The sequence below is a fragment of the Zootoca vivipara genome, chromosome 9 (assembly GCF_965207765.1).
Source record: "Zootoca vivipara chromosome 9, rZooViv2.hap1.1, whole genome shotgun sequence".
In the NCBI taxonomy this organism is placed as follows: Eukaryota; Metazoa; Chordata; class Lepidosauria; order Squamata; family Lacertidae; genus Zootoca; species Zootoca vivipara.
In genome coordinates, this window is record NC_142592.1 from 44,865,621 (window position 1) to 44,929,594 (window position 63,974).

At 47.2% G+C, this 63,974-nt stretch overlaps 2 protein-coding genes across 4 annotated transcripts; one reads left to right on the top strand and one right to left on the bottom strand.

Annotated features, from left to right (window-relative positions):
- The first annotated feature begins 1,221 nt into the window (after nucleotides 1–1,221).
- On the top strand, nucleotides 1,222–36,363 carry TMPRSS6 (transmembrane serine protease 6). Of its 3 annotated transcripts, XM_035127072.3 has the most exons (18): nucleotides 1,262–1,340; nucleotides 3,975–4,132; nucleotides 6,393–6,529; nucleotides 7,180–7,247; nucleotides 8,865–9,049; nucleotides 17,271–17,312; nucleotides 17,601–17,805; nucleotides 19,222–19,358; nucleotides 20,866–20,978; nucleotides 21,593–21,702; nucleotides 24,492–24,637; nucleotides 25,166–25,264; nucleotides 26,942–27,055; nucleotides 29,306–29,422; nucleotides 30,271–30,439; nucleotides 31,576–31,847; nucleotides 32,874–33,010; nucleotides 33,192–36,363. In XM_035127072.3, the coding sequence occupies exons 2-18, from the start codon at nucleotides 3,985–3,987 to the stop codon at nucleotides 33,351–33,353; spliced, it is 2,361 nt and encodes a 786-aa protein (XP_034982963.1). In that variant the 5' UTR covers nucleotides 1,262–1,340; nucleotides 3,975–3,984; the 3' UTR covers nucleotides 33,354–36,363. The 3 variants fall into 3 exon arrangements, with proteins under 3 accessions (XP_034982964.1, XP_088508229.1, XP_034982963.1); XM_035127073.3 differs by lacking the exon at nucleotides 25,166–25,264 and having other exon boundaries at nucleotides 1,222–1,340; XM_088652103.1 differs by lacking the exon at nucleotides 3,975–4,132 and having other exon boundaries at nucleotides 1,258–1,340.
- An 878-nt stretch (nucleotides 36,364–37,241) lies between these two features.
- On the bottom strand, nucleotides 37,242–57,653 carry KCTD17 (potassium channel tetramerization domain containing 17). The gene is made up of 6 exons (XM_035127076.3): nucleotides 57,392–57,653; nucleotides 54,507–54,615; nucleotides 45,150–45,241; nucleotides 43,236–43,331; nucleotides 42,440–42,565; nucleotides 37,242–38,616 (listed from the first exon to the last, which is right to left on the bottom strand). The coding sequence occupies exons 1-6, from the start codon at nucleotides 57,605–57,607 to the stop codon at nucleotides 38,473–38,475; spliced, it is 783 nt and encodes a 260-aa protein (XP_034982967.1). The 5' UTR covers nucleotides 57,608–57,653; the 3' UTR covers nucleotides 37,242–38,472.
- Nucleotides 57,654–63,974: the final 6,321 nt, after the last annotated feature.

A 63,974-nucleotide genomic window follows, 5' to 3' on the forward strand; every position in this document is an offset into this window, starting at 1 on the left:
TAGGACTCTGCCAGCCTATCACTGCTGAGCCCATTTCATCACTCTCTCTGCTGACAGCCCTCTAGCAAGGCAGCAGAGATTTGCCTGCCCCTACTCACCCCTACCTGTGCCTTTCACCAGCTGTGCAAGGTGCAGATATTTAAGGAACAAAGAACACACCCCAGCATCTTCTTGAGGGCAGAGGCTGCACCTGTTTGATTTGTGTCTGTTGCACAGCTGTTAAAAGTGCAAGAGCTCTTCCAAGGGGGAAGAAACATAGCAACCCTAAGGTGGACATATAGGCATTAGTTTCTAGCATAAGGCTCCCCCCCCCACACACACACCCATTCAGCCGTCTTTTGACTTTATCCCCTTGGAGCAAATGAGTGTAACTAAGACAGGGAAAAGTTGCTGGGCAACTATTCAGCAGCCCTCTAGAGGGGGGACCAGAGGGAGGAGGAGGAGATGGTTGGGAGCAAGCAGTGTGTTACCTTGGCTCTTCAGAGCATCATTCGTTCCACATCTTGCAAGCTGTTATCCTCCAAACTGCCCTTCCCCACTCTCCCCAAGTGCTCTCCTCCTGCACTCTCCCATTTGAAAAGCTACAATGTCTTCAGCTTTTGGTAAGAAGAATTGCTACAATATTCTCATGGAATGAAAGATATCAAATAGGTAAGGGGATGGTTTTTCATTGGGAAAAACATTATTATTATTATTATTATTATTATTATTATTATTATTATTACGATTTTTAACTGCCCTCCAACACCAAGTCATATATGCACACACACACATGCACAAACACACACACACAATTTACAATCAAAACTCTAGAGTAGGTCCCAAAACATCTTGCACGGGTGTCAAAAGCCCAGGAAAAGAGGTGTGTCTTCAGCATGTAGTGAAAGCTATACAGCCAAGATGCCAGATTTAGGGGCTGCCACAGAGAATGTCTTCTGCTGAGATGCCACACTGCTGAATTTCCCAGGGCAGTGAAACTACCGAGAAGGCCTCCCCACTGCCATTCTTAACACCCAAGAGGGTCTTTAGGGCACTAGCTTCACATAAGCTGTTGAGCGACAAAGAAGAATTTGTGAGGAAGAGTGATGTGGCATGAGATCATTTAAGCACAGCTTTCAGTGCTGATTTGGAATAGGGCAAAGGCCAAAAACAGAGGGCAAAAAACATTGGGCGACAGACTGGTCACAAGGAAGACCTTGGGCTTAAGTAAATATTCAATCCTGCTCAGTATTTACATTCGTTCGTGTGTGTGTGTTTGTGTGTGTGTGTGTGTGTGTGTGTGTGTGTGTGATTTCAGATGAGACTGCACCAGGCCACAACCACAGCGGGAAGCTACAAAGGTAGGCCTGTCATTTTGGGATCGTGCTGATATTTAAGATTTCTCTTCCAAGGGAGGAAGAAGAGGCTTGGAGTTCTGATGCTGGGCTACAGGTGGCTATAGAGTGCAGCCCAAGCCGCCTCCTTATGGATTTGTTGGTGCAGAGGCTGTAGGAAAAAGCTACTGAGGGAAAACATGGGGCTTCACATGATGGGCATCCACAGGATTTTTTCTGGGGGAATGTGGCAATTGGCAAAGTAAAAGCACTGAAAGGAGGAAAGAGGCTAGTTTCTATCAAAAAGTGATAAGAATAGAGTCTGTACATTTTGTCACCTATCTCAGGTTCTACAATTGATAGAAACTTACCCGTTCTTTTAAAATGAAAGCCGGGAATTTGGAGGCTATGGTTCATTTTTGGGGAGCGATTGGCCCCTTGCCTCCCCTCCATGGATATCCATTCTTTTCATTCTGACTTTGCTGGCCATGAATGTGAGAAGCGAGTGATTAGTGCTGTGATTTATCAGGAACAACTGCATTATTGTGTCAGAAATAGGTTTAGAATAGAATAGAATAGTAATTTATTCGCCAAGTACTTACATACTTGGAATTTGCTTTGGCTAATTTTACAATGTAAACGCACTTTATACAAAATATCTGTTAAATATCTGTGTAAGGATCGGAGTGTGCAGATCAGAACACTATTTCAAGCAAAGAGGAACCACTCCGACTGCGCCTGGAGCTTTTGCCTTCTGTCCCTGTAGTGACTTCAGAACAGGTTGTGAGGTGGTTGTTGGTGCCTCTGGCGCCGAGTGAATTGCTCTAGTTGATAATGCTTGACTTTGCTATAAAACTGATTCAGGTCGTTTGCCAATTTTTGACTCTCCAGAGCAGAAGAATATGTTCTCTTATATTCAGTAAAAAGATGTTCTCTTATATTCAGAAATGTTCGGTAAATTCTTCCAAAGAGTAGCCGAGACATGTTTGAGAATTGAGTCCGAATCATAGGTTCGTTTTGCCACTATAATCTCCTTCGTCAGTGCGCTCCTAGCTTGGTTGTACAAATTTCTGTCTCCTTTCCTCGAACCCTCCTCTTTAGCATATCAAAGTTCCCCTGAGTTTTCTTGATTAATAAGGTGCAGATCATCCATTTTATTGTCAAGTGTGTGAAGATTTGAGAGGTATATAGATGGTAAAGCCGATCTCATTCCTCGTTTTTGTAGCTTAATCAAAGCGCTAGCACTTTTTTGATGTCGTATTATAGCCTTGTTCGTGGTAGGGGTAGGCAATGTGGACTGCAACATTATCATTGGCTATACTGCGATGGGAGTTGTGGTCCACAACATCTGAAAGGCAGCACACTGGCCTTCCCCGATCTGGTGCTTTCCAGATGTTTTAGACCACGGCTACCATTATCTGCCAACCAATGGTTGTGCCAGCTAGGGCTGATGCGAGTCATAATATATAATCAAAGCCATATGGAGGTCATTGGGTTAGGGAGGGGCTGGTATGCACATACGGTATATTTGTGTTTTGTTGCTTCTTTTCCCCCTCGGTCTGCCACATTTAACTCAAAGCACAAGGCTGGTTCTGTCATTGGGCAGAATGAGACAGACACCTCAGGCAGCAGATGCTAGGGGGCAGGGAGCCGGACAGAAGAATTGTGTGTGTCATATGCTCTGCCCTGCATCCCCTAATCTAGCCTGTTGCCCTCTGGTGGGATGGAGGGCATTACCTGTACAGGCAACAAAAAGTATCGGGCCATCCCTGAGAAGCCTCAAATGGAGGCCAGGTGTTGCTGTTTTGCCCCACTGACATCTTACGTCAGGGGTGTCAAACTCAAATTCATCGGGGGCCACATCAGCAGTTTGGTCACCCTCAAAGGGCCGGTTGTATCTGTAGGACTATGTGTCCACTCTTTATTATAATAAATTATTGTCATTGCATTCAATTATTACTGTTTTTTGTAATAATGTAAGTAATAACTAGCTCTGAAAGCAGAAACATAGTCAGAGCGGCGGGCGGCGGGCAGCGGGCCACAGCACGAGGTCTGGCGGGCCGGATTAGGCCCGCGGACCTTGTCTCTGACACCCGTGTCTTACGTGCTTATTATTGACATTTGTGACAGTTAACTCCTGATTGGATCGGAGCAGGCTTTTAGTCTAACAAAAGGCCACATATCCCTAAAATAGGCCGTCTATTTTAAGGGGTTCTCTATTTGAGTGGCTGTTGGGTCCAAGTCCAATTTAAAGATAAAGGACCTAGGAAGGGGACAGCAGGGGCCTGAACTCACCCATCAGCAGTTAGACCTGGGCAGCAGACTGGCCAGGAGCACAGGTCCCCTGATCACAGTCTTCCCCGCTGTGGTAAGATGTATGACTATTAAATTTATTTTAAAATGCACTCTGTCTGATGGTTGCTGCAGATTGGGATGGGAATGTGTAGGATATACAGCTGTGAACTTATAGAAATGGCATAAAATAGAGGAAGCTTTGAACCCACCTTTCCACTAAGTCGTCATGGTTTTATTGTGATGGTTTGGTGAAGATGGTCCACAACTGGAACAGACTTTGGCTGCATGTTCTCATGGGAGAACAGAATAGAACCTCAGCTATGGAGAATGGAGAGGAGGCTGATCCTTGCTTTGCTTGTTTGATAGGTTGTCCACAATGGAGGGAGAGGAGCAGGAGGACCATTCAGAGGTGCAGCCTCACCAAGGACACAAGCGTAGACTCTGTAACTGCCAGCAGTGCATCCCACTCTGGGTAGTCTTGGTGCTGCTGGGCGGCGCTGGAGCGCTAACTTGGTATTTCATAGGTAACTGTTTGAGTCTTCCGTTGTTCTTCTCTGGGATGGTTGGTGATCTGGGATGGGGGGAGAAATCCCATTCAGTCCACATTTAAATGTGAACTTGCCTGATTCGCGCTTTCCAAAACAATTCAGGAAGCGAAACACAATGATCCTTCGAAATTCATACTTATCCCAGTTTGGCAATTTGGCAACTCTCTAGACAAGTAAGGTACACAAAAACGCATATACAGAAGTGTGCATCTAAATGTGTGTCTTACTGCAAATAACATAAAAGATTGCGTACAGTAGGACTTCACACAAAACTCTTAACGAATTTTCATGAGGACTGTAAAAAAAACACAACCACACAATAACACACACACACACACACACACACACACACACACACACACACACGTGGAGAACTGAACGTATGAATGGGAAAATGGGAAACTGAGGGAGAAAAATGACATCCCTGTTGCCAATGCAGCATGGTGGAGGAGTGAGGTCAGTTCAAGCATCTCAAAGACACTTCCTGATCTGGCTTAAGCCCTCCTGTTTGCCGCTCACTTTTGACATGGTGAAGTCAACTCCTCTTTCATGTGGCTGAATGGTGAAGTGATTGTATGTCACTTAAAAATGGTTTGAGGGGGAATTTGCAGCTGAGGTACAGGTCAGCTTCATGGGAAGGTTGAAACAGTCACACAATCAGTTCACCGCACCATCATGGAAGCATCTAGGTCCAGCATTATCACAAAATATGCTAATATACCTTAATTATAGATAGCTGGCTAGAGGAAGAATCTGATATATATCCAGTTGGGATGGTTACATTTTAATCTGCTTAGGTAAGCATCAAGAGAAGTTGCCCCGAGCATTTTTCCCCAAGAAGCACTGAAAGATACAAGTTTTGAATTTTATTATACATGAAAGAAAGGAGATTCTAAGTAAGTTACACTTGACATATTATGACAATGAGTTTAAAGATTTCAGGAATTAAACAGTTACATGTGGTTTAATTAAATACAGTATGCTGAAGTCTTATTTATATTATGGCTAAGTACTGCCAAATTCGTTCAATATAGCACAGTAATGATGGGGGCTGACTTTTTAAAGTGGGGGAGGGACAAGACTCAGTGCTAGAGCATCTGCCTTGCATGCACAAGGTCCCATTCTTAATCCCCAGCATCTCCAGGTAGGGCTGGGAGTGCCCCCTGTCTGAAACCCTGGAGAGTCACTGCCGGGCAGAGTAGACTGTCTGATCGGTGGTATTTGCAAAATCCTGGTGCAGCGCTTTGCAAGCCCCAACAACCAGCTGATCAGCAGTGCCTGCAAATTCCCTTTTGGCCCAGCCATGTCCTTACCTGCCCTTTGCCTGATGTCAGGTATAGGGCGGCTCAAAGGGCCAATATGGGCCTAAGGTTGCTTACAGGACAAAGGTTCCCCATTATTGGTGTAGACAACACAGAGTTTAGCGAGGAGTCTGTCTCCTCTGCTCCAGCTACCTCTGTTCCTATGCTCGCTATACAATTCTGTAATCCGGAATTTATTGAATATATAGTTTTGTAAATTTGATTTTAAAAAACCCTTGATAAACAGATTGATGTTTTTGAAATGCATGGGAATAATTTTTTTTAAAAGTGCCTTCCTTCCTTCCTTCCTTCCTTCCTTCCTTCCTTCCTTCCTTCCTTCCTTCCCTTTCTCTTCATCTGTTTTTCATCCTCCTTGGCATTCATTTTTCCCTCTTGTTTCTCCTTCCCAGCAGAGGATCCTGTTGCACCATAGTATGCAGGAAGCTGGTACAAGCAGGAAGCCCTGCAACAAGAATGGGCTGGGCACCAGATTCTTTGGATCCACTGGTTCAAAAGCCCCACAGACCCTTAGCTATGCACCAGGCAGCAGGTGTAACAGGGAGGGAGGGAGGGAGGGAGGGACTTGGCTTCCTCCCCCCGCCTGCTCAATTTAGCACCCTGGCCAGCGCAAGCCAGCCCAGCTTAGAATGTGGCAGGGGATCCAATGCTCCACTCCCCCACCTACAGTCTGAAATGGTACTGTCCATTCTAATACTACTTCATTCTGCAGGCTTCATTAGGGTGGCCAAAAACATGCTTTACAGATGAGGGCCTGCCATTTTTTACTTGGATCTCACCCTTCCGCACCAGCCTGGCTCCTTTGACAGAGTTGTCTGAATGAAGTCTGTCCATTTTAAGTGTGGTGCAGTGAGAGCCCATGTGGTATCTTGGTTCCACTGTATGGAACTCATCCCTGTGTCTTGTCTTCCCGGCAGACTACAGACCACGCCACACAACATCCCTACACTTCTACTCGGGCAGCCTGAGGATCCTTAATCGACAGTTTTCCCTGGATCATGGGCGGATGGAATCCAGAGGCTTCTGGTCAGAGACAACAAAGACTCAGAAGATGGTAGGGGCACGACTTCATGAGCTACAGATGGTGTTAGTGTGAGGCATTAGTACAGAGGCTATTAGTGTGCAGAACTGCCAGCGTCTCTATGGGTCCTCCTCTAGTATCGTTCAAAGCAGTTTAAGTTGCAACTTCCCCATAGCCATTATTGGGTTTCCCCAGCAGGGAAAGCCCCGTCTGCCAAATTTCTACATTTCAGTCTGCAACAAAAGGCACATAAGCAGCCATAGGTAGCCAAGCGGCCTACTTTACAGAGGACAGTCCTCTATTTTAAGGTGTCCTCTATTTGAAACGCCCAAGTCCAGTTTACAGATAAAGATCCATTAGATGGGAAAGCAGCAACAACAGCAGACATGGCCTATTGACACGGTTAGCACCTAGACAGCAGACTGAGCAGGCCAGGCACACAGCTCACCTGGTCACAATCTTCCCCGCTACTGTCAAATGCATTGCATTGCTGCTTACATTATAGCAATTGTTTCTTTTTCATGATGCATTTCTAGAGCAGAGTTGGTAAAGATAAATGTGGCAATACAGTACTGGTTCATGCCTGAATGCTGAATGATAGGTGAATTATATTGTGAGAGAGACTGGGTATTATTTTATGATGACACCATTGTCTGGTAATTAGAGAGCATTTTTTTTTACAGCTGAAAGACCTCATCCATGCCACCGATTTGGCTCCTTACTACAACTCCAGCACTGTCTATGCCTTTGGGTGAGTGAAGCCTTATTAGCCTCTTTGAAAGCTGCCCTTAGAAGTTGCCATGTGTTTATTTTACAGAGATGAAGAACCTGCCATACTTGCCCCCAAATGATTATCGGTCATGACTTTGGGTTAATACACCTTAAAGCTGGAAATGTTTCGCTAGCTGCAGAAGCAGCAGCATGATCTCCACTCTTGAAGCTGGGATAGCTCAGCTGGTAAAGCATGAGACTCTTAACCTCAGGGCCGTGGGTTTGAGCCCCATGTTGGTCAAAAGGATACCTGCATTGCATTGGACTAGATGACTCTTGTGGTCCCATCTAATTTAAGATGCGCAAATGGAAAGGAAGAAGCTTTATTCTCATTGCTATTTAATACAGTGGTACCTTGGGTTAAGAACTTAATTCGTTCTGGAGGTCCGTTCTTAACCTGAAACTGTTCTTAACCTGAGGTACCACTTTAGCTAATGGGGCTTCCTGCTGCCATCGCGCCACCAGAGCACAATTTCTGTTCTCATCCTGAAGCAAAGTTCTTAACCCGAGGTACTATTTCTGGGTTAGCAGAGTCTGTAACCTGAAGCGTCTGTAACCTGAAGCGTCTGTAACCCTGAGGTACCACTGTATTTATTTGAAGCTGCAGAGAGCGCTCATTGGGAGTTCTGGGGCAAGGTGCCCTCAATAGGCTGGTAACATTCAGCTCCATTTCTCCATAACATCTGAATCAAGAAATGCTGTGTAGGCCCCTGACCTGTGTCTGGACAGAGCAGTGGGGTGGATGAGGGAAAATAAACCGGGCTTGAATCCCAATTGGTCCATTGCCTGCCCTGGGTGGGGTTGCGCTTCCTGTGAAGGAGCCGTCTGGGGGTGCATTGGTGTCCAGAGTTTTCACTGGAGGCCAGGTAGCCATAGTCACTAGAAGTGTCTTTTCCAGCTGTGCCTAGTATGGCCACTTTGACTGTTCCTAACGCAGGAGAGGCTGACCACAATAGACCAGGCATTGGTGACATCAAGACTGGATGACCGCAGTGCACTTTATGTGGGCTTCCCTTGAACTTGACCCAGAAATAGCAAATGCTGCAGCACAATTGCTGACAGAAGGGAGGCCTTGTCAGCATGTAACACCTCTGTTCAGAGATCTGCACTGGCTACTGATATGCTACTGGGTCAAGTTCAGGATGTTAACATTGCCTTTAATGTATTGGGAACAGTTTGCTTGCAGGAGCACCTCACCCTACATGTGCCCATTCGACCGCTTTGATCTACAAAACTGGTGCTGTTACAGGTGCCGCATGAGACTCTGCAGTTGTAAGAAATTGATCTTTTAGTGTGGCAGCACCTGCACATGGACCATCTCTGCCAATTGAAATCAGGCAGGCCCTTCATTGAACATTTTTCGGCACCTTTACCTTTTTGTTTAGCAAGCCTATCCAGGCATGTAGATGTTTCCACGTTTTAATTTTTTCTATTGTTAATTTTAATTATTTTTAAATGCTTTGAGGGAAAATTATCAATGCTTTTAATACTTCCTGTAAACCACATAGAGGCTTTCTTGCACTCAAGCCTTATATAAATTTTGTTGAATGAATTTTGAAATAAATTTCAAAATCCATTTGTTTTCTCCATTTGCTAGGGAGGGATCTCTGACATGCTTCTTCTGGTTCGCCCTTCAAGTCCCCAAAGGGCAACACAAGGAGATGACTGCGGAGAAAGTGAATGCCACACTCTACAAAGAGCTTCTTGGCAGCATCGATAGAACAGGACACCTCTCATACCAGACAGAATACAAGGTTGACCCAGAATCCTTGGTTTTGCTAGGTGAGTACTGATCACATATGTGCAGTTTGTACTTCCAAGAAGGAAGAGCTGCCTATGATACCTATATAGTCTGGGGGGGGGGGAGAGATTGCCTGACTCCACAGAAGAAAGAGATGGGAGGAAACACAGGGTGGAGTGAGTGTGTCTGTCAGCAGGATAGGATGCTGACAATATAAGACCAAGAAAGGAAAGATGCAGTGAGATGGATCCAGACTTAGTCATGCTTGGATTAGACCAGAGGAAATCATGACTAACTTAAATCCCATTTATTTCAGTGGGTCTACTCTAGGGATGAGGGAGAAATTCAATTTGCATTTTAATGTAGTCCTATCCAATGTGAACAATGTAAACAATGCATGAACTGAAACACAACTATCCTTCAAGGTTTCCAATTTTCCAAAATTGGCTTTGTACTTCTCCAACCAAATAACTGTGAGCAAAAATGCTTATGTTAGGGGGGGGAGTGTGGATTAAAATGTACAAAAAAAGCATTATATGAAGGGGAAATGTTTGCAAATTTGTATCGTAGGAGATATGCACACTAAAATAATGGTGGACTTCCGTGAGGATTCTCATTTTGAACAAATTTGCAAACTGATGTGGAAATGTGGCAAAACTGGAAATATGAGAAAGCAGATTTGACAAATTCTTCGATTTCTCATCTAAGCATAACTGAGTCTACATCCAACCCAATGATTCCCCTCTTTGAAAGGAATGCCTTCTGAAGATTTATAAATCTTCCTCAAAGAAAGCATGTGATAGAGTCCTAATTTTTATAACAACAACAACAACAACAACAACAACAACAACAACAACAACAACAACAGGTGTCACAGTGCTTAAAATTCTTCAAGGTTCCATTGACCCAAGTGGCAAAGTTATGTGATTTTCCTTGTTTATCTGAACAGCTGATTATCTGGCTGCATCCTGGGCCACTTGTAAAAATGAAGATGTACCATACTATAATATATATCTCATACCTTATCCAACAGAAGTACAGTGGTAGCTCAGGTTACAGGCACTTCAGGTTACAGACTCTGCTAACTCAGAAATAGTACCTCGGGTTAAGGACTTTGTTTCAGGATGAGAACAGAAATCGCATGACGACTGCGTGGCGGCAGCGGGAGGCCCCATTAGCTAAAGTGGTCCCTCAGGTTAAGAACAGTTTCAGGTTAAGAACGGACCTCCGGAACGAATTAAGTTCTTAACCCAAGGTACCACTGTATCCCCTCTTTGCTTGAGATAGTATCACCATTCCCAGATCTTTGCATGCGAAAATCTTAACATGCTCACTGACCCTCCAAACAGATGGTCAGCATTGTCCGCTTTTCAATGATCAACTGGCTGTCACATCTGATCAGCCATCTTTTAGAGGCATGGGAAGGAAACTAGTAGCTCTCCAGATGCGGTAGGATTCCCAATCCCATCAGTCCCAGGCAACAGGGACAGTCCGCAGGGATGATGGGAGCTGTAGCTCAACAACATCTGGAAAGCCACAAGTTGGTTCCCCACTCCTGTGTTACTTAGAGGATATGCACAGGACCTAATCTATCATGGATAATGGTGAGTGCAGATCAGCTTGCTAGATGTAGCAATTAAAAAGAACAGGTACCACCCACAATGGAAACCTGTTCCCAAGACTGAATTGCACTTGCTGGCAGATAGACTTTAAACATCCTCCTAAACCTTCCCACCACCACCACCCATCACATTGCATTGCATTGCATTGCACCTCACAGCAAACTGCCATGTCAAAGTCTCTTTCAACAGTTTTGCCTTCCTCTTGTTACAGTACAGGGCCGGCTCGTCGTAGACCCCCAGTGGCGCAGGGCACCATGGCGCCGTCCCGCCAGGAGGGCGCCGCGAGCTGCGGCCGCCCGCTGGCCGGCCGGTCCGCCGGTCCGCTGCACAGCTGCGCGCGGCGCCCACCTGCCCACCGCGCTGGGAAACGGGGTGGGAGGGCGCCGGAGAGATCACGCTGTGCCTGCCTGCCCGCCCACCGTGCCGGGAAACGGCGCACCATGGCGACAGGGGCGCTTAAGACGGCGCTGTTACAGTATACTTTGCAATGTTCCCCTGTGGAAAAGTTGACTGTGTTTTGCCAATCTGTGTTCCTTCACTCTCACTTCTACACTACCAATTTAAAGTGGTGAAACACTCATTCCCTCTTTTCAGAGAGCGCAGAAAATTGCTGGGAGTTTTAGTAGCTAGCGGTGGGAAGAGTTGGGATTTGAACAGAATATTCTCGGAATCATCTTGAAACCTGGCTTGTTTCCAAAAACGAAACAAAACCCCATGACAAACAGTTAAATGAAATAAAACTGATGCATTTGCACTACAACTCTAATATTTGCCTGTTTTTAACAATCATTCCTATTTCAGTGCATTGTGCCTGCCCATAAAACTGGCCTTATTAGCTCTTTGTATATCAGATGCTTGTCCCTTTTGCCATCGAACATGTCAATGAAAGGATTTTGGTTTCTAATTTCTCTACCTCACCACTCGCAAAAATGTTAAATGAGACCAACTCTTTATGCTTCCGAAAATCTCCCTGCTAAGAAATTGTCATCATTCATCATTATCTTTTATTTACAGTTTTTTCCATTCCTGAGGCGTTCTGCGTGACGCTGCTCAGCTCTAAGTAATTTGTGTATTATAATTTTGCAAATCACACTTAGCAAAGAGCAGAAGGACACATTCCAACCTACCTAAGTGACAAAGGCTATGCCCTGGCATCGCCAAGTCTCAAACCCACTGTCAAATCTCAATGGGATTACAATAGATTATGTTATCTGGAGCTTCTGAATAATCTTCAATTTCCATCACATAGGTAGCCATATTGGGCTCAGACTTACTGGTGCATCCATTTTGCACAATACACTGAACGCATAATGTTACAACACATTTTATATTAAAAAGTGAGGCAATATAATTGTGCATGGGCAAGAGAAAATGCATAAGGCTGTAATGCCCCCCCCCACACTCTTAGGATGAACCTTATAAATATACAGGGCCGTCTTAAGCATAACTGGTGCCCTGGCGCCGTGGTGCGACGGATCCCTCCGGTGCCCCCGCCCCGTTTCCCAACACGGCAGGCGGGCACAGCACGCAGCACGGCTGCCGCCTGGAGGGCCGGAGCCCTGCGCAACCCAGACGCCCCTGCCCACAACGGAGGTGGCCCCAGGCCCGCGTGCCTCCGGAGAGCGGCCTGAAGCCGCTGAACAGCTGAGAGGCACGCCTGGGGCGGCCGCTGCCGCACCTCTCAGCGGGCGCAGCGGCGCCCCTGGTGGCCTGGCGCCCCGCGCCACCGGACCCAGGCCTAGAGACGGCCCTGTAAATATAAATAAAGCCTTTAAAGCCAAGTTACCCTGCATCTTTTGCCTGACATTATGTTTCTGTTGGAAGCCAGTGGGGGGAATCCCCCAGGCAAAACGCAGGAATGTTTCCAGCCTGGCTCTCTGACATTGTGGTGACATTGCAGACACTGGGCACATATTCAGATATCTTGCAGAGTAAAACGCAGAAGGACTGAGGCAGAGGTGTGTGCTACAAGCTACTTTTATTACTAAGTATAAGGCAGAACAAAAGAAAGCAGGTCTCCTCTCTCTGAGAAAAGTCTGAAGAAGCAGGAAAAAAACAAACGGAAACAGCAAACATCTGCTCCCGTGATTCCAACAATCTTTGGAATCCATAAACACAGTCTTGTGACTGCACAGTGAGAGGAATAGAAACCAACAGTTTCTGCATTTGTTATACACGTCCTTTGTACCTTTCTGTTCAAGTGCTTCAATCCAGCTTGTTACATAAGCAGATGTCTAAGTGAGTAAGAAATAGATGTACTTTCCTTTGTTCCGTATGTCTGTGGCTTTTACATAAGAATCCCATGCAATCCACTTGGATGTTTCAACGCTGCTGAGAATTTGGTATGTTCAAGGGTGAACATCTCAGCCTTCCACCTAAGCTGCTTCCCTCTGTTCTCTATATCATAAGAACACCTGGAGATCCCTGCCGTTTCAGGCCAGTGGCCCATCTAGTCAAGATTCCTGTTCTCACAGCGGCAAACTGGATCCCTATGGGAAGTCCACAAGCAGAGCCCAAGCATGCGCTCCCTTCCAGTGGTTTCCAGCAACTGGTACTCACATCAGTGTAGGGGGGGGGCAGAGGGCGGTGGCCCTGGGCACAAAATTCTGAGAGGCATACAACCAGGCTCCCTCAATGTGGCTGAGCTCCTACCGCCTTCCAGAGCCATGGGAAGGCAAGCCACACCCAGCCTGGGCCTTCGGGGCTGGGGCGGTGCCTCCTTCTCCACATGGCCAGTCAAGGGACTCTCACATGCGCCCTCCTCCTGGGCTGGCCAATGAGGTTAGACCAGCTCACCCTTCCCTCCACACGGGCTCCTCCCCCACCATGCCTCCACCCCAGCTTGCCAATCCACCAGGGGGGCATAACACTCGCCCCGCCCCAGGTGCCGGCAACCCACACTTTCAGAGTATACAACTTACCGGATATAAGCTGCACCTGAATATAAGCCGCACCTTTAAAATTCAGAGGGGGGGGGAGAGAATACCCGAATATAAGCCGCTCCCTTAAAATTCTGCAGGCACTCACACCCGTTTCATTTTACCGTATGTCTGTTTCAGCAGCAATATCGTAAAAGCCCATTTTGGCAAGGTCGCAAATTTAAGCCGTGCTTTCATTTTTCACGGCCGGAATTTGAAGGGGAAAAAAGTGTGCTTATGTTCAGGCCAATACGGTACTTTTAAAGCACATTCCCCAACCTCTAAAGAATCATGGGAGCTGTGGTTTTCCCTCACAGAGCTGTGATTCCCATATCCTTAATAAACTACAATTTCCAGGTTTCTTGGGGGGGGGTGCTTTAAATACATGCTGTATACACAGCCTTGCCATGCACATTGGTGGTACTGTATAAATAACAATAATAATACTTCCCTCTAATTGGAGATAATCATTACTTTCCTTCCATGCTAAGTACAGAGAGGCATGATTCATTATTTAATGGGTAACTATAAAGATTTTTGTACCTCAGAATGAAGCCTCGCTATGATAATTGTCGTATTACATGGTGTCATAGCTGCCAAGTTTTCCCTTTTCTCGCGAGGAAGCCTATTCAGCATAAGGGAAAATCCCTTTTAAAAAGGGATAACTTGGCAGCTATGGGGAGGGGAGGGGGGAGGAAACGCTGCTGGTGCACGCTGCTGGTACCCGCCCTGCCTACATTTGCACCAATTCCCGCCCACTAAAGCCTTCATGCCTCCCAATGGAAAGCCCTGCCGGGCGGCAACCTCTCCTACCTAAGAGTTCTGCTGGGCTGGCAAGCGAAGGAGACGTGGCTCCCTGCATTGGTTGCAGCCGCTGCCGCACTCTGCCTCCCGGTAGGCTGCACTGCGACCGCCGGTGCCGCGGGCTGGGAATTGCCCCCTTCCCCCCTCTGCACCCCCTACCCCCCCTGAGTTAGGAGTTGCTACTGAGACTCCTCCTGGGCCGGGAGAGGAAGTGCACCGACAGGAGCCAGTTCAGCCTCAGCGGGCAGAAGCCCGCAAAGGAGGAGTGGGGGGCGGCGCCCGAAGGCGGTGGTTGTGGCTGCTGCAAGGAAGCTGCGTGGGGGCATTTGCGCTGGATTGCCGGGGGCAGGAGTAGCCCAGCGGCAGTGACCCTTCCTCGCCGCCCTCCACCCCCGGCAATAGGAAAGGAGCTGCCTTGGGGGGCGGCACAGCTCTCTGCTCCCCCTGCGTGCATTGCCCTCTCCGGGCATTGGCTGCTGTTTCCTTCTTTGCAATGCGCCCCCCCCAGCTGCTCTCCCTTGCTGCCTCTGCCGAGAGAGGGGCGTTGAGGGCGGGGGAGCCGCCGCCGCCGTAGGGTTGCAGCTAGGGGGGGCTCGCTCACTCGCCTGCACTGCGCCACCCCACCTTTCCCATCTTTTGCTCCCTTGCGATGGGGAGGTGGCGGTGGCAGATTCTTCTTCTTCTTTGAGGGTCTCAGCTTGGCGGGGGGGGGGGTCCCCAGTATCCTCCCAGGCCATGGGGGGATGGCCCCCCAGGACTAGCAGACCTCTGAGCTCCTTCCTCATCCCAGATATATAGGGTGGGAACTGGCAAGGCTTCGGGGGGACCTGGAGGAGGGAAAGCGGGGCCCAAAGGGGTTTTTCAGGGGGGCTGGCTAGCCGTAAATGGATGGGAGCGGTGTTTTCAGAGCAGGGCTGTCTTAAGCATACCTGGCGCCCTGGCACCGTGGTGTGACGAATCCCTCTGGTGCCCCCACCCCGCCCCGTTTTCTGGCACAGCGGGCGCAGCTCACTGCGCAGCTACGGCCTGGAGGGCTGAAGCCCTGCGCAACCCAGCCTGGCCGTAGAGCCGGCCCTGGGCCAGGGGGTGCTGCCCGCTCCCTGTTGCGATGCCCCTGCGTGCGGCGGAGGCGGTTCCAGGCCCGCACGCCTCCGGAAAGCAGCCTGAAGCCGATGAACAGCTGAGAGGCGCGCCTGGGGCGGCCTCCGCCGCGCCTCTCAGTGGGCACAGCGGCGCCCCTGGTGGCCTGGCGCCCCGCGCCACTGGACCCGGGCCTAGAGACGGCCCTGCTTCAGAGCAGGGGAATTTCGTGTGAGAGAGTTTAGCGGGTTCATTTAGCGGCTGCAGCCGCCGCCGCAGAGTCGTCGGGCCCGCTGGCCCTGTAGCCCCACCCACATTCCCACTTTGTGGCCCCTCCCCTCCTGTGCCTTGGCCCCACCCCTGAACGACCATGGCTCCCCCCCCCTTAGTTTTGATCCTGGGTACGCCCCTGCCCAGCTGTGTAATCCCTTTGCCTTTGATATGGAAATGGAGCATTGTGAGACCACAATTAGGATAAAGCACTGCTTTGAGTGCAATACAGGATCACAATGGCTGTTCCACTTCAACTTCTTTGCACAAGTGCAATAATTTGGCATTGCTAAAGTGCTCTAGTCTGGAAGTGCAAGAATATTTCCTCTCCTCTAAAGACTGATATCTGGGAGTATTCCCACCCACCACTCCACTTATTTTGACTCATCTCTATTCTTACAAAGCTGTAAAGGGGGGAAACCCAACAACTTAATTGTCTTTTGTTTTGCTTTCCCTTGTCAAAGCCATCTGACATTAAAGAACAGCTCGGTGTCTCTTCCATTGTACATCACTCACCCCAGGTTGCTTTTCTTCCCACATCCTCCCCACCTCTTGTTTCAATACCTGCTTATTCAGTTCAGTGGGAATACTTGTAGTAGAGATTACTGAACAAGGCATTCAGTTGCTTAAGGCATCCTCCTGATGACTGATCCCTTTGGATTACAGCATCCCCACCCCAATTTTGGTACCATTTAGCCCTGATTCAGGAAATGGCCATAGCTCAGTGGCAGAGCATCTGCTTTGCATGTAGAAGGTCCCAGGTTCAATCCCTGGTGTCTCCATGTACAGGTGAAACTTGGAAAATTAGAATATTGTCGAAAAGTGCATTTATTTCAGTAATGCAACTTTTTATTTTTTATTTTTATTTTAATTTTTACAAATGCTTTATTTTGGAAATTCCACAGTAATAAAACAAATAGTTACAATAATACAAAAATAAACATTGCTATTACATTTCATTAATTACATTCCATTTATAATTGACCCGTCTAACGACAAATAATTACAATTACAACAAATAAAGGCTTGACATATCTTGCTTTGCATGTCATACATCTATCTCATATATTGGTTTCACCTTTTAAGTTGCGTTACTGAAATAAATGCACTTTTCAACGATATTCTAGTTTTCCGAGTTTCACCTGTAGGACCTGGAAAGCTGCTGCCAGTCAGTGTAGACAATCAGTAGCGTTGCTGGGGGGGGGACAGTGGCCCTGGGCACATTTGGGGGGAGGGCATTTTGTTCTACGCCTCCCTGCCCATCCCGTGCCATTGGGTTGGAACCAGAAGCTTTGAATCTCCTTTTCTGGAGCATGCAGGAGGAGATAAAAAGAGGGTGCTTGAGCTGATTGGCTCATACATACAGTGCTAAACTATGGTTTGGCATTCTGTCCAACCACTTATTGATAATGGGAAGGGGGGAACGATTTATGGTGTGTCTAGTACAACATGAAAAAGGAAGCTGGGAATGAATGGAGTGGATGTTTCTAGCATTTTTTGAGTTTTTAGTTTTTGGTCTTGCAGGATCTCATGTGGGTTTTTTTCTTTATGTGTGTTTTTTCTAACAGAATCCAGTGTGAAAGACATAAAAGTCCTGAAATCCACATTGGGTAGGCTGTTTATTTCTCCCTTATTTTATGTTTCTTGCATTGATGTGCGTGAGAGGGTTTGTTTTTAAAAATCCATAAACCAATGTGACATTTTATCTCTTGAATTTATATCCCGCCCTTCTTCCCAAAGGAACACCCACTTTCCTCAAAATGAGCACCATTGAACTCAATGGGGCTTAATTCTGAGCAGGCATGTCAATGGTGGTGCTGTAAGACCCCTTTTCTGCAAGACAACTCTCCCCCCCCCCCATCTAGTGGGACGCTCTGCAATTTTGCTTCTCTTTGTAGGTTGCTACAGGTACAGCTACATCAGGGAAGATGCTGTGCTCAAGCTGAGGGGCCCAGACTACCTTGCCTCTAGCTGCCTCTGGCATCTCCATGGCCCCCAAGGCCACATGATCAAGCTGCGCCTGGAATGGACCCTCTCCGAATGCAGAGACCGACTGGCCATGTATGACGCAGCAGGACCTCTGGAAAAGCGGCTCATCACTTCGTAGGTAGCTTTGATGTCATAGAAGCATGAATGGCAAAAGATGGAGCCACGGGGCTGCTTTGCGCATCACAGTAAAGCCATGTTTAATGGCTTATTGTGAATGAGCACATAGCAATGTGGCCCAGCCCTCTTGGCTTGGGGCTCGTCCACACTTCTGCTTGTCCTGGGTCTGCAAAACATGGGTCCAGGAGATTTTCCAGTTGTCCTGTGCTTTCTAGGCATGGATCCAAGCAGGGTTATGTTTTGTTTTTTGTCCCACTCAGGAAAACTCACTATTTGCTGCTGAATCGGAACAATCACCAATCTGCAGAGAAACTGATTGAAATTTGTTCCAATTCAGCAGTAAACTGAGAGTGGGACAAGCAGAAGTGTGCATGAGCCCTTGGCTAGTGTAATGTTTGAGTCAGAATTGGTGGTTCGTTTCACTTAAACAAGCCACAGTTGGGAAGCCCAAAACAATGGCTTGTTTGGAGCAAAAGGAATCACAATTTCTGCATTAGACATGACGGTAAGCCAAGGGACATGGCCTGGTTTCCACATTTGCACTAGGGTAATCTGACCAGAACATTTGGAAAACATTTGGGAAAACTTTCTGACAGTAAGAGCTGTTCAGCAATGGAACAGACTCCCACACTAGGTGGTGGACTCTTCTTCCCTGGAGGTTTTTAAGCAGAAGTTGGATGGCCATCTGTCATGGATGCTTTAGCTGAGAGTCCTGCATTGCAGGGGGTTGAACTAGATGACCCTCGGGGTCCCTTCAATCTCTATGATTCTGCAAATACAAAACCCACTTAAAAAACAAACAAACACACACACACAGAGGCATGCTCTTAAAAAAAAACATTTCTAGCCATCTTGTTGTGGTATAGTGCTTAAGAGCGGTAGACTCGTAATCTGGGGAACCGGGTTCGTGTCTCCACTCCTCCACATGCAGCTGCTGGGTGACCCTGGGCTAGTCACACTTCTCTGAAGTCTCTCAGCCCCACCCACCTCACAGGGTGTCTGTTGTGGGGGAGGAGGGGAAAGGAGATTGTTAGCCGCTCTGAGACTCCTTCGGGTAGTGATAAAGCGGGATATCAAATCCAAACTCTTCTTCTGGTGATTAAGGGCTTATCCATACTTCCTCTTGTAACACTGCTTTCCCCCACAGAAAGCTGCTCTTTACTGCTCAATCAGAACAAACAGCAATATGGGTTTTCCCCAGAGTGCTGCTTGTTCCGATCTATCATGAAAGAGTGGGTTTTCCCTTGGAAAGGAGTTGGGAACTGGGAAACTGCTATGACCCATGCTTTCTAGGCACAGCACAAGCGGAAATGTAGATGACTCTTTCCCCCTTCAAAGTTCCTTCATTTTCTCTCTGCCTTTCCCCACCTTGTCAATACACTAATCCCCTTCCATTTTCACCCTCTGCCCCAGGCTGTATGGCTGCAGCCGCCAGGAGCCTGTGGTGGAGGTCCTGTCTTCAGGCCCCGTCATGTCTGTGGTGTGGAAGAAGGGGATGTACAGTTACTATGATCCTTTCATACTCTCTGCACAGGCTGTGCCCTTTGAAGGTGAGCAAGGATCCCGAGAGGTCTGGGGAGAGAGAGAGAGAGAGAGAGAGAGAGAGAGAGAGAGAGAGAGAGAGAGAGAGAGAGAGAGAGAGAGAGAGAGAGAGAGAGAGAAGATGCAGGGAGCTTTTGTCAAACCCTTCACTTCCTTTGCCAAACATCACTCATCATAGATATAGATATTTATTACAATTTCAGCAGCCAACACTGTATCTGAGATGTAGAGTAACTGCTATCTATTATGGAATGGAAGCTTTGCACAACAATTTGGCCCAAGAATCCACTGATGTTTGGAAAGTAACTTAGACACTAAGATAAGAGCAACTTTTATATGAGAAGACGTAAGACAAATTTCCACCTTACACTAAAGCCAGAATCTGGGACAGAAGATTGTGCAGTAATTATTCATGCTGGCCTCTGGACAGGAGAAAGCTTAATATTTAACACCACATCTACATAGTTCTAACACAGAGAAAAGCATATCTCCTTTGCATGCAAAGAATTCCAGGTTCATCTCCTGGAATTTCCAGTTAAAGTGATTTCAGGTAGCAGGGCTGGGGAAGGTCTCTGCGTGAGGAGCTGGCACTGCTGCCAGTCAGCATAGGCAATACAAGGCTACATGACCCAGTGATCTGACTCAGTATAAGGCAGCTTTGGGTGTTTACATCATCACCATAGGGATCCTCTATCAAAGTTAGCATTAGGATATCCAAACCGGAACCTCTTAAATTATGGAGCAGGGAACTTGTGGCTCTCCAGATGTTGTTGGACTCCAATTCCCACCAACCCCAACTAGCATGAGGGCCAGATGTTGTCCACTGCTGTTCTAAGCAAAACTGCTCTGAGTAGTTCTCTATTTGCTAAAAAGAAAGTAAATGGGCCGAAGGTCCATAGCTTCTGATTTGCAAGGAAGTGAAAATGCCTCAGTTGAATGCACGGCATGCTCCCCCACACCACATGTGCACACACACTGGCTTATACAGAAAGGACTGTGTTAGCCAAAGAATACACTTATACCATGTCCAAACCATTGATCCAAGTACCTCAATATTGTCTTCACTAACTGGCAGTGGCTCTCAAGAGTATCAGACAAGTGTCTTCCCCCAGGGCTACCAGTAGATGCCAAGGTCTGAATCTTCACCACTTCCTCTTGTTCATTGGATTGGACATCAGGGCCTGGAAACTGACAAGGTGCCTTTAGGCAGTCTAAAAACACAATCAAGCATGTATTTCCTCTGTACAGTATATATTCAATGTAAACATGAGGAAGCTCCTTGACATCTCCGAGATCTGTTATCAGTCTGCCATGCACAACTGCAGATTTGCCAGCAACGGTTAAATCATTGCATCAACAGAAGAACTATAATTCATTTCTCCCTGAGACAAAGGACTGTCTAGTTTTACAGTGTTTCTATGAGAAGCCCCTTCCTCTGAGTCGGAAGTATAAACACGAGCAACGTTTTTTCTTTTCTGTGGCTCAGCTGGTGTCAGAATATTTCTGTCTTTTCAGCCTGCCAGATGAATCTAACGCTACGGGGAAGCCAGGAGATACAAGGGAACATCAGGACTCCATACTACCCCAGTTACTATGCGCCCAATACGCAGTGCACTTGGCACATGACGGTGAGGTCTCCTTGTCCTTTGCCAGATGACGATGGGCTGTGTGTGTCCTTCTGCACCAAAGCAATCAATTAAATTATGTACCAAAAGAATTGCATTATGCACTTATTGTTGTTGGTGTTGTTGTTACATTTACACCCAGGTCCCTATCTTGAAGGATCACACTCAGGGGAGTGTGCATGGCTCTCTTCCTGCAGCCTCAGATTTAATTCTCACAACAACCCTGTGAGGTTGTTTAGGCTGAGAACTAGTGTGGCTGGCCAAAGGTCACCAGATAAATGTAGATCTGAACCCAGATCTCCCTGGTTGCAGCCCTAATGTGTTCTCTTATTTTGCACACTTAAAAAAAAACCCATTACTGAGCCTCTTGTTGAGGATACTATGTCTTCCCCTCATGCTTTGCTGCTCTCGTTTCTGTATTCAAAGCCCCTTTACCTAGCATTATGCAAATACGATAGTTAACATCAGAGATGGGAAGCTGTGGCCCTACAGGTGCTGCTGGACTCCAACTCCTATCAGCTCCAGCCAGCATGGCAAATGGTGGGGGAGTGATGGGAGTTGTAGTCCAACAAGTTTCCCATCCCTGGTTAACATGGACAACATCTCCATCTTTGCAGGTCCCATCTCTGGAATATGGAGTCGTCCTTTGGTTTGATGCTTACACTCTGAGGAGACAGAAGCATGACCTCCCATGTACCCAAGGGCAATGGACCATCCAGAACAGAAAGTAAGGAGATCCTGACATTTTGGTATGGCTGTTTATGTCCCTTTCTTCATGGATGCTCCAGCTCACTTTTTGTTGGGTTGGAGTTATCTCCCGGACTTCTGCTTTTGTTCTTCCTGCTGCCCATCATTCAAAGAGCAATCTGCTGGGAAAGGTTCTCTCCATCTGCTCCTGCGGCATCATATCCTCTGTGCTTTCACTTCTTCTAGCTCTGTGCTTTGAACACCCACCTGACAGGCAGAAATTCAAGAGGTGCAGCCTCACACACACACCCTTTTTCACTATACAGTGGTTCCTCGGTTTACAACCACAACTGGTTCCGGAAGTCTGTACTTAACCTGAAGCGTACTTAACCTGAAGCGAACTTTCCCATTGAAAGTACAGTGGTACCTCGATTTAAGTACACAATTGGTTCTGGAAGTCCGTACTTAACCTGAAGCGTACTTAACATGAAGCGAACTTTCCCATTGAAAGTAACAGAAAGTGGATTAATCCGTTCCAGACAGTCCGCGGAGTAAACTGAAAGTACTCAAACCGAAGCGTACTTAAACCGAGGTATGACTGTATCTCCATATCACTTGTTGCATTTCTGCCATAGTGTGGCTTCTAAGAGCACTGCGCCTCTGGTTGCTTCTACATGAAATGCATGTTGAACAACTGTCCCGATTTGTTTTCACAAAGTTTGCATGGCGGTCATACGCAACCACCATCAAGGGGTTGTTACTTGAATTTTCCACTGTAGTTTCCGGTTACTTTTCTTACAGTAAAAAGTTATTTTTTAAGGGGTGGGTGGAAGAGGATTTGTTGTGCAGGAGAATGTTGTTTAGCAGTTCTTATCTATTGCAATGTCTTTTCTTTCTTTGTGGTGGGTTATAAAGGCACATTCTTATTGTGCAAAGAGCACATACTAGCAACTAGTCTGTGCAAAAATGTGAGAGCCTGGAAGTGTCAGAAGAAAAAGTGGCATTCCTAATTTAGTTGCAATCATAGGTGGAAAAGGGAGATGCACCTACTCCAAGCATTTGCTCAGGGCCGTCTTGAGCAGATCACGCGCCCTGGTGCTGAGGGGCGGAGATCGCTCCGCCGCCCGCCCCGCCCTCGCAGGGCGCAATTGGTTTCCGTGCGGCTTCGCCGCGTGGCGCCCTCCTTGCCAGGACGGCGCCCAGCTTACCAGCCCCCCGCCATAGTGCACTGCGCCACCGGGGGTCTATGAAGAGCCGGCCCTGCATTTGCTGTCCCCCTTGCTTTGGTAGGTGCATAAAGTAACTTGAGGACTCCTTCCATGTGGATCAGTCCTAAAAGTTATCCAAACTTGAGATTTTATCCAAACTTGAGTTTAGACTCCCCAGCTTGTAATTGCTTCCTTCTATATTTTCAGAGGTATCATCACAATGAATATCCGTAGGGCACTCCTTTTTTCAGGGCTTCAGTTTCAAACCCACCTCCTGTTTTTGTTAAACTGGCCACAACCAGTATCTGGCACCCTTGGCTAGTAATCAGGGTTCAAGTGCCCTGGCAGAGAACACTGCTAATGCCTTACCTCATCCTGCCGTCCTGCGCCGGCTGGGTGGCTGTATCTTAGAGATACACACTATTTTAATTCCCACAAAGCCCTGGAACCCAAGGATCTGCCTTATACTGAATCAGACCATTGGTCTATCTAGTTCAGTGTTGCATTGTCCGGCAGTGGCTCCCCAAAGTTTCACACAGGGAGTTTTCCCCAGCCTGACCTGGAGAAGCCAGAGATTGAACCTGGGACCTTCTCCCTGCAGATGCTCTCCTGCTGAGCTGCGACCCTAGAACAATTCTTCATAGGGAATCAAAACAGCAAACAGTTCAGTCACCTGCTGCCGCCCACTGTCTGCCATTGGCTGCAACTATGCCTGTCCTACTAGGCTGGTGGTTCTACTGGAGCCAGTAGCAGATGGCATGGAGGGGCAGAGGTGCTCACCTGACCTTTGGCCAGTGATATCATTGCTGCTTACTGGAAGGTAGAGGGGGGGAGAACAAGAGGAAGGCAGTAGCGGTGATGAGGTTGACGCAGTGCAATCCAGGACTCCTGCTGGTGCTTGCACCACGCTGACCTAACTGACCTAGTGTCAGGTTTGGGGAATTGGCTTCCTCCCCTATGGCCGTAGATAATAAGATTAAACGAAAGGAACGCCTTACCAGTTAGAATCTTTGATAATCACAGTGAGAGAACAAAGGACACATCTCCAGGGATGGCGGTGCTCCCAGTTAAGTGTCACTCCCCCCTCCGTCCCTATTAATCTACTTCACTCCTACATCCTGTAATCTGAGTTTGTAGCCTCTGCACTTTCTGTTCTGACACTTTCTGAGCTCTCCATGATTTTGGAGAAGGGGGGCGGATACTACCCAGAGACTGTGAATCTGTTAACTCTCTCTTCTAGTGTTCTAGCTGTTCCCCATCTAGTATGTCCCAGCTTCTGCCTTCTGAACTATGCCCCTCTGCAAACCACTGTTCCAAATCTATACTGACCTCCTGCTCCTGGGAAGATTCAGGAGCTCTCACCATTTTCCCTCAGTGCAGCCCTCTTCAGCATGGTCCCTGACACCTAGCTGCTACCTTGTCCCTTCCCCTCTACCTCCCGGTAAGCAGCAGCACTGCAGCTGAGCACTGCCGCCCCATTGCACTGTCCACTGCTCCCAACTGGGGTGGGAGGCTCAAACATGGACTCAGCCTTGAATGACCACTTTGCCAATGTCATAAGGCAGCACCATGGACTTTAGGATATTCTCCCGCCTGCTCTTCTTCTTTTCATTTTAACCAGGTTGTGTGGCTTGCGGACTTTGCAAGCCTATGCTGAAAGGATCCCTGCCGTGTCCAGTGCTGGGGTCACCATCAACTTCACTTCTCAGAACTCCCTAACGGGACCTGGAGTGCAAGCGGCTTACAGCCTATACAATCAGTCAGACCGTGAGTTCAAAACAGCTGATCAAAGCAGCTGATCAAAGTATTAGGGAGGAATCCCATCATATCTTGCTGTTGGATCTTTGCTGTCTTGAGGGGTGTGTGCATGCCTTACGTTCAATGAGTGTCACAATCTGTGTACCAGGCTGGGGACACAAATAATTCAGCTTTGAGGATTTGGTGAGCGCCCGTTGCTATAAACATGCAATGCAGATAGAATTCAGTAAGGCTGCAATCCTACCTTTCCTTCTCATGCCCCAGAACTTTATTACATTGATTTTGAAAACCTATACTCTGCCTGCCTCCAAATGGAACTTGAGGTGGGTTAGGAGCAGTAAAATAGAAAAATAATGCATGCAATATTTGAACTGACCTCTAACGTAGCATGCTGACAACACAGTCCTATGCATCTCTACTCAGAAGTAGTCCCATTAAGTTCAGTGGGGCTGGCTTACTCCCCAGGTAAGTGTGTAGGGGATTGTAGACTTGTGAACTAACATTTTTTATTTTATTCATTTGTTTTGTTTTAAAAAGCATGCCCCAGAGAGTTCCTTTGTTCTGTGAATGGGCTTTGTGTGCCAGCTTGTGACGGGATCAACGATTGCCCCAATGGATTAGATGAGAGAAACTGTGGTGCGTGGCTATTTACTTTTTTCGTTCTCCTCCATTCACACAGTTACAGTAACTGCCCTTCCTTAGCAAATGCCCCTCCAATCCATCCTTGGCCAGTACTGTTGGTCAGCTAAACCAAAGATGGAACACAGGAGGAGAGAAGAAAGTTTCCAAGGCAGCCTTCCTGAACCTCGTACTCACCAGCTCTTTTGCACTCAAACTTCCACCTGCCCCAGTCAGCACAAGGAATTTGTTCCAGGGAGTTAATCTGCTCTGTTCAGAAACCTCTGTTTGTCATTTGTTCTCATCCATAGGTTAGATCCACATTAGAGATATTCCCTTGAATCTTCATTTATTAGTTGTTCTGCAAGGCTTCCCCAAAGTTACTACATTATTTCACTACTAGTGGATTTTAGCCCGTTTAAAAACGGGCGCTAGAGGAAGCGGCCTGCCGGGACTGGCTTGGCGGTGGCGGGTCTTCCCGCCACCGCCAAGCCAGTCCGCAGCGGGGGCTTTTCGCCGTTTGCCTTCCCCTGAGGGGGAGGCAAACGGCGAAAAACCCCGCCGCGCCGCAATTCGGCTCCGGGACTGGCTTGGCGGTGGCGGGTCTTCCCGCCACCGCCAAGCCAGTCCGCAGCGGGGGTTTTTCGCCGTTTGCCTTCCCCTGGGGGAGGCAAACAGCGAAAAACCCCGCCGCGCCGCAATTTGGCTCCGGGACTGGCTTGGCGGTGGCGGGATGTTCCCGCCACCGCCAAGCCAGTCCGCAGCGGGGGCTTTTCGCCGTTTGCCTTCCCCTGGGGGAGGCAAACGGCGAAAAACCCCGCCGCGCCGCAATTCGGCTCCGGGACTGGCTTGGCGGTGGCGGGTCTTCCCGCCACCGCCAAGCCAGTCCGCAGCGGGGGCTTTTCGCCGTTTGCCTTCCCCCGAGGGGGAGGCAAACGGCGAAAAACCCCGCCGCGCCGCAATTCGGCTCCGGGACTGGCTTGGCGGCGGCGGGAAAAAGGGGAGGAATTCCTCCCCTTCTTCCCGCCGCCGCCAAGCCAAAGCGGGCTTCCCTCCGCGCCCGCTGCCGCTTCGGCTTCCTCGGGTTCCCCGAGGAAGCGCCGTCCCATGCCGGAGGTGTGCGGCAAGGCTGCCGGGGGGGGGGAGCGCTTCTCTCCCCCGCCGCCTCACCGCGCACCTCCAGCATGAGACTGGGCTTCGGAGCGGCGGTTGGCGGAGCGGCAGTTGGCTGTTCCCTGTGTCCCGAGAGCGCGGGTCCAATCCCTGTGTCCCTGGTTGTCCCTCCGTCCAATCCCTGTATCCCTGGGGCACATGCGCAGTGACCCAGGGACACACGGGACATCTGGACGCAGGGACAACATGGACATTATTATATAGGATAGAGCAACAAAAGCAGGACAAAATATATATACCAGAGCATTTGTGGTATAAAAAGTTACAGAATTTTGGCAGGACGTTATGAGACATGCACTGATTGTAAATGTAGCTGGAATTTTTGCAGGCACAAACAGTATTCAAAGTGGGATCGTGTATAACTGCCATCACAAGCACAAATCATCATGAATGCACAATAAAAAGCACAAGGGGAGGGGCTCAAAATAAAATAATAGCCCGCCCCACCTCTGCCCTTCTGCAGCTTGAAGACTCCCAACGCCCATCTCAGTCCCTCTTCTCTTGTATTTTGAAATTTGCCAGTATGCCCTGCAAAATTCCAGTGTCAGGAAGACAGCACGTGTATCGAGTTCTCCAAGGTCTGTGATAAACACCTGGACTGCATCAATGGGAGTGATGAGCAACAATGCAATGAAGGTAATGGAGTCAGGCACCTACCATTCCAGAACTTTGGCGTCAACAGGGCAGAGTGTACTGCTTTCTGGTTAACACAGGATACTTATTTATCCTTCTGAATGTTATGTCAATGTCACTGCATTGCCAATAGTGATCTTCCTGCAGCAAATAGCTTCTTCAGGGATAAATAGCAGTTTCAGTGGGAAGATGACATGAGGATAACAAGTTAACCCCTTCCCTCCTGGATTGGGGGGGGGAATCCTCCCAGCTGCTTTTTTCTAAAAAGATATGGCCACTTCAAAGCATTTTACTGGTGTGTGGTTTTTTTTTAAATGCTTATAACATATAGTTACATGTCCATCATGTCTCTGTAGTGTTTCCATCATATCACTTGTCCTACCCCATCAACCCCAGTATTTACATCACCCATCATTTTGCTTCCCTTCCGCCCCCCTACAGCTACCCATTCTGGCCAGCGAATTTTTGATTGGGCAATTTGGGGAGGGGAAGAAGTCAGGCATGTTGGCCTGAGGTCAAGGAGGGCTGTGCCCCATTCCCCCCCTGAAAATATAGGATGGATGGTGGATAGCAGATTGAGGTTGAATCCTGACAAGACAAAAGTACTGTTTGTGGGGGAGAGGAGGTGGGCAGGTGTGGAGGACTCCCTGGTCCTGAATGGGGTAACTGTGCCCCTGAAGGACCAGGTGTGCAGCCTGGGAGTCATTTTGGACTCACAGCTGTCCATGGAGGTGCAGGTCAATTCTGTGTCCAGGGCAGCTGTCTACCAGCTCCATCTGGTACGCAGGCTGAGACCCTACCTGTCTGCGGACTGTCTCGCCAGAGTGGTGCGTGCTCTAGTTATCTCTCGCTTGGACTACTGCAATGCGCTCTATGTGGGGCTACCTTTGAAGGTGACTTGGAAACTACAACTAATTCAGAATGCGGCAGCTAGACTGGTGACTGGGAGCGGCCGCCGAGACCACATAACACCGGTCTTGAAAGATCTACATTGGCTCCCAGTGCGTTTCCGAGCACAATTCAAAGTGTTGGTGCTGACCTTTAAAGCCCTAAATGGCCTCGGTCCAGTATACCTGAAGGAGCGTCTCCACCCCCATCGTTCTGCCCGGACACTGAGATCCAGCACCGAGGGCCTTCTGGCGGTTCCCTCGTTGCAAGAAGCCAAGTTGCAGGGAACTAGGCAAAGGGCCTTTTCGATAGTGGTGCCCGCCCTGTGGAACGCCCTCCCATCAGATGTCAAAGAGAAAAACAGCTACCAGATTTTTAGAAGACATCTGAAGGCAGCCCTGTTTAGGGAGGCTTTTAATGTTTAATAAATTATTGTATTTTATTTTTCTGTTGGAAGCTGCCCAGAGTGGCTGGGGGAACCCAGCCAGATGGGCAGGGTATAAATAAATTTATTATTATTATTATTATTATTATTATTATTATTATTATTATTAATTATTTAATATTATGGGTCAATTGACCATGTATTTTCCTGTAGCAGTCGGGGGCCTAGGGCAATGCTGCTTATTTGATCTCATGTCACTGCTGTTACCATGGTGTGTTGTGAAGAGGAGGGGTAAGGTAGCAGTGAAGTCAGCATGGCTCAAGCAAAGCAGCAGAACCATATAAGCTCCGCCAATATAACCTCACCATTTCATCCTTCCTAATGATGGCAGTGGCAGGGGGTCAGGCAAGCGGTGCTGCATGCTAACCACTACAGTCTGTATAGAACACTGCTGGTACCAGGCAAGCATTTTGGGCATTAAGTAGTTTTAGCTGTGGGTGGTACTCAGTGCTAGGCCTACTCAAAGTAGACCCATGACATTAATATACACAACTAATTTTAATGGCTCTACTAGGGCTTGCTGATCAGAAGGTCGGCGGTTTGAATCCTTGCAACGGGGTGAGCTCCCGTTGCTCGGTCCCAGCTCCTGCCCACCTAGCAGTTCAAAAGGACATCAAAGTGCAAGTAGATAAATAGGGACCGCTCCGGCGGGAAGGTAAACGGCGTTTCCGTGCGCTGCTCTGGTTTGCCAGAAGCAGCTTTGTCATGCTGGCCACATAACCCGGAAGCTGTCTGCGGACAAATGCCGGCTCCCTCGGCCTATAGAGCGAGATGAGTGTCGCAACCCCAGAGTTGGACACAACTGGACCTGATGGTCAGGGGCCTCTTTACCTTTTACTCTGTTTAAAACTTAGTTGAATACAACCCAGTAGACCTAACACTTCCCATTCCTTTCTACTTCCACAAATCTCTCCTTCCAGGAGTTCCCTGTGGACTTTTCACTTACCTGTGTGCCGATGGGAGCTGCGTGAAGAAACCCAACCCTCAGTGTGACTCAGTCCCTGACTGCAAGGATCGCTCTGATGAGATGCACTGTGGTGAGAGGTTAATAGGAGAAGATCTGTCCTAGTTAAGAATAGTGTGGGCAGCCAAATCAGAGGAGACCTTTCTATTTATAGTGGTATTGGCAGAGGGGCTCTAAAGGAGGTCATTCTGTCATGAGCTGAGTCTATGGGGCCTCTGCCCATACAGACTAACCTGCAAATAAGTCCTATTGGACTTAATTGGACAGGGATGGGGGACCTGTGGTTCTCCAGGTACCGTTGAACTACAGCTTCCATCATTCCTGACCACTGACCATGGTGGCTGGGGTTGATAGGAGTTGTAGTCCAATTATCTCTAGAGAGAACCAAGTTCCCCCACCCCTGTAACAGGACTTATGTTTGAATTGACATGCTTAGGACTATGCTGTTAAAGCAAGGATGAGGAGCCTGTGGCCTTCCAGATGTTGATGTGCCAGGACTTCTCGCTATTTCTGACCAGTGGCCATGCTGACTGGGTCTGTTGAGAGCTGGAGTCCAGCAACATCTGGAGGGACACAGCTTTTCCTGTCCCTGTTAGCATCTCAGATGGTAAGAATGATGTCTTGCTAATAGCGCTGTCAGGGTTGGGCCTTCAGGGATGCGGCAGATGCACTGCAGTTAAATGCTCGGCTTGGAGATTATCCAAAATGCTTGGTTCACAATATGCTGAGGAACCATCCTTGTGCTTATTATAAACAAATACTATTGATGCAGAAAGCCAAGGCAATGGCGAACATGTTTGTTTGTCTTCTGAGGTGATGATTTACAGGAGGTGCCAAAAAAGATGGGGATGGCTCAACAAAAAGAGCTCCAGTCCTTGTTTTTTAAGGACTTGATTTTAAGTTGTTTCCCTCTTTCCTCAGACTGTGGATTGCAACCTGCACTGAACCGCATTGTGGGTGGTGCCCATTCTGCGGAAGGCGAGTGGCCATGGCAAGCTAGTCTCCAGGTGCGGGGTCACCATGTTTGCGGTGGGACACTGATTGCAGATCGCTGGGTGATCACCGCCGCTCACTGCTTCCTGGATGACAGGTGAATGGGAGTGAGGGGAAAGGAGAGCTGGAACCTCTAGAACATACCTGCCAAGTCCCGGACTGTAGAATTCGGGACCAGCAGCCGCGCGACAGGCGCAACTTCCGCTGTCGCTTTGCCCATCTATGGGCACCAAAAATGGCCGACGACGACACCGGAAGTCACGTCTACGCATGTCCAGAAGTGCGTAGACGCAACTTCCGCTGTCACTTTGCCCATCTATGTGCACCAAAAAGGGCCGCTGACGACACCAGAAGTCGCGTCTACGCACTTCCGGACATTTTTTGTGCCCATAGATGGCAAAGCAGGGAAAAAATGGCCACCGGCAGGAGACTTTTTAGGGAGAAAAACGGGAAACAGTACGTAAAAACGGGGATTTCCCGGGGGGAAACGGGGTACTTGGCAGCTATGCTCTAGAAATGATAAAATTCAAGTAGTTCATTGGCCACCAGATAAGCCTCCCATCTCAACCTGATGATGTTTAGGTACACATTTACTAAGTTATTTTGGGCTTCCTTTATTTGACTCCAACATCCCCCAGGGTGAACCAGTCAGCTCAGAATGCAACAGAATTCTCCAGCTAAGGAATTGTAATTGTAGTCCTCTGCAGATAGGGGGCACACTGTTAATGGAAAAGGGGAGGAGGCCACAGCCCAAAGGGACCCAAAGTTCACAGGTTTGATCCAGGGCATCTCCAGGTGAATGGCTCAGGTAGCAAGTAAGGGGAATGGTCTTGAATCACTGCTGTCAGACAGAACTGGTCGGCCACACTGTGAGAACTGGGTGCTCGACTAGATGGGCCATTGGTGTGATCCAGCAGGCTTGTCTTATGTTCTCAGTAGGAATGCTGAGCTAGGCGGATAATAGTGTGACCTGGTGTGAGGCAAGATCCTAGACCAGGCATCTCCAAACTGTGGCCCTCCAGATGTTTTGGCCTACAACTCCCATGATCCCTAGCTAACAGGAGCAGTGGTCGGGGAAGATGGGAATTGTAGTCCAAAACATCTGGAGGGCCAAAGTTTGGGGATGCCTATCCTAGACCCTGTCCCCATGAGCAGTCTTTCAGGAGCTAGAGAACAGGAGCTAGAGAACAGGAGCAGCATGCTGAAACCCTTTCCAACCCTTTTGATTTCCAGGCAGGCTTCCCCCACTATCTGGACAGTCTACCTTGGCAAGCAGCTTCTGAATGTCAGTAGCCAGAATGAGGTCTCCTTCAAGGTGATCCGTATCCTGCAGCACCCGTACTATGAAGAGGACAGCCATGACTACGATGTGGCGCTGTTGCAGCTCGACCACCCAGTCATCTATTCAGCCTTCATCCAGCCTATATGTCTGCCTGCCAGCTCCCATCTCTTTGAGGTGGGCCTCCTGTGCTGGATCACAGGCTGGGGTGCAACTAAGGAAGGAGGTAATCCGCAATATATAAATCCCATCCTTTCCGAGATTCCCCTTTCTGCAGCTTTTTTTTTAAAAAAAAGAATCTAACCGAAGCCATGCAATCGGCAGCAACCTTGGGAGAACACCTCTTGAGTTTTGCAGAAAAGGTGCATGTACAATGCTTAGGTGTGTCCTGTCCTGTCAAAAACCTAACTCACCATCATAAAGTAGTATGACAAGCTAAGGCAGAATGTCATTGCTGCAACCTGCTTTGCAGTAAAATGCTCTCAAGCTCCCCCTAGTGAATCTTTCCAGAAAATCATCTAAGTGTATGGATGATACAGTACAGTGGTGCCTCCACTTACAAATTTAATCCGTTCCGAAGGCACCTTCGTAGGTTGAAAAATTCGTAAGTCGAAAAGCACCATTGGAAACGCGATTTCCCATAGAAATGCATTGGAAACGGAAAAATTCGTAAGTCGAAGCAATCCTATCTAAAACTGCCACGGTTTCCGTTCGGATGTCGAGAAATTCGTATGCGTGCAACCATTTGCCCCATTCTTAAGTCAAAAAATTCGGTTGTCGAGTCATTCGTAAGTCGAAGTACCGTGTTTCTCATATTATAAGACATGTCTTATATTTATTTTTTCCTCAAAAAAACACACTATGGCTCATTTTCAAGGGATGTCTTATTTTTTTCCTCCTCCTCCTGCCGCGGCCGGCATTGCTGCTGCACCTATCACTATGTCTTATTTTCGGGGTATGGCTTATATTCCTTGAATGCTTACAAATCCTGCTATGGCTTATTTTATGGGTATGTCTTAAAATATGAGAAACAGGGTACAACTGTATTTCAAAGTCTCAAATTTGCCAATAAGCTTTTTTTTGGGGGGGTGGAATATATGGAGAGGTTCTCACTGCTTCTCCTGCCTAAGACCTACTGAATGCGTAGGAATTGGAAATGTGGAATAAGATATGTGTTGTGGAAAATTTCATAAGGAGGTAGGATTTCTTTTCCCCTCTGTCAATCTTGCTGACCTTTGTACCTGACATGCAGGTCCCAGCAGTAAGATTTTGCAAAGGGTGAGTGTGCCGCTGGTGCAGCAGGACATGTGCAACGAAGCCTATCACTACCAGGTTACGTCCAAGATGCTCTGCGCTGGCTACCACGATGGAAAGAAGGACTCTTGCCAGGTAACTGTGCGCACCACATCCCATGGCACAGAAAGCTCTTCTCAGGCCCTTGTCAACAAACTTTCTTGTTTCCATGCAACTCATTGCACACTGAAAGTTTTAAAGCACATTTCTTCAATTTGCCTCCTTCTCTTCCACTTTTTTCTGATCTGACTGGTGTTATTTTCTCCTTTATTCCTAGGGCGACTCTGGGGGACCTCTTGCCTGTCAGGAGCCAAGCGGCAGGTGGTTTCTAGCTGGCCTGGTGAGCTGGGGGATGGGATGTGCACGTCCGAATTACTACGGGGTCTACACCAGGATCACCAGTGTAATGGAATGGATTAAGCAAGCCACGAGGAACTGAGCATACGCCCAGCCTGTTTTCTCTTTCGAGGCAACGTGTGGAGGAGCCACCTTCAGACCTCACCCCTCTCTCTCCCATGTCCTATATTTGTTGGGACATCCCACGTCAGCTCATGTCCCACTTAATATTCAACTGTTGCTAGTCAAGGATACAATGCTGGGTGGCAGAAAGCATCTGCAAGGACCACAAGTGAGGTGGGACTGATATGAAACCCAAAATGTGAGGTGTCCCTGACTTATGAGGAACTGCAAGTTATGCTCCCCTGCCATTTGGTCAGTTGCGTCTATGGTGCTACCAAAGGTAGTGTCTGCCGTTGGTTTGTTTTCTAAGATAACCAGAGGTGGGTAATCTAAGAACAAGAATGGGGAACCTTTGGCTCTTCGGTTGTTGCTAGATTCCAACTCCCATCCTTCCTGTTGGCTGGAGCTGATGGGAACTGGAGAAATGCTTAAGCCTTCACCTTAAGCACCCCCAAAACCTGGGCATTGGTCCAGGAAATGGGTCCAACACATGCTCAATTACTAACTAGCTACAATTCAAACATTAAATTTGGCCAGAGTAAAGCAAGCGGACAACAGAAAGCATATTGGAGCTGCTCACAAGACTATAACTCTGCTGAGAGTGGGATGCAACCCCCCACGAAGAAAAATCAGTGGGGTGACCGAAGAGTTTGTAGAAACAGCCAAATGCAGTGGGGGGAATGAACTCAGTCTGCCACCATCCATAGCAACACTTTTTGGAAATCTTGAGGCCTGGGGAAGGGCAGGGGGCGGAGGGAGAGAAACAGAAACCAACTATATGCAATACTGAGCTTCTTATCAAACCCATTTTTACTGCATTACCAGCATACATCATTTTATAACTTAAATATAAAATTGTAGCATTTGGCATATTTATGAAATTCAAAATAATTAGCTTTGTACAAGCAATATTGCAAATGTAGCCAATTGTGGCCTATTTCATTTTCTGGGTCCTTGTCAGGATTCTGTTCCCATCCAAACCTTTTGATCCTCCAGTAAGGCAGGATGGAAAGTGCCTTGTTTCCTAGTTTGCAGCAGTGTGTTATCTGAGGCTGGAGATAGAAAGGTCAACCAGAAGGTAGGCTCAGGTGAAAACAAAAAAAGCAGGAGGTTGTTTGCTTCTGGTATCTCCAAAGGTTGCCAGGAGACATCAAGCAGCAATTCACAAGCAATGAAGACCCTGCACGCTTCTCTCACAATGGCAGCATGTCAGGGATGAGAGAACCTGTAGCCCTCCATATGCCATTGGAGGACAACTATCATCACCCTTGACTGTTGGCCATACTGGCTGGGGCTGATGGGAGTTGGGGACCCAAAAAGGACCAGGAGCGAACCACGCCTGCCTTAACCCATCAGAGAAGGTTAAGTCCCAAGTTTCATAACAAAAGTTTTATTGCCATAGATTTCATCTCTAGATTCTATTGCTTTGTCTTTTAAGCCCAATGGAAATTGTCTACCCTATGAAACTGGTGATGTGCTCCTGAAGATGTCAACATGTCTGGGCTTAAGGACTGCAGCCACTCCTATTCCAAAACACGTACACCAAGTGTGGAGTTTTGCCTTCTGGAGGGGAAAAAACCACGTAAGACAGCTGGCAGAGTTCAAATGCCTTTATGGAGAAAACGGTTCTATACATAAAAGAGCACCCAGCTCACATACAGTGAGATGACGCGAGACAGTAGTAATCGTCTGTGGAATTTATTCAGAAGTTATTACACAGCAATCTCAGGCACTGTTTTGTGGCTACCATCCAATCTTAACAGAATTAGCAGCAGAGCCTGCTGTAGTAAAATGGCACTGGCTTTCTGTTAAAGATGTTCTCTTCCTGACCTAACACTCCAGGAAGTATCCTCCTGTCATTCCCAGAACCAGTGGCCCTATAGATGATGTTGGGACTCCCAACTACCATCAATCCCAGCCCGCAGGGTCAGTGGTCTGAAATGATGGGAGTTAAGAGTCCAACACCACCTTGAAGGACCACAGATCCCCTGTCTCTGATATAGTGTTCTATTCAGGCATGAGTGTATTTGTCTATCAAGCCTATCAAGAAACTCCCTCCCTACAAAGCAAACATGAGAATTTGGAGTGGGAGACAAAAAAAGCTGTAAGGCTGTGGTCTGCTGTTCCCCATAGGGGTTGCTGTGACTGTGGTCCAGTTCACATGCCACACTGAGTCAAACCATGGCTGAAAGTGAAGCCATTAGGGTCCAGACTCCAGAAGAGGGGATTGTGACTGCTTTGCTCACCAGTTCCTCCACTGATATAAGCCATGACTTTGCCTAGCCTATCATCCAGACCTACACTCATGATTTACCTCTCCAGACTAACGATGGACTCTAACCAAGATTTGTGGCTTATGGTTCATGGTGTCTCTGCAAAAGTTAAACCATGAGCCTGGGTTCAAATTACGGTCGTACCCTGGAAGTCGAATGGAATCCGTTCCGGAAGTCCATTTGACTTCCAAAATGTCCAGAAACCAAAGCGCGTCTTCTGATTGGCTGCAGGAAGCTCCTGTAGCCAATTGGAAGCTGCAGAAGCCCCGTCGGACTTTCTGGTTCCAAAGAAAGTTTGCAAACTGGAACACTCACTTCCGGGTTTGCGGCGTTCATGATCCAAGGTACGACTGTACTTTAAACCTAGGCTTGGCACAGCTCAGAACAAAAAGGGGGTGCTCGCCCATCTGCGCTAAGCCATGGTTTGGCTGTGTGTGTGTGTGTGTGTGTGTAGCCTGTGAATCAGGTCAGCATGAAATGCAAACCCTAGGTTTGTGGGGCAGAGGAGGGGAGAGATGCGCTGAAGGCAAAACACACACCTCTTCCATCCGTGTAAGAGTGGCTCATAATTTGTGACAAACGTAAAATGCTGTGTAAAAAGGTCCCCAATGCAATATTATTCTAACTCCACCCGCACACACCCCGGCTGTGTTTTGCTTTTGTTTTGTTTTTTTGAAAAAAGTACAGTACAAAAATAAAGACTTTAAAATTAACATTAAAAAAAAACATTGATCAGCATCATATCCTGAGACATCTGGTTTGCAACAGTTTAAAGTGACAAGAACAAGCAAAGCCAGAGAAGCCAAGTGAAAAGGAGAAAGCTGGATTAAGACAGAGGAAGAAGAGGAAGAAGAGGGGCAAGTGGAGGGAGGGAGGGGAGGGGGAGGGAGGGAGAGAGAGAGAGAAGGGCAGGGGTGACATAAAAGCACTAGTAGCCTAGAACCAAATTCTCCAGCTCTCATTGCAGAGGACAATGAGGGCTTCTTTGTAATAGAAAAGACAGCCCTTCTGCTAAATCCTGAGTTCTAATTCTGAGGAAGAGGCAAGTGCATCTGAGGGAATGCTTCTCATGGGCACGGAGCTACAGTGCAATATCTGTTCCTGCCAAGAAAATGTTAAGTTTTTGCATTATCAGAAGGAAGGCAGATGTGGGAACTTGAAAGCAAAGTACCAGCAAGATCCGCACCTCCCCTCCAAAGGATTAGATAGCTGCTTCTAGGAATAGAGCTTGTACGAAGATACTGAAAATGATTGCTACACTCTTCTGTTTCCACCTTCAGTTGAAATCAGTATCCTTAAGAGCACTTAACTCTGTATTGGATTGTGGACAATGCCTGGCCACAGAATCTGGCTTCTTGCGAATCCAAATTGTCAGTTTCTAGGCTTCAAGGTTGTGAGCTTGTTGAAGGGAGAGGCGGATGCGCTAGGAGAGAGGATGGGCAAAAGTGAGCAGCCCCTGCTGAAAACGAGTAACCAAGACTACTGGAGGAAAGGGAGGGGGACATGGAGCAGATCTACTATGCGTTGCATCGATTCCTGCCCCTCCCTGTCCTGCACCTAGGCCCTGATTTCTCCTCCTGCCAGTTTTCCCAGACCACACCGCTTGCCCTCCGCAATAGTTCTTAAGCACCATAACGAGAAATAAGCATATTACATGCAATGCAAATCTGCACTGATTTATTCTGAGCACAGATACATGGATTCCTGCAGTCCAGGATGTGGGTTTCTCTGGTTTAGCACCAAGTGCCTGCCCTGCTGCTGAATGGAGAGAAGCATGTTTTGCACACAGAAGGCTCCAGGCTCAATCTCGGGCTTCTCCAGCTATGAGGATCAAGGAATAGCCCTTGGACTCCAGATAGAGACCCTGGAGAGCTGTTGCCCATCAAAAATAGACAGCAGTAGACTGGGTGGGCTATTGGCCTAATCTGCCTGGAGAGCTGTTGCCCATCAAAAATAGACAGCAGTAGACTGGGTGGGCTATTGGCCTAATCTGCCATAGAGCAGGGTGGGGGACCTGTGAACCTCCCACCATTACTGGACTCCAACTCCCATCAGCCCCAGCTGGCTTAGCTAATAAACCAGGATGATGGGAGTTGGAGTCTAACAACAACTAGGAGGGCAACAGATTTCACATTCTTGCTATAAAGGCAGCTTCAGAGGTTCACTGCATGCAGCTATCTCTCGCTGGCTGAATTGCATTCCTCTTCTGCCCCAAGTTTCTCCATCCCACTCCGGGGCTGCAAGGGCTACCCTGGAAGACAAATTCAGGACAAGGGTGCACTCAGCCCACCCAAATGTCCAAGCAAAGGGAAGGGAGTGGGAGTCACTCGCCCAAGTCGGGGAGTGCAGACCAGGGCTGGGCTGGCAGAGGAGGAGGAGGAGGAAGAGATCTAGGCTGGGAATGAATAAAGGATCTTTGCTGGCTCAGGAGAGAAGGTGAGGAAAGAAGGATTGGCAAGGCAGGGGGAAATGTGCACGAGTTGGAAAAAGCCAAAGTGAAAAGGAACCCAATAGGGAAGAAGGCAGGGAGGGAATTGGAGGAATCCTGGGGTAGACACAATTCCAATCTGCAACAAATTCTGCAAGAAGAAAAAGAAAAACACCACTACACACACATGGTTGAGACCTAAATGCAGCGGCTTCCGAAATGAACTGATCTCCCCCCCCCCCGCCCTCTCCCTGAGCCTTTGGCCACCAGGTATTGCTTCCTCCCTGCACAGGCATCACCTGCAGAAGCACCCCTTTCGTGCTTCCCCCCACCTGCTCCCGCCAGAAAAGGGAGCATACGGCTTTAAGGTTCAGTATTGGTTTTGTTCCTGGCTGTCTTCAGAGGTTGGCTGCACCTTTCTCCTCCTCTTCCACTCCGGCTTCCTCTCGCTCCTGCTCCACCACCTTCTCCTCTTCCTCCTCCTCCTCCTCCTGCAGCTCCGCTTCCTTCTGCTCTTCCTCCTCAAGGTCCTCCTCTGTGCTCTGTATCCGAGCATGCAGTACAAAAAAGGAAGGTGGAGCACAAATACTTGCAAGTCTAGCTCCAGAGGCAGCTGCCTTATAGTGAGTCAGGGCACTGGTTCATCTAGACCAGGGATCCCCAAACTGCGGCCCTCCAGATATTTTGGCCTACAACTCCCATGATCCCAAGCTAACAGGACCAGTGATCGGGGAAGATGGGAATTGTAGTTCAAAACATCTGGAGGGCCAAAGTTTGGGGGTGCCTGATCTAGACTGAACCTGCGACTTTCTGCACTCAAGGCAGATGCTCTGTAGGATAGGATTTGGGCTCTCAAGAGGTTCAGGAAAGGGCGGCCAAAATTATCAAGGGGGTGGAGCGACTCTCCTATGGGGAATGATTGAAGTCTTTGGGACTTTTCAGTTTAGAGAACGGACAAGTAAGAGGGGGCATGATAGAAGTTTATAAAAAAATTAAGCATGGCATGGAGAAAGTGGATAGAGAATAGTTTTTCTCACTCTTTCCTAACCCTCGTGGACATCCAATGAAGCCAAATGTTGGAAGATTCGGGACAGGTAAAAGAAACTAGTTAAACTATGGAACTCACTCCCACAGGAGGCAGTGATGGCCACCAACACTGGTGGCTGTGAAAGAGGACTGGAGGATAAAGGGACCAATGGCTACTAGGTAGGATAAAATAAATAATAATAAATATACTACAGGTGAAACTCGGAAAATTAGAATATCGTCGAAAAGTGCATTTATTTCATTAACGCAACTTAAAAGGTGAAACCAATATATGAGATAGATGATTGACATGCAAAGCAAGATATGTCAAGCCTTTATTTGTTGCAATTGTAATTATTTGTCGTTAGGCGGGTCAATTATAAATGGAATGGAATTAATGAAATGTAATAGCGATGTTTATTTTTGTATTATTGTAACTATTTGTTTTATTACTGTGGAATTTCCAAAAGAAAGCATTTGTAAAAATTAAAAGAAAAATAAAAAATAGTAAGTTGCATTACTGAAATAAATGCACTTTTCAACGATATTCTAATTTTCCGAGTATCACCTGTAATAATAATAATTCATTATTTATACCTCGCGCATCTGGCTGGGTTTTCCCCAGCAACTCTGGGCAGCTTCCAACAATTAAAAACACGATAAAATGTCAAACATTAAAAACTTCTCTAAACAGGGCTACCTGTTGTCTTCTAAAAGTCAGATAGTTGTTTATTTCCTTGACATCTGATGGGAGGGCGCCACTACCAAGAAGGCCCTCTGCCTGGTTCCCTGTAATCTCACTTCTCACAGTGAGGGAACCGCCAGAAGGCCCTCGGCGCTGGACCTCAGCGTCCCAGCTGAACAATGGGGGTGGAGACGCTCCTTCAGGTATACTGGACCGAGGCCATTTTGGGGTTTAAAGGTCAGCACCAGCACTTTGAATTGTGCTTGGAAATGTACTGGGAGCCAATGTAGGGCTTTCAGGACTGGTGTTATATGGTTTTGGCAGCCGCTCCCAGTCACCAGTCTAGCTGCTGCATTTTGGATTAGTTGTAGTTTCTGGGTCACCTTCAAAGGTAGCCCCACGTAGAGTGCATTGCAGTAGTCCAAGCGGGAGATGGTTATGCTCTGTCTCCACGGACAGAGGCAATAATGCTTCTGAATAGCAGCTGCTGGAAATAACGGAGGAGGGCTCATGGGCTCTGATTCTGCTTGTGGGTTTCCCACTGTCATCTGGCTGGCCACTGTGTGAACAGGAGGCTGGACTAGATGGGCTATTGGCCTGATCCAGCAGAGCTCTTCTTATGATCTTATGAAATAATTGCAGTTCCTGGTTCAAAGAACTGGTATAATATGGCAGCTAAGAGGCTCAGCTATGACTCAGAGCAGGGGTCCCCAAACTACGGCCCCCGGGCCGGATGCGGCCCAATTGGCCTCCCAATCTGGCCCGCGACGACCCCCGCCGCCCGCTGCCGCCGCCCGCTCTTACGGCGCGCAGCGCGGCGACGATCTTCAAAATCGGCAAAAAATCGCCGAAAATCCTTTGTGCGCATGCGTATGGGCCTCTCCCGACCCAGAAGAGGTAATTTCCGATGCACTTCCGGGTCGGGGGAGGCCCATACGCATGCGCACAAGCGATTTTCGGTGATTTTTCCCCGACCGCGTGCGTGTGCGCATGCGCACGGGCGCGCACTCCCCCGCCCTCCGGCCCACTGCGCGCGCACTCCCCTGCCCTCCGGCCCGCTGTGCGGTCGGTGCGGCGGGCACTGGCCCGCTGCGCGGTAAGTCTGGGGACCCCTGACTCAGAGTCCCCAGTTCGAATCCCACCTCTGCTGCGAACTCACTAGGTTAAGGGTGGGGAACCTTTGACACCAAAGAGTGTGCTGAGGAAAAGACCCAGTTCCTGCCTGTATTCATTAGGCACAAACCTGCCATGCAAAAGTCAGGAGGTTTCTGCACAAACATGCTGTCTCTCCCTTGTGCACGCAGGCAAGCAAGAGGCACATAACCAACATGGCAAAGGCTTTTGAGGTAAGGCTGGGACAGATCTGGGGAACGGTGTGACTTGGGAGGTGGGCTGTGGCCTGAGAAGCAAGGGCCAGATAAGAGGGCTTTGGAGGGCTGTATTTGCCCCCCAGTCCTGGGCTTCCTCACCACTGCATGAGACGGACCTAAGCAAACCACCGTCTCTCAGCTTCAAACCTCGCAACAGCAATACTGGGGATAATATTGATTTTCCTGACAAGAGTACTATAAGGATTGCAACTAGATAATGCCTGCGAAAAGCTCTGAACACTCGACAGCACTGCACAACCATTAGGGATTCCTATATTCGTCAAGTCAGGCCTTCTGGGAAATTCAACTTGTTCTGGAACAGCAAGCAAAGGACCACATAAGGCAGGTATGAGATGCTTGCTCTCTGGTGGGGGGGGGGTTTGGACACAGTATCTGCCACATTTCCATGTTTAGCAAAGAAAGTGGGTATGAAATCATGTGTGGTTTGATTTCCCCTCCCTTTTTCATAATCCAAAAACTTGAGGGTCATCATCCAATGATGCTGAACAGTCCAAGATTCAGGACAGACCAAAGGATATATTACTTCGCAAAGCACATACTGTATATTCCTGCGTAGAAGACTACTTTTTAACCCAAGAAAATCTTCTCAAAAGTTGGGGGTCATCTTATACGCCGGGTCGTATTTCTTATACGGCGAGTATATCCCAAATTCTATATTTTAACTGGGAAAGTTGGGGGTCGTCTTATATGCCCAGTCGTCTTATACGCCGGAATATACGGTAGTTAAAACTATGGAACTTACTGCCATGGGATGTGGTGATGGCCATCAACTTAAGAGAACTTTAAAGGGGAATTAGGCAAATTCATGGACGGTACGGCCATCAACAGCTACTAGCCATGACGGCTAGCTGTTACCTCCAGTATCAGAGGATGGATGTCTGCAAGTACCAGATGCTAAGGATCTTGAGTGGGAGAAGATGACTGAGCTCATGTCCTACTTACAGGTTTCCCATGGGATCTAGTTGGCCATTGTGAAATGCCTTCCATTTGACGTGAAAGGGTGCCTCATGGCCCAAAGCAAAGTAGCCTACTCTTAACAAGATTGCCATTTAGATTCTCCGTAGCTCAGCTGGTTAGAGTGTGGTGCTGATAACATCACGGTTGCGGGTTTGATCCCTGTATAGGACAGCTGCATATTCCTGCATTGCAGGGGGTTGGATTATATTATCCTCAGGGTCCCTTTCCCAACTCTACAATTCTATGATTCTGTATCTGAAAACATGGGACTGGTGAAAATTTGAGACGCTAGCGATTTGCCCTCACCTTGGCTTTCCGGCTGGGCTCAGGGCACAGGCCGCTGGGCGAGCTGCAGAGCTCTTTGGAGACCACGCACAGGAACTCCGATTGGTCCTCATTCCCATAATTATAAGACGACCCAATATTCACCAGCTGAGAAGCAGAAAAGGAGAGAATGCCTTTACTGCAAAGTAAGCCAAGTGAGGTACGGTTCAGCATGCAGTACTCCTCTGAAACAAAATTTGGTAAAAATGGGAAGCTCCAAGGCTCTGCAGGCCACCTATGAGCAAACTGTTTTTTGAAAGCAGTGAAGGAATGCTAAAAATGAAGCAGTAAATGTGTGCGCTTCCTGGCTTCGTTGGTTGGTAAAGATTTGGGCATGTGGCCACTTTAAAAGCATGCATGATCAAAAAGACCAGGGATGGGGAAGTTGTGGAAGTCTTAACTCCCAACAGTCCCAGCCAGCAGAGCTAATGGCCGGGGGGGGGGGTCGGGGTCGGAGAGGTGGTCCAACTCTCCCTGCACGGCCACAGGTTTCCCATCCCTGAAATACAGAGAAAGGACGCAACACAAACGAACAAGTAATGGGGAGAGATAGGGGGAAATAGACACCAATTCTTGAGATTCTGATAAGGACCAGCATGAATGGAAACAGTTGAGGGAGAGAAGCCCAACATAGCTGGTCTCTCAATGGGTAAGACCTACTTCCCATATATCCCCTCTGTTGCAGCCAAGTGGCGCTTGTCCGTATGTCTGAGATTCTGCAGAAGCTGAAGTTCTACCCTGGCAAAATCAATCTATAACCCCACCACTTCCTGCATACCTGTTCAAAACGCCATCCATCTGACATAGTAGAAACCATTTGCGTGAGTTCTTCCTCCTGACATTGCAGAACCCTGTACACGTGTTTCGGAGGCACCTAGAAAAAAAGCAGGGAATGAGATGTAAAAGCAGACCCCTTCATCCATGCAGATTCTCATTAGGAGACTAAGCCCAATCAACATCAGATAGTTCTGTCTGCATTATCTACTTATTGCAGCAAATCAAAGCGAGGGGCAATTGGTGGCTGTGAGCATTTACATTTGTATTTGGGGAACAGCTGTAAGCTCAGTAGTAGATCAAATTATCTACCTGTGAAAGGGCCCGGGTTCAAGCCTTGGTTATCCTCCAGGTACAGCAGGGGGGAAACTGCTTGAAACTGTGGAGATCCACTGCTGGTCAGACAAAACTGAGATGGTTGGACCAATAGCCTGGCTTGGTATAAGGCCCCTTCCAATGCACCTATGCAAATAATTCTTTGAAGCCTTCCTCATCCATTCAATTGGTTGCCAGCTCCTGACTCAAAAGCCTCCTCTGCACCTCTCACATGGCAGGGAAACAGTCAGTAGACTGGACGCGTTCAGAACAGGGATGAGACAGACCACAGTTCGCAAACAGAAGGTCCCAGGTTTCAAGGCTGGGCATCTCCAGTTAAAAGCATTCAGCAGCCCATGCCGTGAAAGACTTCAGCCTCCCAGCCACTGCCAATCAAAACAGACACCATTGAGCCATTGACCTGCCTTAAGGCAGGTTGCTAGATCCCTTCCTTGAAAACAGTGCTAGAAATTCCCCAGGCACATTTTGTAACTGGTGCATGTCCAATTGCAACCGCGTGGAGGCCTCTGGATGCCAAGTTGGTGACAGACATCTCCACCTGGCTGGCCTCTCCAGCTTTCTTAAGCCAGTAAGCAGAAGCGCTTATTTATATCCCACCTTTTCCTCCAAGGAATACATGGTTTATCCCTCTCCTCAGTTAATTACAACAACGACCCTGTGAAGTAGGTTAAGATGGGGTTGCCATATTTCAAAAAGTGAAAATCCGGACAGGTCCTAGTCTTCCACTCCAACCACTACATTACACTGGCTTCTGCTGTGGAGCAGCTATATAAATTAAGCAGGTAAACAATATGGGGAAAGCAAAATGTCACTTAGAGACGGATCAGAGATATTCCCCTTGAAGCCTGAATTTGTTCTATCGAATGTTTTAATGTGTTGTAAACCGCTTTTGAGATTTTTCTTCTTCTTTAAAATGTAAAGTGGTATGGAAACGAAACGAAATAATAATATATTTCATTGGGTGGAGGGAATGGAGCCTAGCTGTCCTACTGTGGCAACCGTAACCTAGGTTCTAGGTGCCATTTGGCAATTACCCTATATATCCAAGTTTCTTACGCTGCTTGAAAGGTGTGCTGGGTTCTTGTCGTACTGCTATCGTGAGGGACAAAAGCCCAGGAGTCTGGAATGCCCCCATTCCATTGAGTGTCCACAGATCTCCCTCTGCTTCTCAAACAATTTATTTTCTCCGATATTCTCTCTGTTCCTGCCTCCCTGTATCTCCAAACCATGCAGAGAAGCAGAATCTCAGGAGTATCCCTCCCAGCAATGATTCACCACCGTTTTCTACTTTGCAATTAAAACTGTAATCTGAGATCCAGGCTAGGGAGTGCTCAGAAATTAAAACAACCGGATTCATTTACTTCCTCCTCGGGGGGGGGGGGTTATGAAAATTGGCCTTCTTTCTTCTACCAGTTCTGCAAGATTTCCTGCTTGCGCATCCTCAGAAGGTGGAATTTAAGATTTTCTCCCCTCTGGGGAGGTGCAAAGCCGCCTGGTTTTTATCTCATACATGAAGACTCCCTGTTATTGTTAGTATTTTTCTTTTCTTGTCAAAGGCCTTCTGGGGCCATTCCGTTCACACCTGTGTTATAGTGTAGTCCTTTTCTTCCAATCTGTCCTTGATTAGCCTGATTAGAGACCCGATGTTGTAGAATTCAGCTTCCTCCAGAACCCCTAGAAATAAAGGCAGAGAGCGCAAGAGATAAAATAATGAGCATCGAGCCACTGAGCTGACTCATTGTCAGGCAGCTCTCGATAAAAATGCTCATCCTTTGTTACCATCATCTAGTCATTCTATAACCAGACAGCTGGTTAATTCTGGATCCTGAGTCAGAGTTATATTGCTGCAGAAGTTTAAAGATTACACAGTTTAAATTTTGAAAAGCAACCTGCTATTAACGGCGACTCTGGGAAGTTTGGCTCATACCCTAAGTCCACGTATAGCGAGGGAGGGTAAACTCACTGGGCGCTTGAGCTAACTGGGCACTTGAAAGACGAGCAGATTTACTGTGCCATACACACCTTGTGGAGCTAAAGGCTTTCAATGGCTACTAGCCATAATGGATATGGTCTGGCTCCATGATTTCAGGCAGCATGCTTTTGAAAACCAGTTGCTCAAAACCACAGGAAGGGAGAGTCTTCTTGCACCCAGGTCCTACTTTGTGGCTTCCCTTGGGCATCTGGTTGGCCTCTGTGAGAACAGGATACTGCACTCGATGGACTCTGATCTAGAAGGCTCTTCTTATTTTGTTATGTGCTCCTATCTTGCTGGCTCCATATAGATGCCTAGATCCCATGGATAGGCAGAATCACATGTGTACTCCAAACACATCAGAACCAACTAGCAAGGCCATCCTATTATTTACTTTCATATATTTAAAAATATATACTTTTTTTTCAAAATACAAGCATGACAAATAGAGAAATAAAAACAGGAAAGGGGAAAAAATACTTCCCATCCATCTTCCATTGTTTCCTTAAATTAACGGTTACTGCTGCATATTCTATTTTAAGCAAAGCCATTTTACCTCTATATTTCCCTCCATAGTTGGTAGGATTGGAGTATTACTTGTAGTTTAAGGCTGAATTCTGTACACAATGGAAATGTAAAGGATTTGAATTACAGTGGTACCTCTACTTACGAATTTAATGCGTTCTGAACGCACATTCGTAAGTCGAATCCATAGGAATGCATTGGGAGAAAAAATTCGTAAGTAGAAAAAATCCTATCTAAACCACATCCAAGATGGCGGACGGAGCTCCATTCGTAAGTAGAAACATTCGTAAGTAGAGTTATTCGTAAGTAGAGGTACCACTGTATCATAAAAGATGCGGGAGGAAATGATTCATAATAGGACCCACAAAGGGGGAGGACCCACAAAGGGGGAGGATGGAAGTTCAGGAAATTCATTGGAATCTTGTTTTTATTAATTTTCTTTGACATCTCTCTGTAAAATGTTACTTTGGAAAACCAAATAAATAAATTTATAATATTTCCCTCCATATAATTTTAAACAGCTGAGCTTACTCCAAACCGACTAGTGCCTTAACATTTTTACAATAGCTTTTCAAATAATCTACAAATGCTTTCCAATCTTCTTTAAATCTAGTTTCTTCTTGTTCTCTAATGTTACTTGTTAGATTTGCTAATTCCGTATACTCCACCAGTTTCATTTGCCATTCTTCCTTTGTGGGTGCAGCACCCTGTTATTTACATGGCCATTCCATGTTTCCTGCAAGTTCAATGCAGCATACAAAGCTCTCCTCCACCCCTTCTACTTTCAAATCCTCACAGTCATCAGGCAGGTTGTTAGGCTGAGAGCAACTAACCTCAAGGCCACCCAGTGTGCTCGGTGGGGCAGATGGGAGTTGTAGTACAGCAATATCTGGAGGGCACTAGGTTGGCGAAGAGGAACTAAACTGATAGCTAAAGTAATGGGCAATGAGGAGGAGCCTAGGTTTCATAACATAAGCAAAGGATGGTTGGCTTCTCTTTCTAAAACGATAGTGGTTCAATTGTGGCTGGGCAGAACTCTTAAGAGAAGATGAAGAAAACACTTTTAGTTTTAGTTTTCCAGCTTGTTTCTGTGCACACTGCCCGAAGCCAAGACTTCCACAACACTGTGGAGTCAAATGAGTGAGTCTAAATTTCCTAGAGGCAGGGAGAATACAAGTACAGTGGTACCTCTACTTACGAATTTAATGCGTTCCGAACGCACATTTGTAAGTCGAAATTGAATCCCATAGGAATGCATTGGGAGAAAAAAATCATAAGTCGAAGCAACCCTATCTAAAAATTCGTAAGTAGAAAAAATCCTATCTAATCCGCATCCAAGATGGCAGACGGAGCTCCATTCATAAGTAGAAAAATTCGTAAGTAAAGTTATTCGTAAGTAGAGGTACCACTGTACTGTATATTCCTGTGTATAAGACTACTTTGTAACCCAGGAAAATCTTCTCAAAAGTCGGGGGTTGTCTTATACGCCGGGTCATATTTCTTATACCGTGAGTATATCCCAAACTCTATATTTTAACTGGAAAAGTTGGGGTCGACTTATATCCCAAACTCTATATTTTAACTGGAAAAGTTGGGGTCGACTTATACGCCGGAATATACGGTAATTGCAGTCTACATACCAAGCACTAAGATACAACTGGAAAGAGAAAAAGATTCCAAACCTAACTAAGTTGATAACTATGTTCAAAGTAGGGGTTTTTTGAAGGGGGTGTGGTGAGAAACAGCTACAGTCATACCTCGGTTTAAGTACGCTTCGGTTTGAGTACTTTCAGTTTAAAGTACTCCGCGGACCCGTCTGGAACGGATTAATCCACTTTCCATTACTTTCAATGGGAAAGTTCGCTTCAGCTTAAGTACAGACTTCCGGAACCAACTGTGTACTTAAACCAAGGTACCACTGTTGGCTTAATGAATGCCGAACAGAGTTGATTCTAGCTATACAATGGGCACCAGCAAGGAAATTCAAAGCTCACAGGAAAATACGGAGAGAGAAAAAAGCTACAGGGGTGGGGGGGAGGGAATGTTATTATTGCTCATGTTTAAATAAATACTGAGACTTATTATTATTATTATATACCCTTCATCTGTGGATCACAGAGTAGTTTACAATATAGAAGCACAAAAATTCATAAGAAACAAAAACAATCCCCCCCCCAGTTTAAAAGGTCACATTCTTTCATTAGCCAAAGGCCTGGGACAGGCAACCCCAAACTTGGCCCTCCAGCTGTTTTGGGACTACAACTCCCATCATCCCTAGCTAACAGGACCAGTGGTCAGGGATGATGGGAATTGTAGTCCCAAAACAGCTGGAGGGCCGAGTTTGGGGGTGCCTGGCCTGGGAGAAGAGGAATGTTTTTGCCTGGTGCCTACAGATATGTTATAAAGGCGCCAGGTGAGGCTCCTTGGGGAGAGCATCCCACAAATGGGGAGCCACTGCAGAAAAGGCCCATCATTTTTATTATAGTATTTATTTTTACCATTGGTATTTATGCCCTCTGCAAAGTAAAAAGACTTTGCAGAGATGGCACAATTATAAAGATGTCCCAGTTGACCTTAAGGATGGCAACCCCAGAGGGACACTTGATGTAAATGAGAGCAAAGGAAGGAAAATGCCGCAGCTAATGTTGAAATGCAATCCAGCACCCCACATATATTCAGGACAATACCAATCTAGGTCCTGGAACACCCTTAGAGCACATTTACCTTTAATAATGTGAAAGCTGGATTTCAAAGGCCAAATTTAATTTCATGCAGAAATGTGTTAGTCTATCCATATTGCACACTGTGCCTGAAAAAGCATAGTTCACAAATTGCTATACTAACACTTGGGAGAGGGGCTCAGAGAGAGAGAGTTGTGTACGACAACCCTGCAGTGTTGCTATCCAGGGTGCTTTAGGGAAATGCCACTGGAGAAAGCTAGTAAGTTGACTGCAGCAGCAGCAGCACAGGAGGATAAGGGGATTGATTGATGTATTGCATTTATTTCCCACTTTTGTCTCCAAGCAGCTCAAGGTGGCCTGCATGATTCTCTCCTCATTTAATCCACATTAAGGTAGGCTAAGAGGCCACAACCGACCAGAGGTCAGAATGATTATTGGAAATGGGCTGTTGCTGCAGATATACACACTTAGAAGGGTATATCTGCCCATCTGCCTACTAAAAGCTCAAATCCTTTTGCTCAATAGAGATGGGGTTGCAGGGAGGAGAGTGGCTGTTTTGACCCGTGACAATAAAATTGCTGAAGCTATTACTAGGGAGGTATAAATTATTAAAATTATTAAATAACAAAAAGCATTATTAAAATGCACTGCTTTTTGAATGATCAAACCATGGGCTCCCAGACTTGGGTTGACGTAAATCTTAAATATCTTCTGACATCTTTCTCCACCCCTGCAATCCAAAATGCCATGCCTACCATTACACGGAATGTAGTATCAATAGCCTAACCATTTCTGGTGAGCTTTAACAATCAATCCCTCTTCCCAGAGAACTCTGGGAATTGTTGGTCTTTGAGGAGAATAGATGTCTCCTAACTCACTGGTGGCGCTGTGGGTTAAACCACAGAGCCTAGGGCTTGCCGATCAGAAGGTCGGCGGTTCAAATCCCTGTGACGGGGTGAGCTCCCGTTGCTCAGTCCCAGCTCCTGCCAACTTAGCAGTTCAAAAGCACGTCAAAGTGCAAGTAGATAAATAGGTACCACTCTGGTGGGAAGGTAAACGGCATTTCCATGCGCTGCTCTGGTTCACCAGATGCGGCTTTGTCATGCTGGCCACATGACCTGGAAGCTGTACACCGGCTCCCTCGGCCAATAATGCGAGATGAGCACGCAACCCCAGAGCCGTCCACGACTGGACCTAATGGTCAGGGGTCCCTTTACCTCTAACTCGCTACACCCTCAACAAACTACAGTTTCCAGGATTCTTTTCTCTTTTTTGGGCGGGGGGAGCCATGACTGCTTAAAGTAGTATGAAAAATGCTTTAAATGGTATAGATGCATCCTACTTGTGTGACAACAGATTAAACTTTCCCTAGCATAGAAACACAATTATGGGAATAGTTCCTCTTGTCAGTTAGATATCTTTCTACATGGGTGTGCACACACAGAGAGATTTATTTGTGTGTGTGTGTGTGTGTTTGGCCCTCCACCTCACCCATAAAAGATAGTACAAGTTTGCATGTGACACAGAGCATATGCAAAATGTGGTACAGATTTGTCTCCTCTTTTGCGAATGGCGCTGAGGGCCCAATCCACACCTTTACCGGGGCCCAGCAATCCTGTTGGCAGCCCTGTGCTCTCGTGGGTGGATAGCAGTTTCACATAAGCATGGAATTCTGCACCTATTGCACACTCTTAAGGGTGATGAAGAGATATATGAATAAATCAATGAGTATGGAGAGCATTTTAAATGAATACCAGCACAGAGTGCCAAAGACAGAGGAGACGATACTCCATGAATACATAGGGGGTTGGTACTCAAATGCAGGCGACCCATTTAGGTTAAGCGGGGGGCGGGGGGGGGATGAAAGCAACTGTCCCATTATTCAGTTTGGGATTAATGTGGGTGAAATGGTTTCTACACCCCTGAGCAGGGTTCTGGAACAGCCTCCTGTGAATAGTTCTAAACAGAAGGGCAAGCCTTGCATCATGAAAAATGGAAAATAATTATTAAGCTCTCTGATGCCCTACTGGAGCAAAGAAGACTATTTCCCCCTCCTAAATTATGTTCTATCGGAGAGGAGAAATGGGACATGGAACGATGGGAGGTGCAAATGAGGTCAGCTTCAAGAAAATAAAGTCCCCGTACAATGAACCTCTTTTAGTCAACCAAGGAGAATCAACTAATCACCAAGTTTTGGACCCATGAAGAAGGCTACCCTCTCCAGAAAGATAAATTAGTGACCTCAGTAAGAGAAATAGGGATGTATACTGCATTGCCTTTCGATTGCTAACATGAGATGCTGCTTCTTGCAACATAGGCAAATAAGCATTTGTCATCTGCTATGTTAATCTCTGGTTATTTGCATCCATCGCCTCCCCAGAGGCATGCACAACCTCCTCCGCTGCCTAGTTAGCAATAGGCACTTAATGAATCCACGGTGGAAACAGAACAATGCTTAGGAACCAGCATTCTGTTATTATCCAGAACCCGCTCAGACACGCCATCTTATTTCAAACCTTGACCTTGCAATATCTATGTTTCCTTCCACAGAAGCAGATGAATAAACAACTGTGGCCACTGAAAGCTTCAATCCCAGGGGGCAGCGGGAGATGAGGGAGAGGACCTTCCATTTTTTACATGACCACAGACGTTATAGTCATCAACATTAAAGAGGACCTTGGTGAACTTTCTGTTTCCTGCCCTTGCGCAAGGTTCCAGCTCCCAGAGATGGGGCAAGGATAAAGGGAGAATACCAAAATTGCACCACACCACCAGTCAGGGTCATTCATAACTGCTTGTCAGAGCAAGCATTTCTTCCACTGTGTTTACTCCTGGCTTTCAATACAGAAAATGAATGAAAAGTGGAGCATCTCAGAAACAACTCTCGCTCTTGACTTCTCTACCCCCATTCCCCTGAGAAAGAGGTGGTTTATTAGGATACAACTTAAGATGGTAAGGCAGCTCCACCTGCTCCAGGTTCGAGATTAAGCCTGGGCGATGTATCAATACATCACCCAGGACTCGTATGAGGGCCAGGGCAGTATATAACGGCTGAAATTGCCACTGCTCCCGAGTTCCTCTGCCACTGCACAGGATGGGGGCTTCGTTAAACCTCTCTGCTGAGGCCCCAACAGCTGTGCACCCCTCAGTGGAGCAGTTTAAAGAAGCCGCCCACCTATGCGAAGGTGGCGAGGGAGACTTGCGGACAAATCCTGACAAGTTCCATCCGCGGAGCTATCTCCGCCGCCATCGCACGGGCAGGCAGCCTCTTCCTCCTGGCGCCTGGAGCCAGCTGCCTCTTCCCCACCCCACCAGTCACCGGGGTGAAACCGCCGCAAACCTCCTCAGCGGTTTCAGCCCGAGACCTTGCAGGGCTGGGGCCAACGCAGCTTGTTCCTCCCTTTCAACATCACAATGTGCTGCCAGATCGCGATGTTTGGCTGGTGATACATCGCAATGTTGAAAACCTGACATTGACCAGCCCTAGTCAAGATAGCTTGGCCGCAACCGCCCACACACTGGTAACCTCCAAGTTGGATTTACTGCAATGTGCTCGATTTAAGTTGGTTTGGAGGTGCAGGGCAGCGGCTAGATTCTTCTTCTGTAGGAGCCAAGTGCCGTCAGCATACAACACCTTTGTTTATGGGATGTGCACTACCTGCCAATCTGCTACAGTGCCAAGTTCAAGGTCTGGGCCCTATATACCACTAAGGACTAGGTTACGTGAGAGGCCTCCTTATTCCTTATGTACCCAGTAGGCCACAGCATTCTACAGGAAAGGGTCCTCTTCAAGTTCCTAAAACATCAGAAGCTCACTCCACAGTAACTTGGAGCAGGGCTTTCAATGTGGTTGCCGCTGTTCTGTGGAACATCATTCCTGTCAAGATAGGATACGCACCCACTATCTGAACTTTCCAGAAACAGTGGAAGATATTTTTGTTCAAACAGGCTTCTCCAGCCGGATGAAAAGTTCTCTGCCTTAGATTTTCTTTTAGTATTGTTTTTAAACCTTTCTTCAGTTATGTTCGGTACGGTTTTTAAAACTATTTTAGCTGTTTCTATGATGTTTGTAAATAGCCTAGATACATACACAGAAGACGACTTATAAATTAATATAGTAAAAATGGAAGCGTGTGGATAAGCCAAGTCCAGAATCAAAAACAAGGAAGGGCACACAAAGATTTACATAGCACAGATGCAATTGAAGAGATGCAATTGGAATAAGAAGTCTCACTTCAGCTGCCAACTGATTCCAAAGGAATGGAGCTGCAAAACTTAAATGCCTGGTTTCTAGTGCATACTAAATGCACCTCTTAAAGGAAGCGGGTGGCGCTTTGAACCACAGAGCCTAGGGCTTGCCGATCAGAAGGTTGGCGGTTTGAATCCCCGCGATGGAGTGAGCTCCCTTTGCTTGGTCCCTGCTCCTGCAACCTAGCAATTCGAAAGCACGTCAAAGTGCAAGTAGATAAATAGGTACCGCTCCAAGTGGGAAGGTAAACGGGGTTTCCATGCGCTTCTCTGGTTCGCCAGATGCGGCTTAGTCATGCTGGCCACATGACCCAGAAGCTGTATGCCAGCTCCCTCAGCCAATAAAGCAAGATGAGTGCCGCAACCCCAGAGCTGTCCGCGACTGGACCTAAGGGTCAGGGGTCCCTTTACCTTTAAGTGCACCTCTGGAGCACATGGTGCTCTTAGCAGTGCACCATCTAAGGAGCACAGTTGCCTGGCAGGTATATATGGAGCTATGTGATCCCTTAGGTAATCTCTTTTGCTTGCCTCTGGCTCAGAAGGGAGGAAGGAGGGCAAGCAAGTGATGGTGGTGAAGTTCCTAGTGCCTGCTTGTTTATTGACTATGTCTGGCAAGCATGCAAGTGGTAACAATGAGGTGGCAGGGGAGCAACAACCTGTAAAAACAATGGCAATGTGGGGTAGACTCACTGAGAGATGGACCCCTCTCCCAGTGAGGGCATCCTGCCCAAACTCCCCTCCCCATAAAACCTGGAGCTGGCACCTTATTCTTCATGGCCCTGGAACAATTTAGCTTTAAATTCTCTCTTTGTACCAAGAGGACAAAACTTTAAACATTGAATAATAATAATAATAATAAATTATTTATACCCCGCCCATCTGGCCGGGTTCCCCCAGCCACTCTGGTCGGCTTCCAACAAAACACCAAAATACAGAAATCCATCAAACATTAAAACATTAAAAGCTTCCCTAAACAGGGCTGCCTTAAGATGCCTTCTAAAGGTCTGGTCATTGTTGTTCTCTTTGACCTCTGGTGGGAGGGCATTGAAGATGTGAAAGCACAAGTGTATTCTCAAGGATCAAAACATTATCATCACAGGACAATATATTAGCTCCATTCCCTGTACTCCGTAAATGGAACTACAGTAAATGTTGACATTCCTTTCACACACACGTCACGGATGCAGCGACAAAAAGTGAAAGAGAGGATCCGTCATAGCACAACAAGAGCTATGGCACCAGCACTCTGTTTACAGTGGATGGTAGCAGCATTGTAAACAAAGCATTTCCTGGAAGACTGTTACTTCGCAGTTTAAGCCTCCCCCCGCCCCAAAGCATCTCATGGGCCAAATGGGGAGGCCCGTGGGTCAGAAGCTCCCTACCACTGGTTTATAGGCTAGTTCACCCACTTCTTACAGTCAGCTTAATTCATGCTTTGATGCACTCAGTTTGTTCCACTGGCCACGCCAATCCTGTACTCGGGTGTGATAAATGCACATGTCTGAAAACTTACCTTCCTCTGCCATATCTTTATCCAGTACTAGCTTCCCATGCCGGAGGAAATTCAGAATGGGTCCAAAATAAGTGGGATCCCGATCAATGAGGTATGCACCAGTCTCATCCTAAACAAAAGAAACAGACAACAAACAAGCACAAATCTTGTCTCATGAACCTCCCTTGAGAGTTTTAATAAGCATCTGGATAGGGGTGATCCAATATACGTAGTTTACCTGGGTTTTCAAAAAGCTTTTGACAAAGATCCCCATTGAAAACTGTGTAGACTTAGCATTCATGAAATAAGAGGGGGGAATCATCTTATGCGTCAGAACCTGACTAAAGGAGAGGAGGAATAAATGGGCAGAACTCACAGTACAAGAGGTGGGCTCCTCCATTGATCTGTACAGTATAGAGACTAGTGCTTTCTAATTGTTTTGCATATGACCAAGAGTTAGGGGTGTGGAGCAAGGTGATTGTAAAACAGTCCAAAACTGGGAGAATGGGCCATACAATGCAGTTTCAATGTAAGCAAGTGCAAAGTGAGGCACTGAAGCAAAATCCTAACCGCATTTATACGGGTGGAAGGCAAGCTGGGAGTTACCAACCAGGAATTGGATCTTGTGAAGAGCTTAAAGAAAATGTTGATTCAGTGTGCAGAAGTTATGGAAACAGAAATTACGTGCTAGGGATTGTTCGGCAAGTGAAAACTATCAATACCAAAATGCCTTTAAACAAACCTATGGTGTGGAATATAGTGAGTACAGCTCAAGTCACCATAGAATCGTAGAGCTGGAAGCCACCACAAGGGTCATCTAGTCTAACCCAAGCCCCCCACCACTGCAAGAATCTCAATGAAAGCAACCAAGACAGACGGCCATCCAACAAACCAGAAGGAAATAAAACTGCTAGCAGCATAATGCCTCTAGCCTACAGGTGGGGAACTGGAAGTGGCTGGTGGACTTGATCATTATCTTCTCCCCACCCACTCTGCATAGGCCAAGTTTTATAGGTGGGAAGATTTGCCCACCTGATAGTCACCTGACAGCACTGCGATGTCAAGTGAGTCTTTTTATGCATGTGTGGGTCTTGCAGAGCACTTTGCAAGAGACTTCAGAAGACGGTTGCAAAACACCGTCTTGCCGAGCCAGTTTTGCCTGAGCCAGATAATTATGACCTGCCACATACCTTATATAAGGTATAGGTCAGGTGGGCATGGCTTGACCAAAATGGCTTTGTGGGTAAAATGAAGGTGCCTAGTGGGCCTAATTAGGCCCATGTGCCAGAGTTTCCTCACCCCTACTTTGGACAAACCTTGGAATATATTATAGAGCTCTGGGCACCAAATCTTAAAGATAGCAAGTGTCCAAAGATGCTTGTGTCCAAAAAAACATCCAACTTGTCAACAGTCATCTGCCTGATGGCTAGCTGTCAATAGTCCATGGTATGTCCTCTGTTTTCTGTTGGTTGAATGGATGTGATGTCACAGAATGCTCATAAATCTAACTACTGAGGAAGAGGGTGTCCTGGACTCTTAAGTCAGCATTAGTACTGCGAAGGAAGTGAAACATTGGCTTGAATGGGAAAGAAGCTTCTCGTAAACTGCTTAAGGATAGGGGAAATTGAATGTAACAGAATGCAGAAGCCAGAAAGTGCTAGGCTGGAAGGCAGGAGGCCAAGAACAGGAGCCAAGGCGGCAGGAAGCCTCAGAACAGGATGGTGCTATTGAGAGGAAGGAACTGGGAGAGATTGGGAAGGCAGAAAATGCTGGCTACTGTAAGCCAAATCTGCAGGTTTGAAGTTACTTCTTTCTTCCATCTGCTCTCAGCAACTACTGTATGACTTTTAAATCTGGGAAGCTGAAACTTTGAAATTACAGCTTTCTCTCTCTGATAAAACATACTTTAGGTATTTATATCACTGCACGAGCAATCATGAACCAAGATCAACTTTTGGACTTCAACACTGATACATCCTACCCATGTCTACTCAAATACTCCCCACTGGATACCTGGAGGCTCTGGGATACCTCCTTGGATTCGCCGCCCAGAAGCATAGCTGCCAAGTTTTCCCTTTTCTCACGAGGAAGCCTATTCAGCATAAGGGAATTTCCCTTAAAAAAGGGATAACTTGGCAGCTATGCCCGGAAGGCTGGCCAAAAGAGCCTTCATGGCGCGCCACCCTGTCCTGGCGACTAGCATCCAGTGAGGGCTTGGCGGGGCAAACCAGCAACGCGGAAGAGGAGAGGCAAACGCGGCGCTTACATCGCTTTGGGCGCTCGTATTTCTGGGCGCATCTGAGATCCAGAGCGCGCCCCCAAACATCCCAATTGCCTCTCCGGGGAAACGGATCATCACACAAGTAAACTAAGCGGGAGGCGCTGCTGCAGTTGCCCGGGCGCGCGGAGGGTAAACGCTACTGAGTAAACAGGCGTCGTTTCATTTTATTTCAATTCTGCGAGTACTGTATGCCTCAGGCGAGGCTCCTTCCCGAATCAGGCTCCTCCTCTAGGACTTGATTCCTTCAGCGGCTGCGTTTCGTCGGCACGCCTCTTCCAAATCTCGCAGGTGCCAGAAAGGAGAGGGGATCAGAGAGGCTTGTATATAACTGACCGGGGGTGGATGCATGCATGGAAATCCAGCGGCCCAGCAACATTTGCAATGCAAGCCTTATGACTTTGCAAAAAAAAAAGCCAAGCCCGACTCCTTCCAGCGAGTGCGCCTTGCAAAGTGCACGGCCGAGCGAGGAACATCGGAGCGGCGGAGGGCGCTTCCTCCGGCGTCTCCTTTGTTCTGCCTCCCGGACCAAAGGCGCAACCGATCCCGGCGGCAAGAGCAGGGCGCGCACGTGTCCCGCAAAAACACCGCGATCCTTTGCGCTGGTACGCCGGGCTCGCTCGCTTACCTGATCAGACTGCAGCTCTTCTCCCTGGCACAGGCGGCAGAGGAAGGATTTCTGCTCGCGGCACAGCGTTTGCCGGGTGGTGAGGAAGATGGTGCCGCCGACGTTGAGCCTCACCCACTTGCCTCGGCTGCTGGGGGGCAGAGGCTGCTGGGAGCTCTCCCACGCGCAAGGAGCCCTCCGCACGCCTCGCGTTGCCTCCCCTCGGTCCATCCTCATCTCCCTTCCTCGCCGCGGGTCCCTCCTACTTCCACGGGGAGGCGGGGCTCCGGAGGCAGGTGGGGGAGCCTGGAGGATTCTGGGGCTTGTAGTTCTCGGGTACAGCGCCACCACAAAGGAGGCTTTCCCAGTGGGCAGGATTGGCACAGCGCACAGTTAGAGTGCATTCGAAGCGCGTTTTGTGGGTTCAAGGAAAAACTATAGGTATACTTGAAAAAGGAGATTCCCTGGATGCCAAGATCCAGGTTTCAGGCAAGTACTCAGTGAGAGATTCAAAATCACAAACTATTAAGCCATGTCAAGCATGGAAACAGAGACTATTAGACCTTTAAAATGTGCCCTTCTAAGTTCCTTCCAAAGTTTTCCTCTTCCTCCAGCACAGGAAAAGACCGCACATTTAGTACGTTAGAAATGGTTTACTTACAAACACTCCCAAGGTCAGATTCATGTGCTTTTCCATACAGCATTCTCAATAAGTTACCCAATAAGCATAAAACTTGACTTAGCTACAAAGTGGTGAAGGTTCCTAGATTATTGGTATAGGAATTCAAGCGTGGCTGACGAGAGCCATGTGGTCTGAGCTGGAGCAACCAGCTCAACCCTCTTTACATGCTGAGCTTTTCTGGTAGACAGAGAGAGAACGATAGGCCTGATAGACTAGTTCCTCCCAAGGTAAAGGAAGTGGACATAGCTAAGCCTAGCAGGACAGCTAACTCTATGATATTAACCCCTTCATGCATTAATTAGACTTAAGCATGTTGGTTGTATGAGGCTGGTTATCCCACACATTTCCCCCTGGAATATTCCTGGGAACTGTAGCTCCCCCCAACATAGCTGCAATTCCCTGAACCCTTAACAAGCCACAGCTCACAAGATTCTTGGTGTGGGGTAATATGCTTTAAATGTATGGTATGTAAGTAGCCTCAGTTTGAAGGAGGAGCTGTGTGCATGTCTTTCGTTATCAGAAACTAGGACAAGAGTTGGCAGAAGGTCAATTTAGACCAGTATCTGCTGCCCCCCTTGGTTCTATAACCCTTATCCCCAGTGCATTATTCAGAATTGCCATTTGCGTGACCCACTAGGGAAGATAAAAATACAAAAAAAATCAAACCAGTAACAGTTAATTGCACATTTATGCAAAATCGAATTACAGTCGTACCTTGGAAGTCGAACAGAAGCGTTCCGGAAGTCCGTTTGACTTCCAAAACGTTTGAAAACCAAAACACAGCTTCTGATTGGCTGCATGAGGCTCCTGCAGCCAATCAGAAGCCGCAGAAGCCCCATCAGACATTCGGCTTCCAAAAAGAGTTCGCAACCAGAACAGTCACCTCTGGGTTTGTGACATTCAGAAGTCAAAACGTTCAGGAACTAAGCTGTTGGACTTCCAAGGTATTGTTATAAGAATTTTGAGGTCATATACATATATATATTAATAATTGTTCATAAAACATGTACATGAATGTACAGAAACATGTCTGAAGCAGCACAGGAAAACAGGCCTGACTGACACCATTTTGACTCTCTCTGACCAGGTGTTCCTCTGCAAGGAAGAAGGGGGGTGGGGGGAACCTTCTCATTGTCTCAGGAATTAAAGTGATAATCCCTGGCATCCTGATACCTGACTGCCAGACAAAAGGGTGTGATTAACTTGGCTGGGAAACAGGGAAATGTAAATATCTCTCAATTTTGTTGATTAGGTTCTGGGGGCAGGGGGCAGGGTCCAGGGTGCTCAGATTACTGCCACCAGACCTCCCCGTTCATGATGTACCTATGATGAATCTAGGGAGGGGGGGTCTTGGGCTACACCCCTTCTGTGACATATGGATGATGCTTCTGGGGGGTGGGCTGAAACCAATTTCAAATCTCTTTTTAAGGGCAAGACATCTTTGTTTGGGGTTCCTTCCTTGTTCTCCTGTGTGAGAGGAAGGACCCTGTTGCAACAGCAAAAATAAAAGTGCCTTGCTTCGCACGTCCTGGTTTGGTCTCTGTTATTTGGTGGGCAGGAGACGCTTAAACTTTGTCTGCTTGCCAGGATACCTGGACTCTTCCTGGGTCAAGGATCCACTTAATTCTAGGGCCGTGTAGCTCTGCAAAATTTTTACAACAGTTTGGCGACCACTTCGGGGACCCAGTTTTGCCTTGAGCTCCGGGTTCACTGAGGAAGGGGAGCCCAGCGCGCCCTTGCCTCTTTTGCAGGGGGGTAAACCAACCTCAGGACCCGAGGCACTTGGTAGTAATTGAGAGTCCAAGCGGGACCCCCAGGACGAAGCAACGTTTAAAGGGACAAGGCTGTTTTTTTTTAGGAACCAGTTGGAAGCTGGAGACAACGGGATTCGACTGAAAGGATCGGTCGTGAGTATTAAAAGGGGACACCTTGGGTGAGCTAAGAACCACAGCAACTAAAAATCTATTTCTCCACTTGGACTATCCTTTTCTACTCTCCTCTTTGGACCTTAGTTGCAGCAAGGCTGCCAGGCACAGTTACAAGGTAGAACTGAGGTCCAGGGCAACAGTCTTTACGTTAAACGCAGAGCTCAGAAAGACTGTCCCAGCTCCCTTCTGCCAAACTGAGCAGAAGTCTGAGCAAACTGTCGCTTTTCTACCAATCTGGGAATCTGGCTATCCCAGCTCTGTTTCCTATTCCTCTGCTCTTAATCTTCGGGTGAAGACGCCCCCCTGCCACGGCGACCCTTGTTGGGTAGGACCCGTGACCAGGGAATGCAAGTGCGCCTGTTCCTTTCTACTCTGTATTCCTCAGTTCCGACCTGACATTGCGTAGGCAAGCGTTCAGTAGGATCTGAGTCTAGTGTGTAAGAGGCAGGGAAGTTGCTGTGGAACCCTCAGGCAATTGATGACCAGTGGGAGGGTTCCAATAGGGTTTTAGCTGCACCAGGCCGCCTAGTAGTTAGTGCACGCGAACGGCAGGCAGGAACACCACTAGGACGTGGGGGTGAGTCATAGACTCGGGAAGTTAAGAGTGTCCAGGAACAGGGTCGGGGACCCAGAACTGCAGTATAAAAAGACAGAAGTAAAATGGGTGCAACCCACTCTAAGGAATTCCTTTCCCAGACTCCCAACCGAGGCAAAGCACAACTGAGGCTTTGCTCCGGTAAGGACTTTGAGGATGAAAGTCCACTCCAATTCGTTCTCTTAAATTGGCATGAAATCCCCGGGGCGGACAAGCTTGAAGGGAACCAATTGCAAAAACTTTGTAAGAAAAAAACATTGGGTCCGATTTACTATGGACCACCCAGATGAGGGGAAATGGCTACCAGGAGGTTCCTTTAACATACAGTGAATCTCCGCTTTAAAATTAACCCTGGTGAACTCTGAATGGGAAAAGTTTTGTGAGGAATCCTGCAAAGTATGTTATGGTATAAAATTATATATGTTTGCATGTTACATGTTGTCTGTGTTGTCTGTTACGTGTATGTGCGTCTGTTCCTTGTGTCTGCTATAGATAGTTGTTTCCTTTAAAGTAAATGAGAGATATAATCCAGGTTTAGGAAATTAGGGGTTTGTGTTTAAAATTTGGCCATGACACCCACAGACTGCCTTTTTTAAAGCATGCATAGTTTAAAATAATATAAAAATTAAGGCAAGCTTGCTTAAATAATCTTATGTAAGGGCTTGATCAACCCAAAAACATGGCAAATATTTAAAAGAGTGGAGGTAGTGTGTAAAGGTTTGTTTTAAAGAGGCTGTAGAAGGCCATTGTTTCCTCTCCAAAAGTAAAAAGAGGGGGCAGGATGAAGGAAAATAACGAGCTGTAAGTTTAAAAATGCTTGCTCAATGCTTTGAAAATATTTTAAACTTGAAAATGTTCATAAACTCCAGCTATAAGTGGATAAGAGATGTACTCAAGGTTTAGAATGTTATGGGGTGTGTTTAAATTGGCTACAACATCCATAGACTGCCTTCTTAAGTGTGCATAGTTAAAACTGCCAACTTGTTTAAATTTCTAGTATAGAAACAATGTTGAACCGATCAATCTTAAACATTATAAATATGAGAATGAGGTGTGCAAATGTTTGTTATTGAGAGAGGCTCCAAAGGGGAGTCTTTCTCCAAGTGACTAGATGAATATTGACTAAAGGAAAATTGAACAGCTATTCCAATAAAGGTGATTTGTTTGTCAAAGGTAGAGCTTCCATAGCCAGGAATTGTCTATCTGAGTCTAGTTTTAACTTCAATTGTGTTGGACAGAAGGGTTATTGTTGGGCTCCCCATATCAGTCTCTTAAGAAAAAAACAACACATCTGGTTATTCTTTTGTGGGGCAACAATTTTTAAGAAAAATTATAGCCCCAAATGGGGGATATTGTTATAAGAATTTTGAGGTCATATATATATATATAATAATTGTTCATAAAACATGTACATGAATGTACAGAAACATGTCTGAAGCAGCACAGGAAAACAGGCCTGACTGACACCATTTTGACTCTCTCTGACCAGGTGTTCCTCTGCAAGGAAGAAGGGGGGTGGGGGGAACCTTCTCATTGTCTCAGGAATTAAAGTGATAATCCCTGGCATCCTGATACCTGACTGCCAGACAAAAGGGTGTGATTAACTTGGCTGGGAAACAGGGAAATGTAAATATCTCTCAATTTTGTTGATTAGGTTCTGGGGGCAGGGGGCAGGGTCCAGGGTGCTCAGATTACTGCCACCAGACCTCCCCGTTCATGATGTACCTATGATGAATCTAGGGAGGGGGGGTCTTGGGCTACACCCCTTCTGTGACATATGGATGATGCTTCTGGGGGGTGGGCTGAAACCAATTTCAAATCTCTTTTTAAGGGCAAGACATCTTTGTTTGGGGTTCCTTCCTTGTTCTCCTGTGTGAGAGGAAGGACCCTGTTGCAACAGCAAAAATAAAAGTGCCTTGCTTCGCACGTCCTGGTTTGGTCTCTGTTATTTGGTGGGCAGGAGACGCTTAAACTTTGTCTGCTTGCCAGGATACCTGGACTCTTCCTGGGTCAAGGATCCACTTAATTCTAGGGCCGTGTAGCTCTGCAAAATTTTTACAACAGTTCAACTGTAAAACTATTTAGTTTAATTAACAAAGTTGATCTAGTGATACCAACCTCAAAGTCTGATAGTCATTTACACCTCCCCCCTGCTGCCCACTTGCCTCTTAGCACCCCCAGGTAATCCCACCCCACAGGGAGAGTACTGCCCATTTGGGAAACCACTGGTCTCGATCCACTGGAGCAGCTCCGGGTGATTTACAGCAGGGTTCTGGATGCTCAGCAATTGCCAAACACAGTGTTCTTCAGCCCTGGGTCCCCAGATGTTCTAGGATTCCAACCCCAGTCACTCTTGACCACTGGCTCCACTGGCTGAGAATGATGAAAGCCTTCCCCATCATCACCACTGCTCACCCCCAGAATGAAAATTAGGCTGCTGAGACAAAGGCTGGGCAGGGAACCAGGGCTCAGTTTTCGTAAGAAAGGATAATGAGGTGAGTGGCTCATCCACAGGACACATTCACAGCCAGAGTGGTTTAACAATTAGTCTTCCTCTTCACAGAAAACTGAATTGTAGCTCTGTGAGAGGAGTAAGTGCCCTTAAACTACAACTCCCAGAATTCTTTGGGGGAAGCCACAACTGTTTAAAGTGCCATCATAGTGCTTTAAATATATGGTGTGAAGGCGGCCCAGTTCTGGTACTGAAAACAATTTTGTAGGCGAGCATGTCTTCAAGCATCATCCATTTCTGAATTTTAAATGCCTACCCACCCCAGTCACTATTTTTGCACCTGGCTCCAGTTGGTGAATTAAATCAGGATTCTATTTTAAAAGCAACATAGATCCCAGAAGGTAATAGGCTGCCTCCACCCACCTGTGCTAACAGCTCCTTTGGATGAGGAATGCATACAGAACATGGTCATATGATAATCATTGTTCCTAGCTCAACAAGAACTCAATCTCTTACAGTGCTCCCCCATAAGTAGATCCTCTGGGCTCCTGGGCTTTTGATTGCTTTATTCGCATGCTGCATGACATTGTAAATAAACACACTTGCCACCAGCACACCTTGCATTGCTCTATATTCAATGGACCTATTTCAAGGTGTGCAGCCTCATGCAAAGGTGTACAGCTTTAAGTTTGTTTAGGTGTGTATAAAGTGCATTCGTGTGATCAGTGTTTGCAGATGGAAGTACTTGTGATAGAGGGTTGAGACACTAACCCCAGCTTTTGGCTTAATGTATATCAGGTGGCATAGAGCTTTTGGAGTTAAATGGGCTTTCATCCACCCTTTGCAATGGCTTTAGAACAGGCACCCCCAAACTTCGGTCTGGACTACAATTCCCATCTTCCCCAACCACTGGTCCTGTTGGCTAGGAATCATGGGAGTTGTAGGCG

Excerpts from the sequence above, each read along its gene's own strand:
- KCTD17 (XM_035127076.3), bottom strand. The coding sequence starts at position 57,607 with ATGAGGATGGACCGAGGGGAGGCAACGCGAGGCGTGCGGAGGGCTCCT. Across the intron at positions 43,332-45,149 it reads AGGACTACACTATAACACAG|GTGCCTCCGAAACACGTGTA; the intron begins GTGTGAACGGAA and ends CTTTTTTTCTAG. Across the intron at positions 38,617-42,439 it reads AGCCCAGCCGGAAAGCCAAG|AGCACAGAGGAGGACCTTGA; the intron begins GTGAGGGCAAAT and ends GCTCGGATACAG.
- TMPRSS6 (XM_035127072.3), top strand. The coding sequence starts at position 3,985 with ATGGAGGGAGAGGAGCAGGAGGACCATTCAGAGGTGCAGCCTCACCAA. Across the intron at positions 7,248-8,864 it reads AGCACTGTCTATGCCTTTGG|GGAGGGATCTCTGACATGCT; the intron begins GTGAGTGAAGCC and ends TCCATTTGCTAG. Across the intron at positions 25,265-26,941 it reads ATTAGATGAGAGAAACTGTG|TATGCCCTGCAAAATTCCAG; the intron begins GTGCGTGGCTAT and ends GAAATTTGCCAG.